Source organism: Pristiophorus japonicus, chromosome 17 (assembly GCF_044704955.1).
Source record: "Pristiophorus japonicus isolate sPriJap1 chromosome 17, sPriJap1.hap1, whole genome shotgun sequence".
Classification (NCBI taxonomy): domain Eukaryota; kingdom Metazoa; phylum Chordata; class Chondrichthyes; family Pristiophoridae; genus Pristiophorus; species Pristiophorus japonicus.
In genome coordinates this window covers 57,694,962-57,767,050 of record NC_091993.1, presented here as the reverse complement: position 1 = coordinate 57,767,050, position 72,089 = coordinate 57,694,962, and the positions used below count along the sequence as shown (strand labels likewise).

Below are 72,089 nucleotides of genomic sequence, written 5' to 3'. Positions count from 1 at the left end.
TACTGTACCCCAGTGTTATACAGTGACAGACCTATACCCACCAGTACTGTACCCCAGTGTTATACAGTGACAGACCTGTACCTACCAGTACTGTACCCCAGTGTTATACAGTGGCAGACCTGTACCCACCAGTACTGTACCCCAGTGTTATACAGTGACAGACCTGTACCCACCAGTACTGAACCCCAGTGTTATACAGTGACAGACCTGTACCTACCAGTACTGTACCCCAGTGTAACACAGTGACAGACCTGTACCCACCAGTACGGTACTCCAGTGTTAGTGACAGACTTGTACCCACCAGTACTGTATCCCAGTATTATACAATGTTAGACCCGTACCCTCCAGTACTGTACTCCAATGTTATACAGTGGCAGACCTGTACCCACCAGTACTGTACCCCAGTGTTATACAGTGACAGAGCTGTACCCACCAGTACTGTGCCCCAGTGTCATACAATGACAGACATGTACCTACCAGTACTGTACCCACCCTAGTATTATACAGTGACAGACGTGTACCCACCAGTACTGAACCCCAGTGTTATACAGTGACAGACCTGTACCCACCAGTACTGTACCCCAGTGTTATACAGTGACAGACCTGATCCCACCAGTACTGTACCCCAGTGTTATACAGTGACAGACCTGTAACCTCCAATACTATACCCCAGAGTAACACAGTGAAAGACCTGTACCCACCAGTACTGTACCCCAGTGTTATACAGTGGCAGACCTGTACCCACCAGTACTGTACCCCAGCATTATACAGTGACAGATCTGTACTCACCGGTACTGTCTCCCAGTTTTACACAGTGACAGACCTGTACCCACCAGTACTGTACCCCAGTGTTATACAGCAAAGACCTGTACCCACCTCTAATGTACCCCAGTGTTATACTGTGGCAGACCTGTACCCACCAGTAATGTACCCCAACATTATACAGTGACAGATCTGTACTCACCGGTACTGTCTCCCAGTGTTACACAGTGACTGACCTGTACCCACCAGTACTGTACCCCAGTGTTATACAGCAAAGACCTGTACCCACCAGTACTGTACCCCAGTGTTATACAGTGGCAGACCTGTACCCACCAGTACTGTACCCCAGCGTTATACAGTGACAGACCTGTACTCACCGGTACTGTCTCCCAGTGTTACACAGTGACAGACCTGTACCCACCAGTACTGTACCCCAGTGTTATACAGCAAAGGCCTGTACCCACCTGTACTGTACCCCAGTGTTATACAGTGACAGACCTGTACCCACCAGTGCTGTACCCCGGTGTTATACAGTGGCAGACCTGTACCCACCAGTACTGTACCCCAGTGTAACACAGTGACAGACCAGTACCCACCAGTACTGTACCCCAGTGTTATACAGTGACAGACCTGTACCCACCAGCACTATATCCCAGTATTATACAGTGGCAGACCTGTACTCACCAGTAATGTACCCCAGTGTTATACAGTGACAGACATGTACCTACCAGTACTGTACCCCAGTGTAACACAATGACAGACCTGTACCTACCAGTACTGTACCCAGTGTTATACAGTGAAAGACCTGTACCCACCAGTACTGTATCCCAGTATTATACAATGACAGACCCGTACCCTCCAGTACTGTACCCCAATGTTATACAGTGGCAGACCTGTACCCACCAGTACTGTACCCCAGTGTTATACAGTGGCAGACTTGTAGCCACCAGTACTGTACCCCAGTGTATACAGTGACAGACCTGTACCCACCAGTACTGTACCCCAGTGTTATACAGTGACAGACATGTACCCACCGGTTCTGTACCCCAGTGTTATACAGTGACAGACCTGTACCAACCAGTACTGTACCCCAGTGTTATACAGTGACAGACCTGTACCCACCAGTACTGTACCCCAGTGTTATACAGTGACAGACCTGTAACCTCCAATACTGTACCCCAGAGTAACACTGTGGCAGACCTGTATCCACCAGTACTGTACCCCAGTGTTATACAGTGACAGACCTGTACCCACCAGTACTGTACCCCAGTGTTACACAGTGACAGACCTGTACCCACCAGTACTGTACCCCAGTGTTACACAGTGACAGACCTGTACCCACCAGTACTGTACCCCAGTGTTATACAGCAAAGGCCTGTACCCACCTGTACTGTACCCCAGTGTTATACAGTGACAGACCTGTACCCACCAGTGCTGTACCCCGGTGTTATACAGTGGCAGACCTGTACCCACCAGTACTGTACCCCAGTGTAACACAGTGACAGACCAGTACCCACCAGTACTGTACCCCAGTGTTATACAGTGACAGACCTGCACCCACCAGCACTATATCCCAGTATTATACAGTGGCAGACCTGTACCCAACAGTACTGTACCCCAGTGTTATACAGTGACAGACATGTACCTACCAATACTGTACCCCAGTGTAACACAATGACAGACCTGTACCTACCAGTACTGTACCCAGTGTTATACAGTGACAGACCTGTACCCACCAGTACTGTACCCCAGTGTTATACAGTGACAGACATGTACCCACCGGTTCTGTACCCCAGTGTTATACAGTGACAGACCTGTACCCACCAGTGCTGTACCCCGGTGTTATACAGTGGCAGACCTGTACCCACCAGTACTGTACCCCAGTGTAACACAGTGACAGACCAGTACCCACCAGTACTGTACCCCAGTGTTATACAGTGACAGACCTGTACCCACCAGTACTGTATCCCAGTATTATACAATGACAGACCCGTACCCTCCAGTACTGTACCCCAATGTTATACAGTGGCAGACCTGTACCCACCAGTACTGTACCCCAGTGTTATACAGTGGCAGACTTGTAGCCACCAGTACTGTACCCCAGTGTATACAGTGACAGACCTGTACCCACCAGTACTGTACCCCAGTGTTATACAGTGACAGACATGTACCCACCGGTTCTGTACCCCAGTGTTATACAGTGACAGACCTGTACCAACCAGTACTGTACCCCAGTGTTATACAGTGACAGACCTGTACCCACCAGTACTGTACCCCAGTGTTATGCAGTGACAGACCTGTAACCTCCAATACTGTACCCCAGAGTAACACTGTGACAGACCTGTATCCACCAGTACTGTACCCCAGTGTTATACAGTGGCAGACCTGTATCCACCAATACTGTACCCCAGCATTATACAGTGACAGACCTGTACTCACCGGTACTGTCTCCCAGTGTTACACAGTGAAAGACCTGTACCCACCAGTACTGTACCCCAGTGTTATACAGCAAAGGCCTGTACCCACCTGTACCACACCCCAGTGTTATACAGTGGCAGACCTGTTCCCACCAGTACTGTACCCCAGCGTTATACAATGACAGACCTGTACTCACCGGTACTGTCTCCCAGTTTTACATAGTGACAGACCTGTACCCACCAGTACTGTACCCCAGTGTTATACAGCAAAGACCTGTACCCACCAGTACTGTACCCCAGTGTTATACAGTGGCAGACCTGTACCCACCAGTACTGTACCCCAGCGTTATACAGTGACAGACCTGTACCCACCAGTACTGTACCCCAGTGTTATACAGTGGCAGACCTGTACCCACCAGTACTGTACCCCAGCATTATGCAGTGACAGACCTGTACTCACCGGTACTGTCTCCCTGTGTTACACAATGACAGACCTGTACCCACCAGTACTGTACCCCAGTGTTATACAGCAAAGACCTGTACCCACCTGTACTGTACCCCAGTGTTATACAGTGACAGACCTGTACCTACCAGTGCTGTACCCCAGTGTTATACAGTGGCAGACCTGTACCCACCAGTACTGTACCCCAGTGTTATACAGTGACAGACCTATACCCACCAGTACTGTACCCCAGTGTTATACAGTGACAGACCTGTACCTACCAGTACTGTACCCCAGTGTTATACAGTGGCAGACCTGTACCCACCAGTACTGTACCCCAGTGTTATACAGTGACAGACCTGTACCCACCAGTACTGAACCCCAGTGTTATACAGTGACAGACCTGTACCTACCAGTACTGTACCCCAGTGTAACACAGTGACAGACCTGTACCCACCAGTACGGTACTCCAGTGTTAGTGACAGACTTGTACCCACCAGTACTGTATCCCAGTATTATACAATGTTAGACCCGTACCCTCCAGTACTGTACTCCAATGTTATACAGTGGCAGACCTGTACCCACCAGTACTGTACCCCAGTGTTATACAGTGACAGAGCTGTACCCACCAGTACTGTGCCCCAGTGTCATACAATGACAGACATGTACCTACCAGTACTGTACCCACCCTAGTATTATACAGTGACAGACGTGTACCCACCAGTACTGAACCCCAGTGTTATACAGTGACAGACCTGTACCCACCAGTACTGTACCCCAGTGTTATACAGTGACAGACCTGTTCCCACCAGTACTGTACCCCAGTGTTATACAGTGACAGACCTGTAACCTCCAATACTATACCCCAGAGTAACACAGTGAAAGACCTGTACCCACCAGTACTGTACCCCAGTGTTATACAGTGGCAGACCTGTACCCACCAGTACTGTACCCCAGCATTATACAGTGACAGATCTGTACTCACCGGTACTGTCTCCCAGTTTTACACAGTGACAGACCTGTACCCACCAGTACTGTACCCCAGTGTTATACAGCAAAGACCTGTACCCACCTCTAATGTACCCCAGTGTTATACTGTGGCAGACCTGTACCCACCAGTAATGTACCCCAACATTATACAGTGACAGATCTGTACTCACCGGTACTGTCTCCCAGTGTTACACAGTGACTGACCTGTACCCACCAGTACTGTACCCCAGTGTTATACAGCAAAGACCTGTACCCACCAGTACTGTACCCCAGTGTTATACAGTGGCAGACCTGTACCCACCAGTACTGTACCCCAGCGTTATACAGTGACAGACCTGTACTCACCGGTACTGTCTCCCAGTGTTACACAGTGACAGACCTGTACCCACCAGTACTGTACCCCAGTGTTATACAGCAAAGGCCTGTACCCACCTGTACTGTACCCCAGTGTTATACAGTGACAGACCTGTACCCACCAGTGCTGTACCCCGGTGTTATACAGTGGCAGACCTGTACCCACCAGTACTGTACCCCAGTGTAACACAGTGACAGACCAGTACCCACCAGTACTGTACCCCAGTGTTATACAGTGACAGACCTGTACCCACCAGCACTATATCCCAGTATTATACAGTGGCAGACCTGTACCCACCAGTAATGTACCCCAGTGTTATACAGTGACAGACATGTACCTACCAGTACTGTACCCCAGTGTAACACAATGACAGACCTGTACCTACCAGTACTGTACCCAGTGTTATACAGTGAAAGACCTGTACCCACCAGTACTGTATCCCAGTATTATACAATGACAGACCCGTACCCTCCAGTACTGTACCCCAATGTTATACAGTGGCAGACCTGTACCCACCAGTACTGTACCCCAGTGTTATACAGTGGCAGACTTGTAGCCACCAGTACTGTACCCCAGTGTATACAGTGACAGACCTGTACCCACCAGTACTGTACCCCAGTGTTATACAGTGACAGACATGTACCCACCGGTTCTGTACCCCAGTGTTATACAGTGACAGACCTGTACCAACCAGTACTGTACCCCAGTGTTATACAGTGACAGACCTGTACCCACCAGTACTGTACCCCAGTGTTATACAGTGACAGACCTGTAACCTCCAATACTGTACCCCAGAGTAACACTGTGGCAGACCTGTATCCACCAGTACTGTACCCCAGTGTTATACAGTGGCAGACCTGTATCCACCAATACTGTACCCCAGCATTATACAGTGACAGACCTGTACTCACCGGTACTGTCTCCCAGTGTTACACAGTGAAAGACCTGTACCCACCAGTACTGTACCCCAGTGTTATACAGCAAAGACCTGTACCCACCTGTACCACACCCCAGTGTTATACAGTGGCAGACCTGTTCCCACCAGTACTGTACCCCAGCATTATACAATGACAGACCTGTGCTCACCGGTACTGTCTCCCAGTTTTACGTAGTGACAGACCTGTACCCACCAGTACTGTACCCCAGTGTTATACAGCAAAGACCTGTACCCACCAGTACTGTACCCTAGTGTTATACAGTGGCAGACATGTACCCACCAGTACTGTACCCCAGCGTTATGCAGTGACAGACCTTTACTCACCGGTACTGTCTCCCTGTGTTACACAATGACCGACCTGTATCCACCAGTACTGTACCCCAGTGTTATACAGCAAAGACCTGTACCCACCTGTACTGTACCCCAGTGTTATACAGTGACAGACCTGTACCCACGAGTGCTGTACCCCGGTGTTATACAGTGGCAGACCTGTACCCACCAGTACTGTACCCCAGTGTTATACAGTGACAGACCTATACCCACCAGTACTATACCCCAGTGTTATACAGTGACAGACCTGTACCCACCAGTACTGTACCCCAGTGTTATACAGTGACAGACCTGTACCCACCAGTACAGTACCCCATCGTTATACAGTGACAGACCTGTACCCACCAGTACTGTACCCCAGTGTTATACAGCAAAGACCTGTACCCACCAGTACTGTACCCCAGTGTTATACAGTGGCAGACCTGTACCCACCAGTACTGTACCCCAGTGTTATGCAGTGACAGACCTGTACTCACCGGTACTGTCTCCCTGTGTTACACAATGACAGACCTGTACCCACCAGTACAGTGACAGACCTTGCCCAGGGTCAGCACTGACCAGCCCACACTGCGATATGTGTCCGTACCAGATCTGTAAGGCAGAGCTTGTCTGTAGTCATCTTGGTTAACCTTTGCCATTAGGACTAAGACCTAGTTCTGTCAATCCCCTGTGGTGGCCGGTGTGCAATGGCATCCACACATTTAAAAAATCCATGCACAAACATCTTCCAACCTTCAACATGTAGTTCAGGACCTTTCATTCTTCATTCTTAGGTTCTTCATTGAAAAACCTGTGAACTCATCCCTTTTTGGCGCGGAAGCAAGTCATTCTCGATACTAAAGATGGCCTATGATGATGATGATCCCATGGGCTTTCCGTCTGTTATGTGTTACTTAATCAAATGCCTTTTGAAACTCCATATACACATCGACGGCACTGTCCTCATCATCCTTCTCCGTTACTTCATCAAAGAACTCAATCAGGTTAGTCAAACACGATTTGCCTTTAATAAATCTGTGCTGCTTTCATTTATTAGCCCATACTTTTCCACGAGCCAATTAATTTTGTCCCGGATTATTGTCTCTAAAGGTTTCCCTATCACTGACGTTAGTTTAACTGGCCTGTATTTGCCAGGTTTATCCCTCTCCCCTTTGTTAAACAGGGGTGTGAGATTTACAATCCTCCAGTCCCATATCCTGGGAGGATCGGGAGGTTCCACCCTTATTTCTCTCAGTAACCTATTCTCTTCCAGACCAAGTGACTTTTCTACTTTGAGCACTATCAACTTTTTAAGTGTCTCTTCATCTATTTTATCCTATCCAATGTCACTACTACTTCCTCTTTTACTGTAACATTGGCAGCATCCTCTTCTTTAGTGAAGACAGATGCAAAGTGCTAATTTACTACCTCAGCCATGCCTTCTGCCTCCACAAGAACATCTCCTTTTGGTCCCGAATTGGCCCCACCCTTCCTTTGATGACCCTTTCACTATTTATATGTTTATAAAAGGCTTTATGTCACCCACTAATCTATTCCCATCTTTGGCCCTCTTATTCCCTTTCTTAGATCTCTGTACTTTCTATATTCAGCTTGATTCTTTACTGTATTAAGAACCGTACATTTTTCATAAGCTTCATTTTAATGTTTATACATCTAATCATCCAGCGGGGTCCAGCTTTAGATGGTCCTTCCTTTTCCCCTCCTAGCAATGTGTCTACTCTGTACTCAAATCATCTTCTCGTTGAAGGCCTCCCATTTTTCAATGACTGGTTTGCAGACCAGTTTTTTATTCCATAATAAATGGGCCCGATCCCTTTTCAACTCACTGAAATTAGCGCTCCTCCAGTTAAGTACTTTAATGCCTGATTATTCCTTGTCCTTTTCCATAACAATTCTAATCCTGATGATATTATGATCACTGTTCCCCAAATGTTCCCCACTGAAACGTGCTCCAGTTATCCCACCTCATTCCCCAGAACCAGATCCAGCACCGCTTCCTTCCTCGTTGGGCTGGAAACATGCTGATCGAGAAAGTTCTCTTGTACACATTTCAGGAATTCCTCCTCCTCTTTGCCCAATATTACAAAAGCTGTCGGATATACGATGTATTGTACAGTGCTGCCATTGAAATATAAAATGGTATAATGGGCCTGTACTCTCTGGAGTTTAAAAGATTCAAAGGTGATCTCATTGAAACATGCAAAGCTCTGAGGGGGAGTAGCAGGGTAGATGTGAGAGGATGTCTCCCCTGGCTGGAGTGTCTAGAACCAGGGGGCACAGTCTCAAGTTAAAGGGGAATGCCATTTAAGACCGAGATGAGGAGGAATTTCTTCACTCAGAGGGTTGTGAATCTTTGGAACTCTTTGCCTAAGTGGGCTGTGGATGCTGAGTCTCGGAATATATTCAAGGCTCAGATCGATAGATTTTTGGAGGCTAGGGGAATAAAGGGATATGGAGATCGGGCGGGAAAGTGGATTTGAGGTCGATGATCAGCCATGATCTTATTAAATGGCGGAGCAGGCTCGAGGGCCGTAGGGCCTATTCCTGCTCCTAATTCTTATGTTCTTCTGTTCTTAAAATAAACAAAGCTACATTTATTGTGAGTGTCCGTAACAATTGTAACAGAGTTCCCAGGATAATCCATTGAGTGCTACGCTGCCGATGTGCAAAATGTTCCTGTGTTGTGGAAGAGTGATGGGGGAACGCGAGAAGATGAAGTGAAACAGGACACTTGCCTTGTTGGGCTGGCTCCAAGCCGACAGACTCTCCCTCGGGCACACCCTCTATCGCTCACTCCCACTGTTTGCAGAGCTGCATCATGTCAATTGAGCCTCGTCAGGCTGGCAGGGCTATCTTGCCTGCGGTTGTGGACTGGCTTGTTCTTTAGAAGCAAACAAACTGTACAGCTGTTTGCATTTATGAGCAGAGAATGCCATTCCAGTGCCCAGCCCATATGGTGAGGCAGCATGCTACACGTTTCTGGTGCCAGCTCGAGTTGGCCCACCGTCTGTGGTGTGACATTCAGAGCGGTTTGCCGCGTTATCATCAGCCTGCAGCACCATGAGGCAGTGTGACAGATCGAACCCTTTGTGCAAATGCGTTCTAAGCTCGCTTAGTAATGTCAAGAGCACTGAGCTTTGTGCATACATTCTATGGCCAGAATTGGAGTTATTGTTGTTGCAATAATACAGGAACTGTGGCCAACCTCTCCTAGTCTCTCTTCCTCAGACCACAAAACATAGGTATTGTCAGACGATAACAGGCTAAAGTCCAGCTAGTTCATCTTCTGTCGTCCTGGTAGTCGCGCGATACAACGGTAATGAAGTTGCTGATTCACCATGACAGTCAATCTCGATTAATGAGGTTGATTTTGACTTTGTGCGATAGTGTACAATGGGTGTAAACTATTTCCATTGACTTCAAATCGGGTGAGATGGAAAATGAGCTGCCAATTCACCAACACCTGTTTTACACTGGTGCAAACTCAAGGTCTAACCCAGTCAGCCTACAACAGAACCAGACACGGTGACGAAGGCCCCTGTGGGGGAACGCTTTGGGCAACACAGCTCCACAGTCCCCGTCCTGAACTCGCAACACTCCCCACACAGCACAGCTCACATTGCTCAATTACTGTATCCACTTGTGCGGGAGGCCAAAAATACGGGCCATAATATAAGATAGTCACTAATAAATCCAGGAAGGAACTATCTTTATTCAGAGAGTGGTTAGAGTTTGGACAACATGGAGTGGTTGAGACGATTTTCTAGACTCTGGATCAGTTCCTATGGATTGAGGGTGGCTAATGTAACCCCACTTTTTAAAAAAGGAGGGAGAGAGAAAACAGGGAATTATAGACCGGTTAGCCTGACATCGATAGTGGGGAAAATGTTGGAATCAATTATTAAAGATGAAATAGCAGCACATTTGGAAAGCAGTGACAGGATCGGTCCAAGTCAGCATGGATTTATGAAAGGGCAATCATGTTTGACAAATTTTCTAGAATTTTTTGAGGATGTAACTAGTAGAGTGGACCAGCGAGAACCAGTGGATTTGGACTTTCAAAAGGCTTTTGACAAGGTCCCACACAAGAGATTGGTGTGCAAAATTAAAGCAGATGGTATTGGGGGTAATGTATTGACGTGGATAGAGAATTGGTTGACAGACAGGAAGCAAAGAGTAGGAATAAATGGGTCCTTTTCAGAATGGCAGGCAGTGACTAGTGGGGTGCCGCAAGGTTCAGTGCTGGAACCCCAGCTATTTACAATATACATTAATGATTTAGACGAAGGAATTGAATGTAATATCTCCAAGTTTGCAGATGACACTAAGCTGGGTGGCAGTGTGAGCTGTGAGGAGGATGCTAAGAAGCTGCAGGTTGGACAGGTTAGGTGAATGGGCAAATGCATAGCAGATGCAGTATAATGTGGATAAATGTGAGGTTATCCTCTTTGATGGTAAAAACAGGAAGGCAGAATATTATCTGAATGGTGACAGATTAGTAAAAGAGGAGGTGCAACGAGATCTGGGTGTCATGGTACATCAGTCATTGAAAGTTGGCATGCAGGCACAGCAGGCGGTGAAGAAGGCAAATGGTATGTTGGCTTTTATAGTGAGGGGATTTGAGTATAGGAGCAGGGAGGTCTTACTGCAGTTCTACAGGGCCTTGGTGAGGCCACACCTTGAGTATTGTGTTCAGTTGTTTGGCTCTGGTGTTGGGCCTGCTGCTTTCAGGCTTGCCTGGCCGACATGCGGCCTACTCAGGGTTCCTTGGCGGGGCCTCTGGAGGCCGCCAGCAATAGGCACATTTTTTAACAAGTGCCTGCCTGAATGTGGAGCCAGGAGGAGCAGGCGTGCCCCTCCCAGCCCCATGTTAAAACCACGGGCCTTTGTAGGTCGCCACTCAACCCCCCCACCCCCAGTCCCCAACACCCCCCCAACCCCACAACTGCCCTCCGTCTCGCCACCCCTGGAGTCACCTTCGGTCCTGGGCCAGTGTCCCAGCCGGCTGATCGTGCTATCCCCAACACCACCCTCCCTCCCCCCCGCACCCACCCTGGGGCCGTAACTGACGCCGGCTGCTTGCCTGCACTGTCCTGCCTGAATTTTGTCTGATAATACTCCTGTGATGCGGCTTGGGACATTTGACTACCTTAATGGCACTATATAAATGCAGCTTATTGTTGTCGAGGATGTTGCTGGGAGTCCTTGTTGGGGTTGGGGCGCAGGGCTCCTTGGGCATGGGCACCTGGGATTGTGTCCAGGTTCGCAATCCACCCAATTTCTCAGCCTCGGTTTCGCAATTCCTGCTCCGGCACCAAAGTAGGGCTTCCCGCCTACCCAGTGGACCTGCCGCAGACTGCAGACTCCCGGGAAACTCACAGTGCAGGACCCTGGCACCTGCCACAGCCAAATAGCACCGTCTGACACCTGAGGTTACCCACTTTGGTAGGAAGATTAAAAAAGCAAATTATTATTTAAATGGAGAGAGATTACAAAATGCTGCTGTACAGAGGGACCTGGGGGTCCTTGTGCATGAAACACAAAAAGTTAGTTTGCAGGTACAGCAAGTGATCAGGAAGCCAAATGGAATGTTGGCCTTTATTGCAAGGGGGATAGAGTATAAAAGCAGAGAAGTCCTGCAACAACTGTACAGGGTATTGGTGAGGCCACACCTGGAGTACGGCGTACAGTTTTGGTCTCCGTATTTAAGGAAGGATATATTTTCATCGGAGGCTGTTCAGAGAAGGTTCACTGGGTTGATTCCGGAGATGAAGGGGTTGATTTATGAGGAAAGGTTGAGCAGGTTGGGCCTATACTCATTCGAGTTTAGAAGAATGAGAGGTGATCTTATTGAAACATTTATGATTCTGAGGGGGCTGGACAGGGTAGATGCAGAGAGGGTGTTTCCCCTCGTGGGGGAATCCAGAACTAGGGGCATAGTTTCAGAATAAGGCGTCGCCCATTTAAAATGGAGATGAGGTGGAATCTCTTCTCTCAGAGGGTCGTGAATCTTTGGACTTCTCTGCCCCAGAGAGTTGTGGAGGCTGCGTCTTTGAATATATTTAAGGCGGAGATGGACAGATTTTTGAGCGATAAGGGAGTGAAGGGTTATGGGGAGCAGGCAGGGAAGTGGAGCTGAGTCCATGATCAGATCAGCCATGATCTTATTAAATGGCGGAGCAGGCTCGAGGGGCCAACGGCCTGCACCTGCTCCTATTTCTTGTGTTCTTACGGTGTGAGGCAGTCAGAAATGTGGAGCCTCTTTGCTACCCGGCAAAGTCTGTCAGTGGGGAACAGTGGTCGCAATTGCTTTTCAAACAATTGCAGTCCTTGGAGTGAGGAATATAACGTTACACCAGGCCTGTATTCTCAGCACCAACAAAGCGCTGACATCACCCGGATAACAAATTCAAAAACAACTACTTGCAATTGTATAGCGCTTCATCGTAGTAAAACGTCCCAAGGCACTCCACAGGAGCGATTAGCAAACAAACATTTCACATCAAGCTGCGTAAAGAGATGTCAGGGCAGGCGACCCAAAGCTTGATCAAAGATGGAGGTTTCAGGGAGCAACAAGAAACCAGAAATGGAGGAGCACAAAGATTTCAGGTGGGGGGGGGAATGGGGGGGTGGCTGGGAATGTTACAGAGATAGGGAGGGGTGTAGGGCACTTGAGGGGATTACAGGGATAGTGAGGAGAGTAGGGGCTGGAGGGAGTAACAGAGGCAGGGAGAGGTGTAGGGGCTGGAGGGGGTTACAGAGATAGGGAGGGGTGTGAGACTGGAGGGGATTACAGAGATAGGGAGGGAGGTAGGGGCAGGAGGAGGTTACAGAGATAGGGAGGGGTGTGGGGCAGGAGGAGGTTACAGAGATAGGGAGGGGTGTGGGGCTCGAGTGGGTTATAGAGATAGGGAGGGGTGTGGGGCAGGAGGAGGTTACAGAGATAGGGAGGGGAGTAGGGGCTGGGGGAGTTACAGAGATAGGGAGGGGCGTAGGCTGGAGGGGGTTACACAGATAGGGAGGGGTGTAGGGGCTGGAGGAGATTAGATAGTAAGAGAGGGGTATAGGGGCTTGGGGTAGTTAGAGAAAGGGAGGGGTGTGGGCAGGAGGGAGGTGGAGATAGGGAGGGGTGTAGGGGCTAGAGAGGGTTACAGAGGGGTGTAGGGACTGGAGGAGGTCACAGAGATAGGGAGGGGTGTAGGGGCTGGAGGAGGTCACAGAGATAGGGAGGGGTGTAGGGGCTGGAGGGGGTTACAGAGATAGGGAGGAGTGTAGGGGCTGGAGGAGGTTACAGAGATAGGGAGGGGTGTAGGGGCTTGAGGAGGTTGCAGCAATAGGGAGGGGTGAGGGTCTGCAGCGGGTTACAGAGGTAGGGAGGGGTGAGGGTCTGGAGCGGGTTACAGAGGTAGAGAGGGGTGTAGGACTGGAGAAGGTTACAGAGAGAGGGAAGGTTATATGGCTGGAGGAGGTTACAGAGATAGGGAGATTTGTTGGGGCTGGAGGGTGTTACAGTGATAGGGAAGGGTGTAGGGTCTGGAGGAAGTTGCAGCAATAGGGAGGGTTGTGGGGCTGGAGGGAGTTAGAGATAGGGAGGAGTGTAGGGGCTGGAGCGGGGTTACAGAGATAGAGGGGTGTAGAGTTAGAATGGGTTTTTGAGATAGGGAGTGGTGTGGGGCAGGAGGGGATTACTGAGAGTTAGGGAGGGGAGTAGGGGCTAGAGGGGGTTACAGCGATAGGGAGGATTGTGGGGCTGGGGGGTTTACATAGAAATATAGAAAATAGGTGCAGGAGTAGGCCATTCGGCCCTTCGAGCCTGCACTACCATTCAATAAGATCATGGCTGATCATTCCCTCAGTACCCCTTTCCTGCTTTCTCTCCATACCCCTTGATCCCTTTAGCCATAAGGGCCAAATCTAACTCCCTCTTGAATATATCCAACGGACTGGCATCAACAACTCTTTGTGGTAGGGAATTCCACAGGTTAACAACTCTCTGAGTGAAGAAGTTTCTCCTCATCTCAGTCCTAAATGGCTTACCCCTTATCCTTAGACTGTGTCCCCTGGTTCTGGACTTCCCCAACATCGGGAACATTCTTCCCGCATCTAACCAGTCCAGTCCCGTCAGAATCTTATATGTTTCTATGAGATCCCCTCTCATCCTTCTAAACTCCAGTGAATAAAGGCCCAATTGATCCAGTCTCTCCTCATATGTCAATCCTGCCATCCCGGGAATCAGTCTGGTGAACCTTCGCTGCACTCCTTCAATAGCAAGAATGTCCTTCCTCAGATTAGGAGACCAAAATTGAACACAATATTCCAGGTGAGGCCTCACCAAGGCCCTGTACAACTGCAGTAAGACCTCCCTGCTCCTATACTCAAAATCCCTAGCTATAAAGGCCAACATACCATTTGCTTCTTCACCGCCTGCTGTACCTGCATGCCAACTTTCAATGACTGATGTACCATGACACCCAGATCTCGTTGCACCTCCCCTTTTCCTAATCTGTCGTCATTCACATAATATTCTGCCTTCATGTTTTTGCCCCCAAAGTGGATAACCTCACATTTATCAACATTATACGGCATCTGCCAAGCATTTGCCCACTCACCTAACCTGTCCAAGTCACCCTGCAGCCTCTTAGCATCCTCCTCACAGCTCACACCGCCACCCAGTTTAGTGTCAGCTGCAAACTTGGAGATATTCCACTCAATTCCTTCATCTAAACAGAGATAGGGAGGGTTGTGGGACTGGAGGAGGTTACAAAGATAGGGAGGGGTGTCGTGGCTGGAGCAGATTGCAGAGATAGGGAGGGTTGTGGGGCTGGAGGAGGTTACACAGAGGTAGGGTGATATGTAGGGCTGGAGGAGGTTACAGAGATAGGGAGGGGTGTAGGGGCTGGAGGAGGTTACAGAGTTAGGGAGGGGTGTGCGGCTGGAGATTGTGAGGGAGTAGGGCTGGAGGAGGGTACAGAGATAGGAGGGGTGTAAGGCTGGAGAGATTACAGAGATAGGGAGGTGTGTAGGGGTTGGAGTGGGTTACAGAGATAGGGAGGAGTGTAGGGCTGGAGGAGGTTACAGAGATAGGAGGGGTGTCATCATCATCATAGGCAGTCCCTCGGAATCGAGGAAGACTTGCTTCCACTCCTGAAGTGAGTTATTTGGTGGCTGAGCAGTCTAATACGAGAGCCACAGATTCTGTCACAGGTGGGACAGATAGTCATTGAGGGAAGGGGTGGGTGGGACAGGTTTGCCGCATGCTCTTTCCGCTGCCTGCACTTGATTTCTGCATGCTCTCGGCGTTGAGACTCGAGGTGCTCAGCGCCCTCCCGGATGCACTTTCCCCACTTAGGGCGGTCTTTAGCTAGGGACTCCCAGATGTCGGTGGGGATGTTGCACTTTATCAGGGAGGCTTTGAGGGTGTCCTTGTAACGTTTCCGCTGCCCACCTTTGGCTAGTATGGCGTGAAGGAGCTTCGCATAGAGCACTTGCTTTGGGTGTCTCGTGTCTGGCATACGAACTATGTGGCCTGCCCAGTGGAGCTGATCGAGTGTGGTCAGTGCTTCAATACTGGGGATGTTAGTCTGGAGCCCTGTAGACCATGAGCTTGGTGGTAGATTTGAGGGCCTGGTCTTCGAACACTCTTTTCCTCAGGCGGCCAAAGACTGCACCAGCGCACTGGAGGTGGTGTTGGATCTCCTCATCTTTTGTTGATAAGAGGCTCCCAAGGTTTGGGAAATGGTCCACTGTGTCCAGGGCTGTTAAATGGATCTTGATGACTGGGGGGCAGTGCTGTGCGGCGAGGACAGGCTGGTGGAGGCCCTTTGTCTTACGGATGTTTATCGTAAGGCCTATGCTTTCGTACACCTCAGTAAATACATCGACTATATCCTGGAGTTCAGCCTCTGTATGTGCACAGACGCAGGCGTCGTCCACGTACTGCAGTTCAACGACAGAGGTTGGGGTGATCTTGGACCTGGCCTGGAGACGGCGTAGGTTAAACAGCCTCCCACTGGTTCTGTAGTTTAGTTCCACTCCAGTGGGGAGCTTGTTGACTGTGAGGTGGAGCATGGCAGCGAGGAAGATTAAGAGGGTTGGAGCGATGATGCAGCCCTGTTTGACCCCGGTCCAGACATGGATTGGGTCTGTAATGGATCTGTTGGTAAGGATCACGGCCTGCATGTCGTTGTGGTCAGGCGAAGGATGTTGACAAACTTTTGAGGGCATCCGAAACGGAGGAGGACGCTCCATAGACCCTCACGGTTGACAGTGTCAAAGGCCTTTGTAAGATCGAAGAAGGCCATGTATAAGGGCTGGCGCTGCTCCCTGCATTTTTCCTGCAGCTGTCGCGCTGCAAAGATCATGTCTGTTTGCCCGATAGGGGACGAAATCCACACTGTGACCCCGGGAGGAGCACCTCGGCCGCAGAGAGAAAACGGTTGAGGAGAAGTCTAGCGGCAACTTTCCCAATGGCTGATAGCAGGGAGATTCCCCTGTAATTGCCGCAGTCGGACTTGTCCCCTTTTTTAAAGATGGTCACGATCACTGCATCTCTAAGATCTCCCGGCTTGCTCTCCTCCCTCCAGATGAGAGAGATGAGGTCATGTATCTACGCCAACAGCGCCTCTCCACCATATTTCAGTGCCTCAGCAGGAATTCCATCTGCACCCGTAGCCTTGTTATTCTTGAGCTGTCTTATGGCTTTTCCTACCTCGTGAAGCATTGGGGTCGCATGCTGCGGGATGGAGTTGAGAACACTCGAGTCAAAGGCAGAGTCTCGATTGAGGAAATCTTCAAAGTGCTCCTTCCAGCGGGCCCTGACTGCCTCGGTGTCCTTGATAAGTGTTTCCCCATTCTTGGCTAGGAGTGGGTTGGGGTCTTGGGAGTTTGGACCATAGGTGGCCTTTACTGCGATGAAGAATCCTTGCACATCATGGCTGTCGGCCAGTTGTTGTATCTCCTGTGCTTTCTCCATCCACCACCTGTTCTTTAGGGCCCGGGTTTTTTGTTGGACCTCAGCCTTGAGCCGCCTGCAATGTTGCTTTGCTGCTCCCGAGTTGGGTTGTTGCTTGAGGTTCAGAAATGCTCTGCGCTTGCGATCTATTAATTCTTGGATCTCCTGATCATTCTCATCAAACCAATCCTGGTGTTTTCTGGTTGAGTGACCAAGTGTCTCTTCGCAGGCACTTGTTATGGAGGCCTGGAGGACAGACCAAGTGCTGTGGGCATTGAGCATCTCAGGGTCATCAAGGCATGCCAGGTTAGGTGTGAGGTGCTGGCTGTATAGGGCTCTCTTAGCTGGGTCTTTAAGTGCCCCAGCATTGACTTTTTTGTGGCACTGCTTCTGCTGCCCCCTCCGCTTTGGGGCAATGTTGATGTTGTTGATGGATCGGATGAGGCGGTGGTCCGTCCAGCAGTCGTCAGCTCCTGTCATGGCGTGGGCGATGCATACATCCTTGCGATCCCTGGCTGGGACGATGACATAGTCGAGCAGGTGCCAGTGTTTGGAGCGAGGGTGTTGCCACGATGCCTTGTATTTTTCCCTCTGGCGAAACAGGGTGTTGGTGAAGTTCATGTTCTCGACATTTTGTCAGGAGTAGGGTACCACTGGAATTGGCTTTCCCTAACCCCTTTCTGCCTATCACGCCTCCCCAGATGGCTGTGTCTTTGCTGACCCTGGCGTTGAAGTCACCTAGCAGGATCAGTTTGTCACCTGTGGGGACGTGGGACAGGGATGTTTCGAGGTTGGAATAAAAACCCTCTTTGGTCTCATCCGTTGCATCGAGTGTTGGGACGTACACACTGATGACTGTGGCGCATTGGTTCCGGGATAGGTTGAGTCGAAGAGTCATGAGGCATTCGTTAACCCCGCCGGGGGAATCTTTGAGGCGGTCGACCAATTTATTTTTCATGGCGAAGCCGACTCCGCAAAGTTGCCGTTCTTCCTCTGGTTTTCCTTTCCAGAAAAAGGTGTAACCTCCACCTTGTTCCTTGAGCTGGCCTTCCCCTGCCCACCGGGTCTCGCTTAGGGCGGTGATGTCGATGTCAAAGCGTCTAAGTTATCGGCAACTATGGCAGTGCGGCGTTCTGGCCTGTTGCTGTTGGAGTTGTCCATGAGGGTCCTGACGTTCCAGGTCCAAATCTTCATAGTAATGCCAGTGTGTGAATTCTATTAATGTGGGTTGGTCGTTGCACACTGGCAACCACACGAACGTAGCTGAGCAAGGTCTTGGTCCACTGGCAAGGGGGTCCAAGACGACTGGATACCAGGCACTGCTGCATGAGCCTAATTGCCTTCGGCGATATGTTGGCCGCAAGCTCAGCTCCGAGTAGCGCCCTTGATGGTAGGTGGCCCGAGGCTTGGTTGGGGGCAGGCATTAGGAAGGTCAGTTGTCCGCTGGAGTTTCGAATGGAAGGTCAGCAAGGAGTGGGAGGGTGGAAGAGTCATAGCCATGATGTTCACCAGTAGAAGAGGCCAGGTCACTGGTGGGGAAGGAGAGGTCTAGCCGTCGGCGAGGAGAGGGATGTAGGCCCGCCGCTGGAGGGATGCGAGCCCGCCACTGGAGGGATGTAGGCTCACCGCAGGAGCGGGGCGGGTGATGTCCCGGTCGCCTGGTCAGAGGCACAATTGCTTGCCGGGCGCCGTCGTGAGTAACCAGGTTTCAAATGACTGAAAATGATGCTAAGAAAACACACCAAACTATTTTCTACAGTAATCAATTCCTTAACAAAAATTTTTAAAAGAAAATAATTCATGCAAGTTCCTCCACGTTGTTTAAAAGTTTCTTCAGAAGTTTTTAAAGTTTCTCCAAAAGTTTTAAAGGTTTCTCCCGAAGTTTTAAAAAAGTTTTCCCAAGTTATTTAAAAGTTTCTCCAGAGGTTTTAAAAGTTTCTCCAAGTTGTTTAAAAGTTTCCCAAGTTGATTAAAAGTTTAAGATGAAAGTCAGTATTAAGCTCCCTCTCTTGGTACTGTTCAATGGGCACTGCCAGCCCTCTGCAGCAGCACAAAGCTCTGGCTAGACCACGTCTGGAGCACTGCGGGGAAGTAGAGGCCCAGTCATCTCCAAAGGGGGCCCGAATGCTTGGACGCCGCTGGGGTGTGGTCTGGGTACCGCCGGGGAGAGATCTGGATGTCGCTGGGGGCCCGAACACCTGATCGCCGCTAGGGGCCCGAATGCCTTAGTTCCCTGAATCAGCCTTGGGATCTCCCCGGACAGTTGGTGTATGGCTGGAGGAGGTTACAGAGATAGGGAGTGTTGTAAGTGTTATATATGAATAAAGAGTCTGACCAGATACTGTGTGCTCAAAGTAAAGTATGACCGTAGTCTTTTATTGCAGGTCTACAGAGTGCCTCTCCAGCCTGTGAGGCCTCCTTAAGTACCAGGTGCGCCCAAGGGATTGTGGGATCCCTTGGGACTCCAGGGGATGAGCCCTGTGGTGGTTAAACAAGGTATTTACAGGTTTACATATATAATAACACTCCCCCCAAAGTCAATAGGGTAACTATTTACAATGTGAGTCGATCTGGGGCCTTTCTTGCCCTGGTTGATCGTCGCGGTGCAAATACTGATTTTAGTGAGTTGTTTGTTGGGCCCTCGCTGGGCTGCTGTGCAGCTGGCCTTGCAGGGCTGCCTGGTGCAGTGGGTTCTGCTGGGCTGCTGCGGGTGATGGGTTCTGCTTCATGGTCAACCGCTGTGTCGGTTGCCACTAGTGTGTGTGTTGGAGGGTCGAAAAAGGTAGGGTCTATTGTGGGTTGCTCTGGATAGTCCATGAATCTGAGTTTGGTTTAGTCCCTGTGTTTCCTGTAGATGAGTCCATTTGAAAGTTTGACCCGAAACACCCTACTCCCCTCTTTGGCCACAACAGTGCCGGGAAGCCACTTGGGACCTTGTCCATAATTCAACACAAATACAGGATCATTCATTTCAATTTCGCGTAACACATTTGAGCTATCGTGATATGTATTCTGTTGAAGCTGCCTGCTCTCTACCTGTTCGTGTAGATCAGGGTGGACTAACGAGAGCCTTGTCTTAAGTGTCCTTTTCATGAGCAGTTCTGCGGGTGGAATCCCAGTGAGCGAATGGGGTCTCGTGCGGTAACTAAGCAAGACTCGGGATAGGCGAGTCTGCAGTAAGCCTTCAGTTACCTTCTTCAAGCTCTGCTTGATAGTTTGCACTGCTCTCTCTACCTGAGCATTGGATGCTGGTTTAAACAGGGCAGATGTAACATGTTTGATCCCATTGCGGGTCATGAACTCTTTGAACTCAGCACTGATGAAACACAGCCCGTTGTCACTCACAAGGACATCAGGCAGGCCGTGCGTGGCAACCATGGCCCGCAGGCTTTCAGTGGTGGCAACGGATGTGCTTGCCGACATTATCTCACATTCAATCTATTTGGAGTATACATCTACAACCACAAGGAACATTTTACCCAAGAACGGGCCTGAATAGTCGACATGGACCCTAGACCATGTGTTTGAATATGTGTTACATTTGTGCACGGAGGGCTCTAAGTCCGCATCGATACCGGGCCACCACACGTGGGATCTGGCTATCGCTTTCATAATTACAATGCCTGGGTGGGTACTGTGGAGATCACTAATGAAAGTGTCCCTGCCCTTTTTGGTACCACTACCCGATTACCCCACAGAAGGCAGTCTGCCTGTATAGACATTTCATCTTTGCACCGCTGGTATGGCTTTATTTCTTCCTGCATTTCTAATGAGACACTGGACCAACCCCCATGGAGTACACAGTTTTTTTACTGAGGACAGCAAGGGGTCCTGGCTCATCCAGGTTCTAATCTGTTGGGCGGTAACGGGTGATTGCTCACTCTTGACTAAATCTGTGGGCTGTGCCATTTCCACCCCCGTGGTGGGCAATGGCAGCCTACTGAGAGCATCGGCACAGTTTTCTGTGCCTGGCCTGTGGTGGATGGCGTAGTTGTATGCGAACAACGTAAGTGCCCATCTCTGGATGCGGGCCGATACATTCGTATTTATCCCCTTACTTTCAGAAAAGAGGGATATCAGTGGCTTATGGTCAGTTTCCAATTCAAATCTGAGCCCAAACAGGTATTGATGCATTTTCTTTACTCCATAAACACACGCTAACGCTTCTTTTTCAATTATGCTGTAGACCCTCTCAGCCTTAGACAGACTTCTGGATGCATAAGCAACCGGTTGCAATTTCCCAGATTCATTAGCTTGTTGCACTACACACCCGTCATCGTATGACGACGCATCACATGCTAGTACCAAACGCTTACATGGATCATACAACACAAGCAATTTGTTTGAGCATAACAGTTTTCTAGCTTTTACAAAGGCATTTTCTTGGCTTTTACCCCATACCCATTCTTCTCCTATACGCATTAAGGCGTGCAGTGGTTCTAACAGTGTGCTGAGACCCGGTAAGAAGTTACCAAAGTAGTTCAGGAGTCCTAGAAACGACCGCAGCTCCGTCACATTCTGTGGCTTCGGTGCATTCTCAATTGCCTCCGTCTTCGAATCGGTGGGCCTGATGCCGTCCGCCGCGATTCTTCTCCCCAGGAACTCCACTTCAGGTGCCAGAAAAAAGCACTTAGAGCATTTTAACCTGAGCCCCACATGGTTGAGCCGACTAAGAACCTCCTCCAGGTTCTGCAGGTGCTCGACTCTGTCCCGACCTGTAACCAAGATATCGTCCTGGAAGACAACGGTGCGCGGGACCGACTTCAGTAAGCTTTCCATGTTTTTCTGGAATATTGCCAACACTGATCGAATCCCAAACAGGCATCTGTTGTAAATGAAGAAACCTTTGTGTGTGTTGATGCAGATGAGGCCCTTCGATGATTCCTCCAGTTCCTGCGTCATGTAGGCTGAAGTCAGATCCAGCTTCGTGAACGTCTTTCCTCCCGCCAGCGTCACAAAGAGGTCGTTTGCCTTTGGTAGCGGATATTGATCCTGCAGGGAGAAATGGTTGATAGTTACTTTGTAATCACCACAGATTCTGACGGTGCCGTCTCCCTTGAGGACTGGAACAATCGGACTGGCCCATCCATTGAATTCGATCGGCGAAATGATGCCCTCTCGTTGCAGCCGGTCTAGCTCGATCTCCACCCTCTCATCATGTACGGTACTGCTCTCGCCTTATGATGGATGGGTCACGCCCCCGGAATTAGGTGGATCTGCACTTTTGCTCCTTGGAACTTCCCGATGCCTGGTTCAAACAGCGGGGGGAACTTGTTTAAGACCTGGGCACATGAAGTGTCGTCGACAGACGAGAGCGCTCGGACGTCAACCCAGTTCCAGCATTTCTGCCCCAGCCAGCTCCTGCCGAGCAGCGTGGGACCATCGCCCAGTACCACCCAGAGTGGTAACTCGTGCACCGCTCCATCGTAGGAGACCTTTACAGTAGCACTGCCGATTACGGGAATCAGTTCCTTTGTGTAAGTTCTCAGTTTAGTGCGAATGAGAATCAGGACAAGCCTTGAGGCCTTGCTGCACCACAATTTATCAAAAGTCTTTTTGCTCATAATGGACTGGCTCGGGTCCATGTCCAGCTCCATTGACACGGGGAGTCCATTTAATTCAACCTTCAGCATTATCGGGGGACACTTTGTGGTAAATGTGTGCACCCTATATACCTCTGCCTACTCGGTCTGAGGCTCTGGTTCATCGTGATCCACCGTGGATCTGTCCTCTTCTGCAACATGGTGGTTTGCAGGATTAGCAGGGTTTGCAGCTCACCTGCACATTCGTTGGAGATGTCCCATTGTTCCACAGCCTTTGCAAATGCAGCCTTTGAAGCGGCATGAATGGAAACGATGATCACCTCCACAGCGCCAACGAGGTGTTAATGGCCTAGCATTCATCACCCTTGATGGTGGATTCTGAGACATCTGCGGACGTGTAGCTGCAGGCATGTGAGGCCTGCCCTGTACGTTGCGATTCGAAAACAACATTACTATGTTCACAGTACTTGTAGCAGCACTCATGTGCTAAGAGATTTGCTTGGTATTGTAACTGGTGGCAATGAACACCTGGGCTCTCACTATGGCTTTACTCAAGGTTGGGGTCTCTACAGTCAAAAGTTTGTGAAGTATCATTTCATGGCCAATGCCATGAACAAAGAAGTCCCTGAGCATGTGCTCCAAATGTCCTTCAAATTCGCAATGTCCTGCAAGGCGTCTTAGCTCGGCGACATAGCTCGCCAATTCCTGGCCTTCAGACCTTTTGTACGTGTAGAACTGGTACCTCGCCATCAGAATGCTTTTCTTTGGGTTCAGATGCTCCTGGATCAGTGTGCACAAATCATCGTACGATTTCTCTGTGGGTTTCGCTGGGGTGATCGGATTTTTCATGAGGCCATACGTTGGTGCCCCGAAAATGGTAAGGAGAATCGCCCTTCATTTGGCAGCTTTCACTTCTCCTTCCAGCTTGATGGCCATGAAGTATTGGTTGAGTCGCTCCATGAAGGTTTCCCAATCATCTCCCTCCAAAAATTTCTCCAGGATGACCACTGTTCTCTGCATTTTTAGGTTCGTCATCTGTATCTCGTCGCCAGTTATTGTGTATGAATAAAGAGTCTGACCAGATACTGTGAGCTCAAAGTAAAGTGTGACCTTAGTCTTTTATTGCAGGAATCCAAGTGCCTCTCCAACCTGTGAAATCTCCTTAAGTACCAGGTGCTCCCAAGGGATTGTGGGATCCCTTGGGACTCCAGGGGATGAGCCCTCTGGTGGTTAAACAAGGTAGCTACAGGTTTATATATATAACAGTAGGGGCTGGAGGAGGTTACAGAGATAGGGAGGGGTGTAGTGCTGGAGGAGGTTACAGAGATAAGGAGGTGTGTAAGACTGGAGGAGTTTACAGTAATAGGGAGGGGTGTAGGGCTGAGGAGTGTTATAGAGATAGGGAGGGTTGTGGGGCTGGAGGAGGTTACAGCGATTGGGAGGGATGTAGGGCTGGAGGAAGTTACAGAGATAGGGAGGGGTGTAGGGCTGGGGGAGGTTACAGAGAAAGGGAGGGGTATAGGGTTGGAGGAGGTTACAGAGATAGGGAGGTCTGAGGCCACGGAGGGATTTGTATAGGAGGATGAGAATTTTAAAATTATGGAAAATGTGATGCATGACGTCAATTAGTCAACATCTTATTTGAATACACCAGTCATATTTAAACAGGCACTTCCAGGGTCATGGAGAAGCAATGCAAGTGAATGAAAAGCTCACAGCAAGTGATGGCTACTGGACCATAAATGCTTTAAAGTTGAAAGAAATACATATGGAGGGTTGAGATATGCCAGGATTCTGCCAAAGGTCTAAGCAGAGAGGCTGCAGAGATGTCGAGTCAAACACTCAGGATTCTCTCCTGAAATGCACCGTCAATTTCTCAAACTCTGGACACTGGAAGTCCTTTACCTTCCTCCTGAAGCCCAGATATTTAACCCTCTCCGCCCCCGATTTGTTTATGCAAGGCTGATGATGTCTTCCAACTCTGGGACTTGACCCCTTCACCTCGGTTTCTTAAGGAGAAAAAAACAATGATTAATCTGGCTGGAATCTTGCTGTGTTTTTGTCTGTGGTATTTCCCATTGTTACATTGCTGTGTGTTTGCATCATTTTGAGTCCTGTAATGAAATCCATCAATTTCGACTGAAAGCCAATTCCTCTCTTTTCTTTTTCACAGATGTCTTACTTTCATTCCAAACTTTCTCGAGAGTCAGCAAATAGCAAACTATCACTGGCCCTAACTGATACCACATTTCAACCCAACCTCAGGTTGCAGCCAGAACTTTGCAGCAATGGATTTTCAAGTTCTGCATTATTAGTCATTAGAAGCTTTGATCAGCACGTTTGATGCTTCATAATCCTTGGTTCATTTACTTCCAGTCAGATGGAGCCATTCCAAGAATTCTTTTACAAAACCAAAATACTGCAGATGCTGGAAATCTGAAATAAAAATAGAAAATGCTGGAAATCTCAGCGGGTCAGGCAGCATTTGTGGAGAGAGAAACAGAGTTAGCGTTTCAGGTCAATGACCCTTCGTCACAACTTGACGCTCTGACGGAGTTCTGGTGAAAGGTCACCGTCCTGAAACGTTAACTCTGTTTCTCTCTCCACAGTCGCTGCCCGATCTGCATCGTGTTTCCATCACTCTCTGTTTTTATTCCAATAATTATTTTCTTGTTTTCCAGTCACCCTGTTTCCTGATGATGCCCAGCCTTGATAACTGCCAGTAACTCTCTGGTATCTCACTTAACCATTTTTGGTTATTCATTCATAGGATGTGGGCGTCGCTGGCAAGGCCGGCATTTATTGCCCATCCTCCATTGCCCTTGAGAAGCTGATGGTGAGCCGGCTTCCTGAACTGCTGCAGTCCGTGTGGCGAACGTGCTCCCACAATGCTGTTAGGGAGGGAGTTCCAGGATTTTAACCCAGTGACGAAGAAGGAACGGCCGATATATTTCCAAAGCGGGATGGTGTGTGATTCGATGGGGAACTGGCTATACATATGGATGAGATTACTTAGTGGGTATCAAATGTGAGGGCATCAGAAGAGGTCAGTCATCATTCGATGTGTACATGCATGCGCGTACACTCATGTATGCACACACACTCACTCACACGCATACACACATGCATTCACACATGTGGCATGCACATGCATGCACACACACATGCATGCACACGCACACATGCATGCACACACGCGCGCATATTCACACATGTGGCATGCACATGCACACAAACATGTGCACACGCGCCCACGTGTGCAAGCACACACACATGCATGTGCACATGCATATGCACATGCTACGCGTGCACACACACATGTGCATGCACACACACGTGCACTCACATGCACGCACGCACACGTGCATGCGCTTACATGCATGCACATGCATACACATGCATACAGGCACACGTGCATGCACACACATATGTGCATACACTCACATACACATGCATGCAGACACATATGCACAGGCATGCACATGCAAGGACGCATGCACACCTGCTGACATACACATGCACATACACACATGCACATGCACACATAGGCTCACACATGTGCACATGCATGCACACAGATAAATACACATATGCACATGCACACACACGCGTGCACAGACACACACATATACACAAATTCGCACAGACAAACACACTACTGCAGGGATCAATAGATCACAGACAGGAGCAGTAACTTTAGCTGAGTCTTCTGCTCGCCAGTCCTGGGGCCTCTTTGCTCACAGACCCAAATGGCTCGATGAAGGTACACTGAGCCCTTGCAGGAGCTGCTGTTATCTGGTCCCCTATCAGTTGGCCATTTCCCTTCCCACATGCTCTATTATTTCTGCCAGTGCTGATCTTAGTCGAATTATTTTGAAGCCTAGTAATTTTTATCTTTGTGCTCAAGATTGCAAAAGGCAAATCAGACAAAGGCAGTCACAGATTCATTAGTCTTGCTTCATCTGTTGTTGATTGACCAACATACTTACATTGTCCCACTCATTCTATCATTTCTCAGCTGTTTCCTCAGATTTTGTTGTCCCTCCTGATTCTTGTTTGATGCCAGCCCACAGATTACAGGAGGTATTAAATTCAACTCCACTACCGTACCATTTTGGGACTGGAATTGAAGGGTTCTGGGTGGCAGTCCAGCTCATTAACCAGGACGATTGTGAATCTGAGTGACTTATTTACATGTCTGAATGTGAGCGTGACTGCTGTGTGGTCTATGTACTTATATCATTGCCAGACCTCATCCACTGGCGAGATACCATCACATTTCATTACTTGAAAGAGGAGAAAAAAGTCAGCATAAATCATGCTGATAGATTTTATGAATAACAAAGATCTATTACATTCACACGACATGCACAACCATCTGTACAACTAGCATGTCACTGAGGATCGCAGTTTGTTAAACAGTCTCACATCTACACCAGAGACTTGAGCACATAAATCCAGGCTGACACTCCAACACAGTGCTGAGGGAGTGCTGGGCTGTCGGAGGTGTCATCTTTCGGATGAGACGTTAAACCAAGCCAGCTCTCTCAGGTGGGTGTAAAAGATCCCATGGCACTATTTCAAAGAAGAGCAGGTGAATTATCCCTGGTGACCTGGCCAATATTTATCCCTCAAATGTAACCAAAACAGATTATCTGGTCATTATCATATTGCTGTTTGTGGGAGCTTGCTGTGTACAAATTGGCTGCCGCTTTTCCCACATTACAACAGTGACCGCATTTCAAAAGTACTTAATTGGCTGTAAAGCGCTTTGGGATATCCTCATGTCATGAAAGGCACTATATAAATGCAAGTCCTTCTTCCTTTCTTTCTTTACGCAATAACCCACATTGCCCATGCATCATGTATCAATATATATCCATGTGCAGAATAATGAACTAAGAGAGTCTCTATGATCAGGTTCCAGAATGGGTCCTGATGGCGAGTGACTGGTAAAGCCTCACGGGGAAAGTTCTAGAAAGGTTACACATCATCAGTAAAGGAGAGAGCCTCCAGACCAAGTCCGTGAATGGATCTTTCATTGCAAGTAAGTGCCACATTTGCCCACATCGCTGCAGTAAAACACTCCAAAAAGAACTTAACTGGCTGAGAATCACTTTGGAATGTTAAAGGTACTATCTAAATGCAAGTTATTTATTTAATATATCATGGACACTACCCAGCCCTGTAACCCCCTCCCACATCCCTGAACCCCCTCCCACAGCCCTGTAACCCCCCCCCACAGCCCTGTAACCCCCTCCCACAGCCCTGTAACCCCCTCCCACAGCCCTGTAACCCCCTCCCACAGCCCTGTAACTCCCTCCCACAGCCCTGTAACCCCCTCCCACGGCCCTGTATCCCCCGCCCACAGCCATGTAACCCCCTCCCACGGCCCTGTAACCCCCTCCCACAGCCCTGTAACCCCCTCCCACAGCCCTGTAACCCCGTCCCACAGCTCTGTAACCCCCTCCCACAGCTCTCTAACCCCCTCCCACAGCCCTGTAACCCCCTTCCATGGCCCTGTAACCCCCTCCCACAGCCCTGTAACCTCCTCCCACAGCCCTGTAACCCCCTCCCACAGCCCTGTAACCCCCTTCCACGGCCCTGTAACCCCCTCCCACGGCCCTGTAACCCCCTCCCACAGCGCATTTAACCCCCTCCCAGAGTCCATGGACACTCCCCCCCTATCACAGACCCTACCCACCCATTGAATCTCCCCATGGCAAAGTTCTCCATTTAAAAGAACAAGTTTACAATCTCATTACACATGCGCACAAGGGGCGTCCTTGTCTGTGGGCAGGTAAGCGATACTACACAGCGAGTTGTGTGTAGGAACTGTCGACTTTGAGTTCCTTTACTATTTTTTATTCTGGATTTATTTTTGGTTGCTATGTCTCAGCCTCTTGTAGGTGACCCTTTGAGTCCTGTTTACTGGTCAGAGTGTTGTCCTGGTTCAGATATACAGGTAGCAAGCCCAGGTTGTTTCAGGTCCTGGTTCCATCCTGTGCCCTATGGACTCCTCCTTGTTTATAGAAGGTGGTGGACTATCACTACAGCCTTTGACTGGCAACAAATCTGTTAAATGATAATAGAGTGCACAAATAGTAGCGATAGCATCATCTTTTACAGCAGTTGTTAGGTCCAATGAGATCCTTGGTGTGCTAGAAATAATGAATAGTCCATCATTGCTGTGCTAAAGTATGAGACGAGGTTTTTCCCTTTCTCACTGTCTGTGGAAGCCTGTCCCGCTTCATGGCCCCCCTGGTTTGGATAAGACAGACCTTCAATAAAGTGACAGGGATGAAGCTAATTTAAATAACTATATTAAATTCAGACAGCTGCCAGTCAAACACAAACTTGCACAAGACCCCCTGGATGTTTGTATTTGAATTGAATTGAAGTGTTGGGCCCCTTCACCGGCCATCAGGCCCTGACTAATTGTACCGCGATTGTCTGAGGTCACGCTGGGATATGGGCAGATTAACCAATGACGGACACTTTGCTCCATCCAGCCTGTCCCACACAATTGCGATACCTTGTGTATCCCAATAGATACACTCCCCGCTCCACCCGAAACCCTGCCACATCCTGGGAGCGGAGAAAAAACAGATAATAATCCCAGGCAAATTTGGGAGGGGGTGGGGGTGGAAATCTGGGAATTTTCTCTCTAACTCCGTCAGGCGAACGGAACCAGTCCAGGAGACCACTCCGATAATTCTATGCTGTACCTACCTTTTGTATCTGTGAGTGAAGCTGATGTTTAATCCATCGTGTACCTGGGCAGATTTAAACAAGCCAAGATAAAGTGGCTTCTTAACAGGAGAACTAGCCGGGCCTGACCGGGCCCTGAGCTGTGTGAGCGTGAAGGGACGCTGGGCCAGCTCTTCAGTGACGGCCTATAGAAAACGTGGATGGGTAACTGGGGGACTACAGGCGTACCTGAACCTATAGGCATGTGTGCTATTGGGCCCAGGAGCGCCTGCAGTACAAACCCGTGCACAATATAGAATCTATACATACCACAATACCAAGGTCTTCATTCAACTCATCTGAAACATGAGCTGAACAGTGAAGGAGAGCCGCGTGTGCCGGCGGTGGAGCAGGGATGTAGACAGAGGCTCGCAGGACCAACACACACCCAACATGCTGCCTTATTCCCAGGGATCAGCATTGGTTTGGGACTGTTCAATTCACCACTAGTGGCATCTGAACACAGATTGCATCAGATTCCTGAAAGTGGATCCATCGAATTCCTGAACACGGGCTGTCCACAAATGAACTCACACTGTCTAACATGTTCTGTACTGGAGTTTGGAATCTCAGGCATGTCTCGCTCTTTTCTATTCCAGCTAAGAGCCTCGTGGATCATTTATGACAGCCCTTGGCTCTTGCCTGCTATGTGGCCTCCTTATACACAATGTAAATTATATCGATACTGAAGTACTGGGTAGATGAGTGAGGAACAGAGAATGCATTGTGCAGTATCACCTTGGTATCAGTGAGCAGCTGGGTATCACTGCACATAACAATACACATCATGCAATCGCAGTTTGGACGTATAGCTTTCAGACTGAACCCCGTATGTCCAAATCTGAGTGAGTGCTACTAGTAGGTCCCTGCAGAGATGCTCTCCCACCCTTCCCAGCAGGGTGTAGTGAAGAGCTTCTGATTTCTGTTGTGTTTCAGACCCAGGGCTATAATCATGTTCTCTGTCCCCTCCCCGGATTTAGAAACATGGAAACATAGAAATTTACAGCGCAGAAGGAGGCCATTTCGGCCCATCGTGTCCGCGCCGACCGACAAAGAGTTGCACGGCCTTTGGTCAGCAGCCCTAAAGGTTACATATAAACCTATGAACAATGACAGAAAGGCAAAGAGCACCCAGCCCATCCAGTACGCCTCACACAACTGCGACACCCCTTATACTGAAACATTCTACACTCCACGCCAACCAGAGTGACCCCCTGGGAGAGGCAAAAACCAGATAAAAACCCAGGCCAATTTAGGGAGAAAGAATCTAGGAAAGTTCCTCTCCAACCCATCCAGGTGATCGAAACTAGTCCAGGAGATCACCCTGGCCGTATTCTATTCCCTGCAGTATTTACCATTAAATCTGCTCCGACCAATAAAAGGTCATCCAGTCTAATCCCAATTACCAGCTCTTTCACCCTGCAGATTATGGCGCTTTAAGTGCCCATCCAACCATTTCTTCACTCCAATGGCTGTTGCCGGGTCTCACGGACGCTAACGTTCCTCAACGACCTCTCCCAAGTCATCGCTCTCATGCCTGAGCCCATCAACGGGCAATTTGACTATGGCAGGCATCACAGCCTAGCAGCACTGATGCTAATTGCAGTACGCCCCGCTCCTGCCTTCACAGGGTGGGGACTGGACCAGGGCTGTGCTTGGCCTGTGTGGCTGAGCAAAGCTACAGAGATCTCGAACTGCAGGCTAGACTTTCAGGGTGGCCTCCAGTCCGTCACTGGCACATGCCAGTCAGAAAAACTCAACAGTCCCCACAGATTACAGAATACACAATCCACGCCTGCATCTAAAGCAGACACAGTATCTGAGAGTCCAATCAGGCTGGCGACACATTACTTCGTTCTGTGTGTTAAATGCTGTAGACTTTTATTTTCTGTCCAATAAAAATTCAAACGACCCCTGGCTTGCTGCGGATGTACATTGCATCGATTTCACAAAGCGGACAGAATTCTAAATAAATACAAGTAGAAAATGACAGTACAAGTTCCTTCATCGTAACTCTAAAACCACCGTGAGAGAGATTTCCACTGGTCCTGCTGGCTTGCGGCTTTGTAAAGGTCCCCTCGGCCTGATGCCTGATCCTCCTGGTGAAGTGACAGCAACGCTTGGAAAGGAACAGTTTTCTGATTTTACCGAGAGACATCGATGGCATTGTTTGCAATGCCGCAAAGGGGGCGTGTGGGGGGTATGGGGGGGGGTGCGTGGAGGGGGTGAAGGGGTGGGTTGGGGGTTGGGGGCTGTGGGTGTGGGGGGGGGGGTGGTGGGGGGTGGAGGATGGGGGGTTGGGTGGGATGTGGGGGGCATGTAGGGGTGTGTGGGGGGGTCTGGAGGGGTGTGTGTGGGGGGGGGGTTGTGTGGGGGATGTAGGATGGGGGGTGGGGTGGGATGTAGGGGGTCTGGGTGTGTGGGGGATGTGGGGCGTACAGGGACAGGGTGAGGGTGGGGGTCTGGGTGGTGTGGGGGGTGGGGGTCTGGGTGTGTGGGGGGGTGTGGGGGGTCTGGTGGGGGTGTGGGGATGGAGGCCTGGGTGTGTGGGGTGTGGGGCGTACAGGGACAGGGTGCGGGTGGAGGGTGTGGGGGGGGGGGGGGAATGGGGACGGGTGTCCCGGTGAGGGGGTGTTGTGCTATGGGAGGGTGAACACTGGGTGGGTGGGTGGGCCGGATGTATCTGAGTGATGTTCCCGCCGGCTCAGTCTCCGCCCGATTCCAGCAGCGCGCGATTGGCCCTGGAAACGATTGGTGTTGGCGATGGGAAAGGTCTAACGCAGTCCGTGTTAAATTCATCTCTCCGCCATGGTAACGCTGTTGTTAACCTTTACACAGTGAGGGTAACGCACGGACTTGCGCCGAGCTGTTTGCCAGGACCGCAATGGGACCGGAGCCCTGAGCCGGGTGCGGGGGAGGTAGATTTTGAGGGGTGTGTGCAGAGAGAGGCCGGGGGGGGCGGGGCGGTCTGGAGCTGGGATCCAGGCAGCGGAGCGGAAAGCGAAGCGCGGGCGGGAGTTTGGCGCAGGCGGGCGATATTGCGGGGGTGGGGGCGATGGCCGCGGGTTGCGCACAGTCGGTGCCCGGGGAGTGAGGCTGTGTAGTGACAGTGGCTTTAGATGTGAGTGTGTTGAGCCTCCATCCCAGAACATCACCGAGCGATCAGGGACCAATGGAAATCACCCTTTTATCTTTTGCGAACTGAAAATGGAAAGATGGAGAGATGTTGCGGGTTATAGAGCGCATCATCCGCCAGGATTACTGAACAATGCTTGTAACATAACATATTCATGCTTTATGGTAATGTCACGCTGTAACCTAGTGTAATACTGGAGTGTAAGGCTGGTTCATGGGACTGGAGACATTACAATGGGATACATACAGTAGGCCTGGAGTACATGTGCAGCAAGTTGGACAGCAGATCCAGGGCCATCCGCACCACTCGCCCACATCAACCAGCGGCTCTGAGCTTGCACAGCTCCCGCCGTTAAATAAGGTGCACCTTTAGTCTGTGTGGGACTGTCCAAGGGCCACTTCCACCCATTTCATTTTGCTTCCGACTTTACCGAGTGACACGGCTGGTGCAGGTCGCCCGCTGTGAATGTGCTCACCCCGCAGTGTGGGCTCACCATTCTGTCTCTGAACTGCGGCCTGCCCCAGAGCTCCCAAACAGTGTGCTATTCCCCCCTCCCTCCCCGTTCCCAGTCTCTCTTCATTCAGCAACTCATCCACTGTCTCTACTCAACCCTCCAGTTGCACAGATGCAGGCTGTGGCGGTTGTCCCTTGCTGGCCTTCTCCGGTTCTCCCCAGTTGGTCCGGTTCCCGATCTGTCCCGGACACTCGGTTCTCGTGTGTTGTGCTGCAGGAAGCTCTGTGTGCCTCGGGTTTCCGATCGCTTTTTGTCCCAATTTCTTTATGTTCTTTGAAACAAGGAGCCCATCTCAAAATAGCTATCAGTCAGAGGGCCGAGGGGAATTCGAGCCGGGATCTTTAAACTCTCCGTTGGACTGTAGAATTTGCGAGTTTCTGGTTGTGAAGTCAGGCATCCAGGTGGGACGAGGTAAGGGGAATGTGAGGGGTGGGGGGAACAGGACAGGTCAGACCAGCGTGAGCAAAATGTGTCATTGAAAGAAGAGGTCTTGGTTCATTCCAACTCCACCCTCCGTTCCAAGTTCCAACACTAGTTGAATTCACAGTAACATTGACGAGGAAAGGGCAGTAGCAACGAGTGCATCCCGTCTTCTGTCCTTCCTTTGTACTATCGGAAGTTTGTTCTCTGAAGTTCTGGAGCCTTGTTTGGAGACTTGCTCAGTAGTGCCATCAAAGGTGTTTGGCTCTGGGAGGGCCTGGGGTCCCGTGTCGGGTGCAGGCGTTCTGGCGTGCCAGCGCTCTCCGCCATCGCTTTGTACACCAGTAAGTTCGAAACCCACTTGGCGAACTTGGAGTTCTCTTTATATGGTTTCTCTAAAATTTCTTCCTGAAATGAAATGAGATAAGCATCACGCCTATTGTCAGAAGGTGGTTCCAAACGCAGAGTTGCCAAGCATGGGCTGAGAGGGAAACATAGAAACATAGAAAATAGGTGCAGGAGTAGGCCATTCGGCCCTTCGAGCCTGCACCACCATTCAATAAGATCATGGCTGATCATGCAACCTCAGTATCCCATTCCTGCTTTCTCTCCAAAGCCCTTGATCCCTTTAGCCATAAAGGTCACATCTAACTACCTTTTGAATATATCTAATGAACTGGACTCAACAACTTTCTGCGGCAGGGAATTCCACAGGTTCACGATTCTCTGAGTGAAGAAGTTTCTCCTTATCTCGGTCCAAAATGGCCTACCCCTTATCCTTCGACTGTGACCCCTGGTTCTGGATTTCCCCAACATCGGAAACATTCTTCCTGCCTCTAACCTGTCCAATCCCGTCAGAATTATATACGTTTCTATGAGATCCCCTCTCATCCTTCTAAACTCCAATGTATAAAGGCCCAGTCGATCCAGTCTTTCTTCATATGTCAGTCCAGCCATCCCTGGAATCAGTCTGGTGAACCTTCGCTGCATTCCCTCAATAGCAAGAATGGCCTTCCTCAGATTAGGAGACCAAAACTGCACGCAATATTCCAGGTGTGACCTCACCAAAGCCCTGTATAACTGCAGTAAGACCTTCCTGCATTGGTGGGGATGGATGGTCATGGTCCCACACCCTGGAGTCCCCAACCCTTCGCTAATTCTCTAAACTGACACAGTCCCTGAACAAGAACTGTGCCCGACCTTAATTGGTTGACCAGATTTACCAGATTTACCAGGATGTTGCTGGGATGGAGAGGATGTAACTGTCAGGGAAGTTTGAGCAGGCTAGGGCTCTTTTCTCTGGGAAAGGGGAAACTAAGAGTGGACCTGAGAGAGGTCTTTAACATGGAATGGTTACAGCCCATCGAGCCCATGCCGGCTCTCTGCAGGAGCACCTCAGCCAGTCCCACTCCCCGCCCATTCCCCGTAGCCCTGCAAGATGTTCAATAGGATGTATGTGGAGAAACTGTCTGCCCTTGTGGGCAAGTCCAGAACAAGAGGGCATCACTAACTAAATCAAATAAAACATTTAGGAGGAATTCTTTACACAGAGTGGTAGGTATGTGGAACTCACTGCTACATGGAGTGGTTGAAGCGATGATGCATTTACAGAGAAGTTTGATGGACAGAGAGGGGATGTGCTGGGCTGTAACACAGTCAGTGCCCAAAAGGCTCTCTCCGGCATCATTGGATGATGATTTAACTCGGGTTGCAATGTTGCTGTGAGTTTGGTGTCAGTATCAAGTGAAAGGTTTCACACTTGAACCTTGCAGCCTGTGAAAGTGCTGAGGATGTATCTATTGCTATACCATGGCAGGACCCCCAGACACACTGTCACTGACCACTGCATCTCCTGGCCATCAAATAACTTGCAGCTTTTACGTGTTCTTTGAACATTTACGTTTACTAGTTGGAGGTGGGGGTAAAGGCTGTTTGACTGACAGGCACGAATCATCCAATAGGCCAACAAAGGGCCTGCTCACTGGCCAGTGGGCATGGGGAGGCGGAGCCCCACGAGGGTGGATGTGTCTGGCGACCAAAGGCAGGAAACTGGGGACGGTGTAGCTGGAGACAGGATGTCCTGTGATAAAACCGCCAGGAATATTACACAGTATTTTACAGCACATAAGCTGGCGATTCGGTCCAACAGGTCAGTGCCGGGGTTTATGCTCCACACCCGGCCCACCCCTCTCCATCTCACCCCTATCACCATATCCTGCTATTCCTCTCTCCCTCGCGTATTTATCCAGCTTCCCCTTAAATGCATCTGTGCTGTTCGCCTTGAATGCATCGTGCCCAGGCTGGTTTCCCATCCACACAGAGCACTAACCCAACACCTACACATTCAATGGTTAGAGTGGGGAAGTGTTTAAAAAATACCCTCGGAGTCTAACAGATCTCACCCCCACCCACTCACCTCCACGCCCCACCCACCCATCCCCCATGTACTCCCACTCCCCACCCATCCCTCACCCATTTCCCCCTCACCCATCCCCCCGCACTCCCACTCCCCACCCATCCCCCACCCATTCCTACTCCCCACCCATCCCCCACCCACTCACTCCTCACCCACTCCCACTCCCCACCCATCCCCCACCCACTCACTCCCCACCTATCCCTCACCCACCCCCCACCTTTATGTAGAAGTGTAAAGCCCAGCACTGGGCTTCGCGGAGGGAGCTGTGAGTCTGTGCGAACGCTGGGTCCTCACCTGGGGTTTGAGGGTTGCTGACGATGGCACAGACCGCGATGTCCGCGGAGATGCACAGTACGATTCCAACAACTGCAGGTCACAGCTTCGAAAGCAGCATTCCTCCACGATTCCTTTTATCGGCTTCTTCATGTTGTACTTGTACTTTATGTACGAGTAACTTTTACCTGGAGAGTGTAGGTCACAGTTATTGCTGGCACAGTATAACAACACAGGCTTTCCTCATAAACCATACCCAAGCTTTCTGAGTCCTTCTGAGCCAATCCAGTCTCCTCAGCCAGACCCCAACATACTCAGTGCCATTATCGCCTGGGCCTATCGGTGTCAGAAAATTCTCAATCTGTCAGTCACAACTGTTCTTAGTGTCGGCCTCTTTGACCCTGCCCGCTCAGTACCCGCCCCCTGACCCTGCCCGCTCAGTGCCCACCCTCTGACCCTGCCCGCTCAGTGCCCATCCCTGACTCTGCCCGCTCAGTACCCGCCCCATGACCCTGCCCGCTCAGTGCCAGACCCTCTGACCCTGCCCATTCAGTACCCACCCCCTGACCCTGCCCGCTCAGTGCCAGGTGCCCTAACCCTGCCCGCTCAGTGCCAGACCCCCAACTCTGCCCGCTCAGTACCCGCCCCCTGACCCTGCCCGCTCAGTGCCCACCCCCTGACCCTGCCCGCTCAGTGCCCACCCCCTTGACCGTACCCGCTCAGTGCCCACCCCCCCTGACCCTGCCCGCTCAGTGCCCACCCCCTGACCCTGCCCGCTCAGTGCCCACCCCCTTGACCCTACCCGCTCAGTGCCACCCCCTGACCCTGCCCGCTCAGTGCCCACTCCCTGATCCTGCCTGCTCAGTGTCCACCCCCTGACCCTGCCCACTCAGTGCCCACCCCCTTGACCCTACCCGCTCAGTGCCCACCCCCTGACCCTGCCCGCTCAGTGCCCACCCCCTGACCCTGCCCGCTCAGTGCCCACCCCCTGATCCTGCCTGCTCAGTGCCCATCCCCTGACCCTGCCCGCTCAGTGCCCGCCCCCTGAACCTGCCTGCTCAGTGCCCACCCACCCCTGACCCTGCCCGCTCAGTGCCCACCCCCTGACCCAGCCTACTCAGTGCCCACCCCCTGACCCTGCCCGCTCAGTGCCCACCCCCTGACCCTGCCCGCTCAGTGCCCGCCCCCTGACCCTGCCTGCTCAGTGCCAGGACATTCTGTACCAGCCTGCCATGTCAATTCTTCCAGCACTAGTTGATGGCTAGACTGCCTGGTGCTAGATTCAAAGCACCGTTTTTCTGAGCTACGTAAAGAATGCGTAGATCCTTCACCCTGTGGAAAAGTCTTTGATTGGACAACAAAAACAACATTTATTTATATAGCGTCTTTAAAGTAGTAAACCATGCCACGGCACCTCACAGGAGTATTATAAGACAAAACAGATCAATTTGACGCTGAGCCGCATAAGAAGAAATGGCGGCAGATGGACCAAAAGCTTGGTCAAAACGGTAGGTGGACAACACATAAACGATAAGGGAATAAGGGCTTATGGGGAGCGGGCAGGGAAGTGGACCCAAGTCCATGATCGGATCAGCCATGATCTTATTGAATGGCGGAGCAGGCTCGAGGGACCGTATGGCCTACTCCTGCTTCTATTTCTTATGTTCTTGTAAACTTATATGACAAAGAAAAAGTAGCGGGCATGAAGGAAGTTTCTCAGAAATTCTCATGGTTAGCTTAAATAATTACGACATTTGTGTGGGTAGTTCTGATTTTAATATTTGGAAACTGGCATTAAAAACTGAGTTGTGGCGTGGGTACAAATTACAAACACTTCAGGTCGAGCAACTTTAAACAGACCCTATAGTAGCAGGAGTAGAAATATGTGTCTGATTTCATCACTTGAATGTTATTCTTTTGGGAAGCCAGTCTAACATAATTTCAAGCAGCTTTTGGCTGTATTTGAATTTTTAATTTAGCTGCACTGGGTTTTTGTAATTCACAAATGTTTTTAATTGGTTGAAATATTAATACTTGTATGACACAGTTAAGCTTTATGCTGGGTATGGAGTTGAAGGGATAATTTTATTCTGATCTGTCTGTCTCTGTCTGTGTGTGTGTGTCTCTCTCTCTCTCTGTCTGCCTTTCCCTCGCTCTGTCTCTCTGCCTTCTCTTCCTACATCCACCTACAGTTTTTCCCTTGGGGACTTGGTGGCCAGTTGCACTCTAACATATCTAAAACCTGGGTTTGAATGGAGTTAAAATTGATGGAAATACTCTTCTCAATTGGTTGAAAGCGTTTCACAACAAAATTCACAATTGCTGGTCCATAGCACGAACAACTGTTCCTAATTCAACACTAAATTAGGGCCCGAAGTCAGATGGTGCAAGGATGTCAGGCAGCGAGCAAAGTGTTTACACTGATGTGATTGGAGATGTTTTTTAGATTGGATATAAAGACATGTTGTTGGGCTAGAGGGAGCTGTATTCCACTGCTGTGTTTATCTAGTCTTCGTGTGGTTGATGCTGACCCTAGGTATCCAAAGGAGTTTTAATCCTAAGCATTGGCTTCCTTCACATTTGGGTACAGAACATTTTCTCAACTTGTTTTAACTGTGTTCTGTGTGAACATCTTAGTCTAGAGAAACACAAGTAGTCTTGAACGTGTGCACACTTTTTTCAGTTTTTTTGTGTGCAGAATGCATTTTAGTGTTCTGTAAAATGCGCTGTAATAATCTGGTTTGGGGCAATTCTAGACAGCTCTGCTCACTGACGTGGATCTTGCTCGAAAATTCAATAGTTCTGGACACCTCATACAATCCGGTATGCTTTTCCCTGCAAGGAGCGGTGAGCGGGAGGCTAGTTTGAACGTTATAACCACGGTGCTAAATTAATCCAAGCAGAATTCCTGGGTCAATAGGTACGGATGCTTTAGAGCGTAGGAGAAGGAAAATGCTTGAGTCCTAGCTGGGGGTATTGCAGAGAGAGGTAGCATTGTGTGGGCAAAATTCCACATTAATGGCACTAGATGGTTGGAGGGAGGAAATTCAGCATTAATGTAACTGGAGGATGGTTGTGTGGAAACTGAAAAACAACAGCTTGTACAGTAAAATGTTCCAAGGCGTTTCATTGAAGCAGCAGACAAAATGTGACACCGGGCCATACAGGATATATCAGGAAAGGTCTCCAAGCGCTTGGTGCAAAAGGTAGGTTTTTTGGAGGGTCTTAAAGGAGGAGAGAAAAACAGAGAGCTTCAGGGAAGGTATTCCAGAGCTTAAGGCCTCAGCAGTTGAAGGTATGACGGCAGTGGTGGAGCAATTGGCCAGAATTGGGGCAGCGCAGAGATGTCGGTGGGTTATGAGGCTGGAAGAAGTTGAAGAGATAGGGAGATGCATGGTCATGGAGAGATTTGAAAACTAAGATGAGAATTTTTTAAATGAGGCTCGACAATGTAGATCAGCAAACACAGGGATAATGAGTGAATGGGACTCGGTGCGAGTTAGGATATTGGCAGCAGAGATTTGGATGATCATAAGTTTATGAAGGGTGTAAGAAGGGAGATTGGCCGGGAGTTCACTGGAATAGTCAGTGCTAATGTCACTGTTGCATGAAGTGAGGAACCTCAGCAGTAATGTAACTGCAGGACTGAAATGAGGAAACTCAGCTCCAATGTGACTGATGGATTAGAATAAGGAAACTCAAAAATAATGATTTTATAGTAAAACGTCCCAAAGCTTCATTACCAATCAAAATTTGACATCAAGCCACAAAAGGATATGTTAGGCTATGTTGCCCACAGCTTCATCAAGGAGTTGGTTTGATGGAGCATCTTAAAGGAGGAGAGAGAATTAGATGGGAGGTGAGGTTAATGAAGGGAGTTCCAGAGGTTAGAGCCTACAACAACAACTTAGATTTATATAGCGCCTTTAACATTGTGAAACATCCCAAGGTGCTTCACAGTAGTAATATAAGGTAAAAATTTGACACCAAGCCACATAAGAAATTATGGTAGATGATCAAAAGCTTGCTCAAAGAGGTGGGTTTTCAGCAGTGACTTGGAGGAGGAAAGGGAGGTTGAGAGGCGGAGATGTTTAGGGAGGGAGTTCCAGAGCTTGGCAAAATAAGGCACGGCCACCGATGGTTGAGCGATCATAATCAGGGATGCTCAATGGAGCAGAATTTGCAGAGCGCAGACATCTCGGGGGGTTGTGGGCCTGGAGGAGATCACACAGATAGGGAGGGGCGAGGGCCATGGAGGGATTTGTAAACATGGATGGGAATTTTGAAATCGAGGCATTGCTTAACCGGTAGCCAATGTAGGTCAGCGAGCACAGGGGTGATGGGTGAGCGGGACTTGGTGCGAGTTAGAACACGGGCTGCCGAGTTTTGGATGATCTCAAGTTTACTTGGGGTAGAATGTGGGAGGCCGGCCAGGAGTGTGTTGGAATAGTCAAGTCTAGAGGTAACAAAGGCATGGATGAGGGTTTCAGCAGCGGATGAGCTGAGGCAGGGGCGGAGGCGGGCCATGTTACGGAGGTGGAAATAGGCGGTTTTAGTTATGCCGCGGATATGTGGCTGGAAGCTCATTTCAGGGTCAAATATGATGCCAAGTTTATGGAAAGTCTGGTTCAGTCTCAGACAGATGGTAGGGAGAGGGATGGAGTCAGTGGCTGGGGAACGCAGTTTGTGGCGGAGACTAAAGACAATGGCTTCGGTCTTCCCAATACTTAATTGGAGAAAATTTCTGCTCATCCAGTACTGGATGTCGGACAAGCAGTCTGACAATTCAGAGACCATGGAGGGGGCGAGAGAAGTGGTGGTGAGGTAGAGCTGGGTGTCATCAGCGTACATGTGGAAACTGATGCCGTGTTTTTGGATGATATCGTCAAGGGGCAGCATGTGGATGAGAAATAGGAGGGGCCAAGGATCGATCCTTGGGGGGCACCAGAAGTAAGAGAAGCCGTTGCAGGTGATCCTCTGGCTACAATTAGATGGATTCTTACTATTGAGGGAGTGCAGCGAAGGTTCACCAGACTGATTCCCGGGATGGCGGGACTGACCTATCAAGAAAGAAAGGATCAACTGAGCTTGTATTCACTGGAGTTCAGAAGAATGAGAGGGGACCTCATAGAAACGTTTAAAATTCTGGCGGGGTTAGACAGGTTAGATGCAGGAAGAATGTTCCCAATGTTGGGGAAGTCCAGAACCAGGGGACACAGTCTAAGGATAAGGGGTAAGCCATTTAGGACCGAGATGAGGAGAAACTTCTTCACCCAGAGAGTGGTGAACCTGTGGAATTCTCTACCACAGAAAGTTATTGAGGCCAATTCACTAAATATATTCAAAAAGGAGTTAGATGAAGTCCTTACTACTAGGGGGATCAAGGGGTATGGCGAGAAAGCAGGAATGGGGTACTAAAGTTGCATGTTCAGCCATGAACTCATTGAATGGCGGTGCAGGCTAGAAGGGCCGAATGGCCTACTCCTGCACCTAGTTTCTATGTTTCTATGTTTCTATGGATAAGAATGGAACCAGGCGAGTGCAGTCCCACCCAGCTGGACAATGGTGGAGAGGCGCTGGAGGAGGATGGAGTGGTCAACCGTGTCAAAGGCTGCAGACAAGTCAAGAAGGATGAGGAGGGATAGTTTACCTTTGTCACAGTCGCAAAGAATGTTATTTGTGACTTTGATGAGAGGTGTTTCGGTACTGTGGCAGGGGCGGAAACTGGATTGGAGGGATTCAAATATGGAATTGCGGGAAAGATGGGCACGGATTTGGAAGGCGACAACACGTTCAAGGACTTTGGAGAGGAAAGGGAGGTTGGAGATGGGACGGTAGTTTGCAAGGACGGAGGGGTCGAGGGTTGGTTTTTTGAGGAGGGGTGATGACGGCAGATTTGAGGGAGAGGGGGACAGTACCTGAGGAGAGAACCATTAACAATGTCGGCTAACATGAGAGCCAGAAAAGGAAGTTGGGTGGTCAGCAGTTTAGTGGGAATAGGGTCAAAGGAGCAGGAAGTGGGTCTCATGGACAAGATGAGCTCGGAGAGGGGAGATCGGAGAGAAACTGGAGCGAGATGCGAGTTCAGGGCTATGGCAGAGGGGAGTCTCAGAGGGAGTTTGACCCGGTGGGCGAGGGGAAGGAAGGGAAGAGGCAGAGGCAGCTGATCGGATGGTCTCAATCTTAGAGACACAGAAGTCCATGAACTCCTCACACTTATTGTCGGAGGTGAGTGTGGTGGAGACAGGGGAGATGGGGTTAAGGAAATGGTTAGCAGTAGAGAATAGTAGCTGGGGTATATCTTTGTATTCCAGAATTATCCTGGAATGGTGAGCAGTTTTGGCAGCCAAGAGTAGAATCCTAGGTAGCTGAAGGAACAGCCATCATAGTCGGGAATGTACAAGAGGCCAGAATCGCAGGAACACAAAGATCTTTCTTGGTTGTAGGGCTGGAGAAGGTTACAGAGATAGGAAGGGTGAGGCCATGGACAGATTTGAAAACAAGGATGAAAATGTTAAAATCAAAGTGTTATCAGATCAGAAGCTGAGCGATAATCTAACTGAAGGATTGGGAGAGGAAATTCAGCACTGATGGAAAGAAGTGTGGTACTGAGCAGTAATGTAACTGGAGGATTGGACAGAGTTAATTCAGCTCTAATGAGGCATTGGAGTGAGGAAGCTCAACTTCAACCACAACAACTACAGCATCAACAACGTATGTGGTAAAATGTCCCAAGGGACTTCACAGGATCATTTTAAAACAACATTTGACACCGATCCACATAAGAGTATACTTGAAGGCTCATCAGCGGCTTGGTCAAATGGGTAGGTTTCACAGAGCCTCTTAAAGGTGGAGGGAGAGGCGGAGAGGTTTAGGGAGGCTATTCCAAAGCTTAGGGCCCAGGCAGCTGAAGGCACAGCCATCGATGATGGAGAGATGAGCATTGGGAATGCGCAAGAGGCCGGATATCTCGGGGGTTGAGGGGCTGGAGCAGATTACAGAGATAGGGAGGGACGAGGCCTTGGAAGGATTTGAAAACTAAGATGAGAATATTAAAATTGAGGCGTGACAGGACTGGTAGCCAATGTAGGTCAGCAAGCAGAGGGGTGATGGGTGAATAGGACTCGGAGCGAGTTAGGATGTTGGCAGCAGGGATTTGATAAGATTACAAAGCGTACAACGGAGGCCAACCAGGAGAATATTGGAATAGTCAGTGCTAATGTCACTCATGGATGAAGTGAGGAAACTCAGCTCCAATCTAGCTGGAGGACTGGACAGAGGAAACTCAGGACTAATCCGGCTGTTGGACTACAGTGAGGAAATTCAGCATGTAATTGGAGGGTGAGTGAGGACCCTCAGTACTAATGTAACTGGAGGGTGAATGAGGACCCCTCAGTACTAATGTAACTGGAGGGGGGTGAGGACCCTCAGTATTAATGTAACTGGAGGGGGGTGAGGACCCTCAGTACTAATGTAACTGGAGGGGGGTGAGGACCCTCAGTACTAATGTAACTGGAGGGTGAGTGTGGACCCTCAGTACTAATGTAACTGGAGGGTGAGTGAGGACCCTCAGTACTAATGTAACTGGAGGGGGGTTAGGACCCTCAGTACTAATGTAACTGGAGGGGGGTGAGGACATTTAGTAATAATGTGATTGATGGATGGAAGTGAAGGAACTCAGCACTATTACATTGGGGAGATCGAGTGTAGATTGGGTGGCCACTTTACGGAACACCTCGTTCAGTCCGCAAACGTGACCCCGAGCTTCCGGTCGCCTGTCACTATAATTCTCCACTCCACTCCCACTCTGACCTCTCCGACTTCGGCCTCTTACGCTGTTCCAATAAAGCTCAACGCAAGCTCGAGGAACAGCACCTCATCTTTCGATTAGGCACTTTATAGCCTTCCGTACTCAATCTATAGAAATTTACAGCACAGGAGGCCATTCGGCCCATTGTGTCCGCATCGACTGACAGAGAGCTATCCATCTTAATCCCACTTTCCAGCTCTCAGTCCGTAGCCCGACAGGTTACGGCACTTCAGGTGCACATCCAAGTACTTTTTTAAAGTGGTGAGAGTTTCTGCCTCTACCACCCTTTCAAGTAGTGATTTCCAGACCCCCACCACCCTCTGGGTGAAAAATGTTTCCTCAAATCCCCTCTAAACCTCCTACCACTTACTTTAAATCTATGCCCCCTAGTTATTGACCCCTCTGCGAAGGTATTGGTTCCTGCCTATCCACTTTATCCAGATCCCTCATAATTTTATACACCTTAATAAGATCTCCTCTCAGCCTCCTCTGTTCCAAAGAAAACAAACCCAGCCTATCCAATCTTCCCTCATAGCTAAAATTCTCCAGTCCAGGCAACATCCTCGTAAATCTCCTCTGTACCAAGTTCAAGCATAACCTCCCTGCTCTTATATTCTGTGCCTCGGCTAATAAAGGCAGGTATCCTGTTTGCCTTCTTAACCAGCTTATCTACCTGCTCTGCTACCTTCAGGGATCTGTGGACCTGCACTCCAAGGTCCTTTTGTTCCTCTTTATTTCTCAGTGTCCTACCATTTAATGTGTATTCCCTTGCCTTGTTAGCCCTCCCCAAATGATTTACCTCACACTTCTCTGGATTGAATTCCATTTGTCACTGTTCTTTCTATCTGATCAGTTCATTGATATCTTCCTGCAGTCCGCAGCTTTCTTCTTCATTATCAATCACACAGTTGATTTTAGTATCATCTGCAAAATTTTTAATCATACCCCTACATTCAAGTCCAAATCATTGATATACACCACAAAAAGCAAGGGACCCAGTACTGAGCCCTACGGAATCCCAATGAAAACATCCTTCCAGTCACAAAAACATCCATCAACCATTTCCCTTTGCTTCCTGCCTCTGAGCCAATTTTGGATCCAACTTGCCACTTTGCCCTGGTTCCCATGGGTTTTAACGTTCGTGACCAATCTGCCATGTGGGACCTTATCAAAAGCCTTGCTAAAATCCATATACACTACATCCATCATACTATCCTCATCGATTCTCCTTGTTACCTCCTCGAAATAGTCAATCAGGTTAGTCAGACACAACTTTTGCTTAATAAATCGATGCGGATTGTCCTTGATTAATCCATGTCTTTCTAAATTACTCAGTCTATCCCTTTATCCCTTTTTAAACAATGGTACAACATTAGCAGTCTTCTGACATCACGCCTGTAGCCAGAGAGGATTGGAAAATGATGGTCAGAGCCTCTGCTATTTCCTCTTTTGCTTCTCTTGTCAGCCTGGGATACATTTCATCCGGGTCTGGGGATTTATCCACGTTCAAAGCTGCTAAACCCCTTAATACTTCCTCTCTCACTCTGTTTATTTCATCTAATATTTCACACTCCTCCTCCCTGATTGCAATGTCTGCATCAACCCTCTCTTTTTTGTGAAAACAGATGCAAAGTATTCATCAAGAACCATGCCCACGTCTTCCGCCTCCACACACAGATTACCTTTATGGTCCCTAATAAGGCCCACTCTTTCTTTAGTTATCCTCTTGCTCTTAATGTATTTATAAAACATCTTTGGATTTTCCTTGATTTTATTTGCCAATATTTTATCATGCCCTCTCTTTGCTTTCCTAATTTACTTTTTAATTGCACCCCTGCACTTTCTATACTCTCGGCTTTCTGCAGTATTGAGCCCTCGGTATCTGTCATAAGCCTTCCTTTTTTTCTTTATCCTACCCTGTATGCCCCTTGACATCCAGGGGGCTCTAGATTTGTTAGTCCCACCCTTTTTCTTTAAGGGAACATACTTGCTCTGAACCCTCACTATCTCCTCTTTAATGCCTCCCACTGCTCTGACACTGATTTACCTTCAGTAGCTGTTTCCAGTCTACTATGACCAAATCAGCTGAGCAAAATTGGCTTTTCCCCAATTGAGAACTTTTATTCTTGGTCTATCTTTGTCCTTTTCCATAACTAGCCTAAATCTAACTGAATTATGATCACTAGCACCTAAATGCTCGCCCACTGATACCCCTTCCACCTGGTCAGCTTCATTCCTTAAAACTAAGTCTAGAACCGCCCCCTCCTGTGTTGGGCTTGCTACATACTCACTAAAAAAGTTCTCCTGAATGCATTTTAAGAATTTTGCTCCCCATCTACCTTTCACACTAATTCTATCCCAGTTAATATTAGGCTAGTTGAAATCCACTACTATTACTGCCCTATAGTTTTTGCACTTCTCAGAAATGTACTTACATATTTGCTCTTCTATCTCCCTCAGACTGTTTGGGGGTCTATAGTACACTCCCAGCAATATGATCGCCCCTTTTTTGTTCTTCCGTTCAATCCATATAGCCTCATTTAATGATATCATCCCTCCTCACAGCTGTAATTGTTTCTTTAATTAATACTGCGACTCCCCCCCTCCTTTTCTGACCCCCTCTATATCCCGTCTGAAAACCCTGCAACCAAGAATGTTGAGCTGCCATTCCTGCCCTTCTTTCGGCCATGTCTCAGGAATAGCTCTAATATCGTGCTCCCACATGTTTACAGGAAGTCCCAATGATGAGTTGCTGAGTAATTTCACTTCTTTGTCTGTCACTTCACATGGCTTCTTACCCAGCAGTGGCTTATCCGCTTGTTGGGCTTTGGATTGATGTGTACCCTATCTACCCAACTCAAGGAATGCTTCACATGATCTGTGCACACGCTGAGTTTAATTAGACACAAGAAGAGGTCCTGTTTAGTTTCATTCTGGCTCTGAGCCCAACATCTGCTATAAACATTCTATCCACTCCCATGCTGAAGTGCAGCTCCATGCGCAGGCTGCACAGTGTAACGTATGCTACAGGCTCTGACACTTGAAACCACACTGTAACTCCAGTGTGCCTGTGATTCCAGTGAAATAAAAGGCTGTGGATCTGAACATATGGTTCTTTGTCAGAAGCTGGCCAAATTTCAGCTTGTGGGTTGAGAACTTACTGAGAACAGAACCAACCCTTCCCATAACCCAATCATATTCATTGAGACCCACAACACAAATCTTATACTTAGGTTCCTCGCAGTTAGGTCAGATCCAACTCTCAGAACAGGCTCCAGGACCCAACCAACTATAGGACCTGGAAATATTGCAAGCAGATCAGCACACATCACACGAGGTGTGATCCTCCATTACAACATTAGGCCCTCTGTTGAAGGAACCCATCTGAAACAGTCCCTCTGGATGAGGATTTATTACCCAGGCCAATCTTCCAAGTGATTGTGTGTACAATGGGACAGCTTGCTAAACCAACTCACCAAGCACTGAAAGTCACCCACAGAGTGTGTGACTGGACTGACACGGAGGCCAGAATGGATAAGGGCTGGCAAGTTCATTTCCCTGGTAGACATTAGTGAACCAGTTGGGTTTTTATCACCATGGTGACGATCATTGGCGTGGTGCCTCATAGGAACAGGAGGAGGCCATTCAGCCCCTCGAGCATGTTCCACCATTCAATGAGATCACGGCTGATCAGCTGGCGTTGGTTGGATTTAAACTCATGGGAGGAGCGTAATTGTGAACTTTGGTGGGAGAGGGACACTGGCAGTGGGACGGCCGCCCATTGCACACCAGTGACTGGCTGGTGTGCAGAACTGGATCCAATCTGTGCCTGACAGTTTCTTGCCAACACCAACAGTTGGAAACCATGACCTCCGGGACCCCGTGACCTCCAAGATCCCGTGACCTCTAGGACCCCAGTTCAAAACCACAATCACTACACTTTGGGATTACAGATTTCAGATTTCCACGTTGATTATTTTGATGCCAGCTGACTTGAGCTGATCTGGAGTTTTGAGCCAGGAACAGTATAGCAGCACGGGCTGACCAGGGTGTAGTTTAAACTAGCCCAAGTTTGCTATGACTATAGACTAGGGAGAGGTGAATCCTTCCAAGGTATAAAGTGCCAGCCGTGGCTCCATGGGTAGCACTCACACCTCTGGGTTAAAAGGTCGTGGCTTCTGGGGGTACTAGTGCATGAAACACAAAAGGATAGTAAGCAGGTACAGCAAGTGATCGGGAAGGCCAATGGTATCTTGGCCTTTATTGCAAAGGGGATGGAGTATAAAAGCAGGGAAGTCTTGCTACAGTTGTACAGGATATTGGTGAGGCCACATCTGGAATACTGTGTACAGTTTTGGTTTCCATATTTACGAAAGGATATACTTGCTTTGGAGGCAGTTCAGAGAAGGTTCACTAGGTTGACTCCGGGGATGAGGGGGTTGATTTATGAGGAAAGATTGAGGAGGTTGGGCCTCTACTCATTGGAATTCAGAAGAATGAGAGGTGATCTTATCGAAACGTATAGATTATGAGGGGGCTTAACAAGATGGATGCAGAGAGGGTGTTTCCACTGATGGGGGAGACTAGAACTAGGGGGCATGGTCTTAGAATAAAGGGCCGCCCATTTAAAACTGAGATGAGGAGGAATGTTGTAAATCGGTGGAATTGCTGCCTCAGAGAGCTGTGGAAGCCGGGACATTGAATAAATTTAAGACGGAGATAGACAGTTTCATAACTGATAAGGGGTTATGGGGAGCGGGCAGGGAAGTGGACCCGAGTCCATGATCGGATCAGCCATAATCATATTAAATGACGGAGCAGGCTCGAGGGGCCGTATGGCCTACTCCTGCTCCTATTTCTTATGTTCTTATGTTCAAGTCCCACTGCAGAGACTGGTGCACAAAATCTAGGCTGACCCTCCAGTGCAGTGCTGAGGGAGCATCTTTCAGATGAAACATTAAGCTGAGGCCCTGTCTGCTCTCTCAGGTGGATGTAAACGATACTAAGGCACTATTGGAAGAAGAGCAGGGGAGTTAACCCCGGTGTGCTGGCCAATATTTATCCCTCAACCAACTTGACAAGAACAGATTATCTGGTCGTTATCACATTGCTGTTTGTGGGAGCCACTTTTCCTACATTACAACACTTCAAAAGTACTACATTGGCTGCAAAGTGTTTTGGGACATCCTGGGGTCATGAAAGGTGGGATATAAATAAGCTCGGTGAGGATAAACTCAGGGTTGGGATCAATTCGATGCAAATGAGGTTGGCAGCTGACTCTGACTTTACCAGTGGTCCCACAGAGGCACAGATGTCACGGAGCAAGTCGCAATTCAGCAGCCACATCAATAACCCGCAAAGTGAAAAGATATTTTCTATAACGTTCTCCAGTAGCCTGTAGAACTGTACACGTCAAATTAAATGGATGTAAGGCAGGGTTTAAATGGAAGCCACATGTTTAAATTAAGAGGTGTTAACCAGAACTTACTGAAATAAAAACCCCGATCACCACATACGAACTGTAGTGTATCGACCAGCTCGGAACCACAGAGAGTCTCACCAACCACGGCCCACTGGGGCAGGGCAACAAGGCAGAGCAGAGGGTACAACATCCAGAAGTGGTTCAGTGCGTGGACCTGTACGGATTGAAAGCAAAGCACAGTGTCAGACTCACCGCGGGTTCTTCGGGTTCAGGCCCACCATTGGCGTAGGGTTATCCGGGTTGGCAAACGGACCAAGGGGTCTAAACCAGGGAGGACTCCAAGCTGCAACATCAGCCCGTTTCTGAGGCAGCTACACACGAGTTTAGTTGTTGCAATTATGCTCAGAGCCCTCCCTGCACACATCCCCACGCCCCCTCCATCGATGACCCAGAAATCAGCCCGAGTTCATGTCCCGGATCATCACCCAGTGGGGACTCCAGGTAATGGTTGGATCAGCATGATCTTCACCAGTAAATCAGTTGCTGACACTCAGGCGTAAAAGTTCGTGAAGACCTATTGTCGAGCAACTAATGGTGGAGGGGGTTACTGTACGCAGACTGTACACAGACTGCATACAGACTGTTAGACTCTACACAGACTGTATGCAGACTGTACGTAGAATGTACGCAGACTGTACACAAACTGTACACAGATTGCGAGATTGTACACAGACTGTACACAGACTGAGACGGTGCGCAGACTGTACACAGACTGTACACAGACTGCGAGACTGTACACAGACTGTATGCAGATTGTACACAGACTGTGAGACTGTACACAGACTGTATGCAGACTGTGAGTTTGTACACAGACTGAGACTGTACGCAGACTGTGAGACTGTACATGGACTGTATGCAGACTGTGAGTTTGTACACAGACTGAGACTGTACACAGACTGTACATACACTGTACACACACTGTACACACACTGTACACACACTGTACACAGACTGTACACAGACTGTATGCAGACTGTGAGACTGTACGCAGACTATACGCAGAATGTATGCAGACTGTGCACAGACTGTGAGACTTTACGCAGACTGTATACAGGCTGTATGCAGACTGTACGCAGACTGTGCGCAGACTGTGAGACTTTACGCAGACTGTACACAGACTGTACGCAGACTGTACACAGACTGTAGGCTCCCGCGGTTTGGACAATGGTCCATGTTGTCCAAGGGTAGATATCGACAACGAGGTCCAACACCGTCTCCAGTGCACCAGCGAAGCCTTCAGTCGCCTGAGGAAGAGAGTATTTGAAGACCAGGCCCTCAAATCCTGCACAGAGCTCATGGTGTACAGGGCTGTAGTGATACCCACCCTCCTGTATGGCTCAGAGACATGGACCACGTACAGTAGACATCTTAAAGCGCTGGAGAAGTACCACCAGCGCTGCCTCCGCAAGATCCTACAAATCCCCTGGGAGGACAGATGCACCAATGTCAGTGTCCTTGATCAGGCCAACCTCCCCAGCATCGAAGCACTGACCACACTTGACCAGCTCCGCTGGGCAGGCTACATCATTCGCATGCCTGACACAAGACTCCCAAAGCAAGCGCTCTACTCGTAACTCCTACATGGCAAGCGAGCCAAAAGTGGGCAGAGGAAACATTTCAAGGACACCCTCAAAGCTTCCCTGATAAAATGCAATATCCCCACCAACACCTGGGAGTTCCTGGCCAAAGACCACCCTATGCAGACTGTATGCAGAATGTACACGTACAGCCTGCGTACAGTCTGTGCAAGTCTGTGTAGAGTCTCACAGTCTGTGTACAGTCTGTGTACAGACCGCCCTAAATGGAGAAAGAGCATCCGGGAGGGCGCTGAGCACCTCGAGTCTCATCACCGAGAGCATATAGAAACCAAACGCAGGCAGCGGAAGGAGCATGTGGCAAACCAGACTCCCCACCCACCCTTGATCAGCCATGATCATATTGAATGGCGGTGCAGGCTCGAAGGGCCGAATGGCCTACTCCTGCACCTATTTTCTATGTTTCGATATTTCTATGTTTCCTTCAACCACTGTCTGTCCCATCTGTGACAGAGACTATAATTCCCGTATTGTACGATTTAGTCACCTGAGAACTCACTTTTAGAGTGGAAGCAAGTCTTCCTCGATTCCGAGGGACTGCCGATGATGATGACACAGACTGTATGCAGATATAAGAACATAAGAAATAGGAGCAGGAGTAGGCCATATGGCTCCGCCATTCAATAAGATCATGGCTGATCTGATCATGGACTCAGCTCCACTCCCTGCCCACTCCCCATAACCTTTTACTCCCTTATCGCTCAAAAATCTGTCTATCTCCACCTTAAATATATTCAAAGATGCAGCCTCCACAGCTCTCTGGGGCAGAGAATTCCACAGATTTACAACCCTCTGAGAGAAAAAATTCCTCCTCGTCTCAGTTTTAAGTGGGCGGCCCCTTATTCTCTGTCCCCTAGTTTTAGTTTCCCCTATGAGTGGAAATGTTCTCTCTGCATCCACCTGTCGAGCCCCCTCATTATCTTATATGTTTCAATACGATCACCTCTCATTCTTCTGAACTCCAATGTGTATCGACCCAACCTACTCAGCCCCCTCATCTCCGGAATCAACCTGGTGAACCCGCTCTGAACACCCTCCAATGCAAGTATATCCTTCCTTAAATACGGAGACCAACACTGTATGCAGTACCCAGGTGTGGCCTCACCAATACCCTGTACAGTTGTAACAGGACTTCTCTGCTTTTATACTCTATCCCCCTTGCAATAAATATTCCATTTGCCTTCCTGATTACTTGCTGTACCTGCATACTAACTTTTTGTGTTTCATGTACAAGGACCCCCAGGTCTCTCTGTACTGCAGCATTTCTCCATTTAAATTATAATTTCCTTTTCTATTTTTTCTGTCCACAGATTGTACACAGACTGTACGCAGACTGTGAGACTGTACACATATTGTATGCAGACTGTCCGCAGATTGCACACAGATTACACACAGACTGTACACAGGCTGTACAAAAACTGTGAGACTGTACGCAGACTGTACACAGACTGCGAGACCGTACGCAGCCTGTCTGCAGATTGTACGCAGACTGTGCACAGACTGACACTGTACACAGACTGAGACTATACACAGACCATACACAGACTGCACGCAGACTTTACATAGCCTGTGAGACTGTCTGCATACTGTACACAGACTGTATGCAGACTACGCAGACTGTGAGAATGTACACAGACTGAATGCAGACTGTGAAACTGTACACACAGTGTACACAGACTGTACACAGGCTGTACACAAACTGTACAGAGATGTGAGACTGTGCACATACTGTACACAGGCTGTACACAGATGTGAGACTGTACACAGACTGAGACTGTACACAGGCTGTACACAGATTTGAGACTGTACACAAACTGCATGCAGGCTGTATGCAGGCTATATACAGGCTGTACACAGACTGTACACAGACTGTGAGAATATACACAGACTGTACACAGACTGTGAGAATGTACACAGATGTGAGAATGTACACAGACTGTACACAGACTGAGACTGTACACAGACTGTATGCAGACTGTATGCAGACTGAGACTGTACGCAGACTGTATGCAGACTGTACACAGACTGTGAGACTGACCACGCAGACTGTATGCAGACTGTACACAGATTGTGAGACTGTACACAGACTGTGCACAGACTTTATGCATACTGTACACAGACTGTACGCAGACTATGAGATTGTACACAGACTGTATGCAAACTGAGACTGTACACAGACTTTATGCATACTGTACACAGACTGTACACAGACCGTACGCAAACTATACACGGATCTACCCCTTTGCCCCGAGGGGCCTCCTCCAGATAAATGTTCTGATTTTGCCTTATACACTGAACGCACTTCACTCTATCACCATGAATGTTCTTTGACTTTATCAGTATTTTTAGGATTTGCTTTAGTCATTAGCCTTTGATAAATCTTGCAAAACATCGCAGTTTCAGAAAGCTTCCTCACCCAATGGTTTATGAACTGCCTGCCAAACCAGCTGTAAATATTTCTCTTGCCACTAGAAGGAGAGTTAGCTATCAGACATTTAACCAACGATACACAACTGTCATTGCAGAGCAGTTTGTGTCAGGGTTGTTCAGTGGATGGCGGAAACTCTCTCTCCTCTGATCACTCCCACTCTCTTTGCCAACATTCATTACTCTACAGCTATGCTTTCCACTTCATATGATATTAGGTAAACCCTGTGTGACTGAGGTTGAAAGACAATTCTTAACATTTTCAATATTTCTCTGTTTCTGTTTCTGTTCCTGTCTGTATTTTTCTCTGTCTCCCATTGCCTAGTTCTCTGTCTCTCCTTCGCTCTCTCTGTCTCTTTCTCTGTCTCTCTCTCTTTCCAGATCTGTCTCTCTCTGGTGTTCCGTCCTGATCTGACTTCCCGCCTTTTCCCTTTTCCTCTTGCCTTTTTCTCTCTCTCTCTCTTCCACTGTGTTTCTCCTCTTTCCTGTCACCTTGCATTCTTTCTCTCTCTTGCTTGGTCCTCCTCTCTTTCCTTCCCTTTAGCCGCCACCCCCCCCCCCCCCCCCCCCACTCCCCAACCCCACCACCACCTCATTAGCTTTTTAAAGTTATTTTCTACAATTGATTTTTATGTCCGGCATGGGCTGAACTTCAGAACTGACACACTGACAGAAAGAGCTGGAGTTTCTGGTCAGACACCCCGTTGCTTCAAGGCAAATGCTTATTTCAAAAAATAGCAGACAAGAAAAAACATAAAACCTCCCAAAAGTAAATCGTGGCTTTCAACCCAAACCACAAGCTTTATCAAAAGTACACTCATTACCATGAGTTGGCTCTAAACATCATGCACAAAGTTGAGAGCACGCTACACAAAGAGGGTCACCTTTTGTGCACAACTGCAGCAGATGGAGCTGTGTGTAGGGTTCATGGTGGAGTTCGCAGCCTGATCCTCCTCCCACAGCAATCCTTGCTTTCCTGCTAATGATGTGGTGGGAGCTGAACTCCCTGGTTCTTATAGCAGAAGGGGAAGGACCTTTGCTCAGATGCTCCCGCCCACCCGAGGCCACGACGTACTTATCAAAGTTTAATTTAAGCAAAGCAAAACACAGTGGTTTTGCTTGCATTCCTCTCTTAGATTAACACAATCTGCACTTCGGCTAGCCTTCAGTTCTTCAATCTTGTTATCAACGTAGCATATTAAAAAATGTTAGGCAGCTCTACTTCTTGGCAGATGTTTTCATCCCACGAGACACTTTGTGGATTCAGTTCTATGCACTTTCTGCTGAGTGTTCCCTGCCAAGTCACCATTCTATATGCTGGGTGTGTAATATAGCCTTACTCCCAGTGCCCGACCTCTCCATTGATTCATGTTCAGATCATGCATCTCAGCAGCTCATTGGATAATGGGCTGGGATTGGGTAATGTACTGGGTAATGTACCGGGCAATGTACTGGGTAATGTACTGGGTAATGTACCTGGTAATGTACTGGGTAATGTACTGGGTAATGTACTGGGTAATGTACCGCGTAATGTACTGAATAATGTACTGGGTAATGTACCGGGTAATGTACTGGGTAATGTACTGGGTAATGTACCGGGTAATGTACCAGGTAATGTACTGCGTAATGTACTGGGTAATGTACTGGGTAATGTACCGAGTAATGTACCGGGTAATGTACTGGGTAATGTACCGGGTAATGTACTGGGTAATGTACCGCGTAATGTACTGGGTAATGTACCGGGTAATGTACCGCATAATGTACTGGGTAATGTACCGCGTAATGTACTGGGTAATGTACCGGGTAATGTACCACGTAATGTACTCGGTAATGTACTGGGTAATGTACTGGGTAATGTACCGGGTAATGTACCAGGTAATGTACTGCGTAATGTACTGGGTAATGTACTGGGTAATGTACCGAGTAATGTACCGGGTAATGTACTGGGTAATGTACCGGGTAATGTACCGCATAATGTACTGGGTAATGTACTGGGTAATGTACCACGTAATGTACTGGGTAATGTACCGGGTAATGTACCGGGTAATGCACTGGGTAATGTACCGCGTAATGTACTGGGTAATATACTGGGTAATGTACCGGGTAATGTACCGGGTAATGTACTGTAATGTACCGGGTAATGTACCACGTAATGTACCGGGTAACGTACTTGGGAATGTACAGGGTAATGTACCGCGTAATGTACCGGGTAATGTACTTGGTAATGTACTGGGTAATGTACCACGTAATGTACCGGGTAATGTACTTGGTAATGTACAGGGTAATGTACCACGTAATGTACTTGGTAATGTACCGCGTAATATACCGCGTAATGTACCGGGTAATGTACTGGGTAATGTACCGGGTTATGTACTGGGAAATATACCGGGTAATGTACCGCGTAATGTACTGGGTAATGTACCGCGTAATGTAAGGGTAATGTACCGCGTAATGTACCGTGTAATATACTGGGTAATGTACCGGGTAATGTACTTGATAATGTGCCAGGATTGGGTAACGTGCCAAGGAAGGCTGCCAGTTTCCATCCCCAGTCCGTATTGAGCTATCTGGTTTGGCAGGCGGCATCTGTAGTTGGCCTCAGTACCCATGCATTGGTGAGTGGAGAGAGGAGCCCGAATTCCTGCTCCCCTCAGCATCTGCTGACTCATGTTGCAAAGCATCGGGGTTAAGGCAGAATCAACTGTGATGCACTCCATGGATTAATGGCATGTGAAGCCTGGTACTCCGGGATTGCATTTGAATAATGGGGAGTTGGTCGAGCTCCCAGGGAGAAAGGTGCGTGACATTTCGGTACATGCCTCGGAAGTGTCTGCATCTACTTCAGGTCTCTTGCTTCTGGTGCGGAATCACCGTTGTGAAATCACTGAATGTGGCAGCCATGTTGTGCACAGCAAGATCCCAGGGAAAGCATGGGGCCAGCAGCTAATCACTTTTCGGTGGGGTGGGTTGTGGGAGGAATGTCAATAAGGAGAACAGGAGAGCCCCCCACCCCCTCCGCCCCTCCCAGCCTCCTTTGAACAGAGTGGTGAGATTGTTCCCAGAGCATTGTGAGTGTCCACAGAAGCGGGCCCCAATCTGATTCAGAACGTGGGGCGGGGCGGGGCGGGGTGGCATTGAGGTAAACCGATGTATGACAAGCTTGATGGGCAATGCCAGGGCCCTGAGTTAGAAGCGCTCCGCAGGATACAAGAGGGTGAGCAAACTAGCCACAACTTTTTTGGACTATTCACATTAGATGACACTTTTCCAAGAAAATCCCATTGGCAGTCCATAACTGTGTATGAAACATTTAATCAGTGCATGACTAACATTGCTGCTTAAAGCACTTACATCTGCTCTTGCAATGCTCGCTCACCGGTCGCACTGTCTGACAACAATGAGTCGCCTCCACCACGCCACACTCGAACCCAGTAATCCTCCGCTACAATCAGCAGGAGCACATCCGCCACTCCCCTTTATTTGACAGCGCGCTTCCCTTCTCTTCTGAACGGGCTGCCTCTTGCTGTGATATGCTTCATATGACTGTTCTTCTAAACGGTGGTGGGGAGGCTGATTAACTGTGGAAGGCATCATACTTGAGCTAGTGTGGTAAAGATGCTCCCACAGTGTTGTTAGGGAGGGTGTTCCAGGATTTTGACCCAGCGACGATGAAGGAACGGCCGATATATTTCCAAGTCAGGATGGTGTGTGATTGGAACAGGAACCTGGAGGTGTTGGTGTTCCCATGCGCCTGCTGCCCTTGTCCTTCTAGCCCACACATTGATCTTGAACCAATGTTAGTGGGCAGCGGTTAATTGGACCAGGCTGTGCCGATATAATTCAGTCCCCATTTTAAACTCAGCTCTTTGATTTTTATTTCAATTATGAATTCCTATGTCCACATTTCGAATGGAAACTTCCTATGTAAATGTGTCATGCTGTAATGGCACCTACTGACCAGCGATAGCGCTGCAACATTTACAATGGAGGGAGCAGCCCAATTACAGCATGACAAGTTCGTTTTCATTTTCATTGAACACTTTTGTACAACAAGTTTATTTGTTATTTTTATTTGTTCCTGGGATGTGGGCATCACTGGTAGGGGCCAGTATTTATTGCCCATCCCTAATTGCCCCTTGAGAAGGTGGTGGTGAGCCGCCTTCTTGAACTGCTGCAGTCCATGTGGTGAAGGTGCTCCCACAGCGCTGTTAGGGAGGGAGTTCCAGGATGGTGACCCAGCGACAATGAAGGAACGGCCGATATATTTCCAAGTCAGGATGGTGTGTGACTCGGAGGGGAACGTGGAGGTGGTGGTGTTCCCATGCACCTGCTGCCCTTGTCCTTCTACATGGTAGAGGTCGCGGGTTTGGGAGGTGCTGCCGAAGAAGCCTTGGCGAGTTGCAGCAGTGCATCCTGTAGATGGTACACACTGCAGCCACGGTGCGCCGGTGGTGGAGGGAGTGAGTGTTGAAGGTGGTGGATGGAGGGCCAATCAAGTGGACTGCTTTGTCCTGGATGGTGTCGAACTTCTTGAGTGTTGGAGCTGCACTCATCCAGGCAAGTGGAGAGTGTTCCATCACACTCCTGACTTGTGCCTTGTAGATGGTGGAAAGGCTTTGGGGAATCAGGAGATGAGACACTCGCTGCAGAATACCCAGCCTCTGACCTGTTCTTGTTGCCACAGTATTTATGTGGCTGATCCAGTTAAGTTTCTGGTCAATGGTGACCCCAAGATGTTGATGGTGGGGGATTCGGTGATGGTAATGCCGTTGAATGTCAAGAGGCGGTGGTTAGACTCTCGCCTGTTGGAAATGGTCATTGCCTGGCACTTGTGTGGCGTGTATGTTACTTGCCACTTATCAGCCCAAGCCTGAATGTTGTCCAGGTCTTGCTGCATGCAGGCATGGACTGTTTCATTATCTGAGGAGTTGTGAATGGAACTGAACACTGTGCAATCATCAGCCCACTTCTGACCTTATGATGGAGGGAAGGTCATTGATGAAGCAGCTGAAGATGGTTGGGCCTAGGACACTGCCCTGAGGAACTCCTGCAGCAATGTCCTGGAGATGAGATGATTGACCTCCAACAACCACAACCATCTTCCTTTGTGCTGGGTATGACTCCAGCCAGTGGAGAGTTTTCCCCGATTCCCATTGACTTCAGTTTTACTCGGGCTCCTTGATGCCACACTCGGTCAAATGCTGCCTTGATGTTGAAGGCAGTCACTCTCACCTCACTCTGGAATTCAGCTCTTTTGTCCATGTTTGGACCAAGGGTGTATTGAGGTCTGGAGCTGAGTGGTCCTGGCGGAACCCAAACTGGGCATCGGTGAGCAGGTTATTGGTGAGCAAGTGCCGCTCAATAGCACTGTCGATGACACCTTCCATCACTTTGCTGATGATTGAGACTAGACTGATAGGGGGTAATTGGCCGGATTGGATTTGTCCTGCTTTTTGTGGACAGGACATACCTGGGCAGTTTTCCACATTGTCGGATAGATACCAGTGTTGTCGCTGTACTGGAACAGCTTGGCTAGAGGCGCAGCTAGTTCTGGAGCACAAGTCTTCAGCACAACAGCCGGGATGTTGTTGGGGTCCATAGCCTTTGCTGTATCCAGTGCACTCAGCCATTTCTTGATATCACGTGGAGTGAATTGAATTGGCTGAAGACTGGTTTCTGTGATGGTGGGGACCTCAGGAGGAGGCCGAGATGGATCATCCACTCGGCACTTTTGGCTGAAGATAGAAACATAGAAACATAGAAATTTACAGCGCAGAAGGAGGCCATTACGGCCCATCGTGTCCATGCCGGCCGACAAAGAGTCGCACGGCCCTTGGTCAGCAGCCCTAAAGGTTACATACAAACCCATGAACAATAACGGAAAGGCAAAAAGCACCTGGCCCAACCAATCCACCCCACACCACTGCGACACCCCTTATACTGAAACATTCTACACTCCACCCCAACCAGAGCCATGTGATCTCCTGGGAGAGGCAAAAACCAGATAAAAACCCAGGCCAATTTAGGGAGAAAAAATCTGGTAAAATTCCTCTCCGACCATCCGGGCGATCGAAACTAGTCCAGGAGATCACCCTGGCCATATTCTTGGCTAAAGACTGGTTTCTGTGATGGTGGGGACCTCATGAGGAGGCCGATATATAAACACTTCAGCCTTGTCTTTTGCACGCACATTCTGGGCTCCACCATCATTGAGGATGGGGATATTCATGGTGCCTCCTCCTCCCATTAGTTGTTTAATGGTCCACCACCATTCACGACTGGATGTGGCAGGACTGCAGAGCTTTGATCTGATTCATTGATTGTGGGATCGCTTAGCTCTGTCTATAGCATGCTGCTTCCGCTGTTTAGCATGCATGTAGTCCTGTATTGCAGCTTCCCCAGGTTGGCACCTCATTTTTAGGTACACCTGGTGCTACTCCTGGCATGCTCTTCTGCACTCCTCATTGAACCAGGGTTGGTCCCCTGGCTTGATGGTAATGGTAGAGTGAGGGATATGCCGGACCATGAGGTTACAGATTGTGGTGGAATATAATTCTGCTGCTGCTGATGGCCCACAGCGTCTCATGGATGGCCAGTTTTGAGCTGCTAGCTCTGTTGTGAATCTATCCCATTTGGCATGGTGGGAGATGGGGAAAAGGCTGTTTGATTGGGTGGGCCAGTCCGAGGCGGGAGGTCATGTGATGAAACCTCCAGGTGCATTCCAGAGTTGCCAACCCTAACTGCAAGGCGTGAGGCCCAACCATTGCACTGCAAGGTACACCGGCCATTGTTACCCCAGCATTGCACTGCAAGGTACACCGGCCATTGTTACCCAGCATTGCGCTGCAAGGTACACAGGCCATTGTTACACCAGCATTGCACTGCACGTTTACACCGGCCATTGTTACCCCAGCATTGCACTGCAAGGTACACCGGCCATTGTTACCCCAGCGTTGTGCTGCACGTTTACACCGGCCATTGTTACCTCAGCATTGCACCGCAAGGTACACCGGCCATTGTTACCCCAGCATTGCATTGCACGTTTACACCGGCCATTGTTACCCCAGCATTGTGCTGCAAGGTACACAGGCCATTGTTACCCCAGCATTGCACCGCAAGGTACACCGGCCATTGTTACCCCAGCATTGCACCGCAAGGTACACCGGCCATTGTTACCCCAGCATTGCACCGCAAGGTACACCGGCCATTGTTACCCCAGCATTGCACCGCAAGGTACACCGGCCATTGTTACCCCAGCATTGTGCCGCATGTTTGTACCGGCCATTTCCATTATATACATCAACATAGGTACTCGCTGTGGCTCAGTGGCAGCATTCTCATCCTGACCACAAGGTTGTGGGTCCAAGTCACTCTCTGGAGGTCTTAAGATAGCTGAGACGTTATTCCATCTGCTCTCTCAGCTGGACGTCAAATATCCCACGGCACTATTTCAAAGAAGAGCAGGGGAGTTCTCCCCTGTGTCCTGGCCAATTATTACCCTTCAATCAACTAAATTACTGTGACATTGTGAAGCGCTTTGGGACTTCCAAAGTTTAGGAAAGTGTCATGTATTCAATTGTCATTGTAACCCATGTCTTAGCTGACCTAAGTTGTACATCTTGAGAACATTGACCACAAGGGGGTGAACTTGTAGGAGACATTCCTAACCTGGATTTTCAGGTATAAAAGGGGAAGCTCCACCCACCTTCATCACTTGAGGTCTTGGTTATAAAGGTAACTGGTCACAGAGTGACCTTCTCTCAAGTATGGCCCTCGTGTGCATTTATACTGTATAGTAAGGACATATCATTGGCGATGAGAAACTGGGATTTAAACCACGTTAGCATGGCCACTAGCAGCACAGAAGAGAGGCACTGTGTTGGTGATGATTGGGATGACTTTATTGAGAGACGACAGCAAAGTTTTGTCACTAAGAAATGGTTGTGACAGGATTCAGCCGACAAATGCAGGGCTCATCTCCTGATGGTTTGTGGATCCAGAACGTACTCCCTGCTGAAGGACCTTCTAGCACCAGAGAAGCCGGCAGACAAAACATTCGAAGAGCTCAGTAAGTTGATCGGGGAACACCTTATACCGGCGAGCAGCATGCACATGGCGAGACACCGGTTTTAAACGCACTGGCGGCGAGAAGGGCAAAGCATTCCTGACTTCGTGGCAGATCTCCGGCGACTGGCGAGCCTATGTAAGTTCACAGATGCATGCAGAGCGGAGATGATGCGAGACTTTTTTATTGAGGGCATCGGGCACGCTGGGGTTTTCAGGAAACTGATTGAGACCAATGACTTGCCCTTGGAAGCGGCGGCTCTGATAGCCCAGACATTTATCTCAGGGGAGGAAGAGACCAGAATGATGTATGACAAAAATCTTGACTCAAATGCGGCAAACGACCAGGGAGTCAACATTGTTAATGCATCACACAGTTCTCTAGGCAGACAAGGGCAATCGGACATGCCCCAGCATGTAGTCGAACCCAAAGGGGGAATTCAACAGAGACAATGGCTAGCTGAACGGCGATTCATGCCATCGCAATGGACAATGCGGCCAGTAATGGGGCCATCAACATCTGTTAATGGTGCGCTTAAGGACAGTTACAGAGATAGTCAGAGACGATCGACTGGTAATGGACCTTTTGTTTCCAACAACGGGGCCTCCAGCTCATGCTGGAGGTGTGGAGGCAAACACCCAGCCAGAGCTTGCAGGTATCAGCAATATACCTGCAGAAACTGCAATGTCAGTGGTCACTTGGCACGTGTGTGCAGGAAGCTTGCAGCCAGGTTGATGTATGAGGAGGGCAGGCCCGATGTAAGCCCTACAAGGCCAAATGAATACTGGGGGAAATCGCTGGAAGCTGAAGTTCATGTGGAGCACGTATACAGTTCATATATTAGGACACCACGATATTGATGAAAGTGCTCCTCAATGGCATCCCAGCATTAATGGAGCTAGACACGGAGGCCAACCAGTCCCTGATGAGTATCAAACAGTTCGAAAGGTTGTGGGTGTCCAAGGCCAGGAGGCCAAAATTATTGCCGATTGACACACAGCTACGGACATATACAAAGGAGATCATTCCGGTGCTAGGCAGCGCCACGGTAGTCGTGACCCACAAAGATTCGGAGAACAGGTTGCCGCTCTGGATTGTCCCGGGGGACGATCCCGCACTACTGGGGAAGAGTTGGCTTGCTGTTATGAACTGGAAATGGGGCGATGTCAATGCAATTTCTTCTGTGGAGCGAGTATCATGCTCACAGGTCCTGGACAAGTTTGACTAATTATTTTAACCCGGCATCGGGATTTTCATGGGGGCCAAGGTAGTGATTCACATAAACCCGGATGCCAGGCCAGTACACCACAAGGCCAGAGCGGTGCCGTACGTGATGCGGGAAAAGATAGAATGCGAATTGGACCGCCTGCTGAGGGAAAGCATCATCTCGCCAGTCGAATTCAGTGACTGGGCGAGCCCGATCGTGCCGGTGCTCAAGGCGGATGGGTCAGTCAAGATATGTGGCGATTACAAGGCCACCATCAATCGGGTGTCACTCCAAGACCAGTACTTGCTACCGAGAGCAGAGGACCTCTTTGCGTCGATATCCGGTGGCAAACTTTTTTCAAAATTGGACCTGACCTCAGCTTACATGACCCAGGAGCTGGCGAGTGAGTCGAAGAAGCTGACCACCATCACGACACACAAAGGGTTGTTTGAGTATAATAGATGTCCGTTCGGGATTCGTTCGGTCGTCGCGATCTTTCAGCGAAATATGGAAAGCTTCCTCAAGTCGATTCCAAGGACGGTGGTTTTTCAAGATAACATCCTCACCACGGCTCGCGATACTGAAGAACACCTCCACAACCTGGAGGAGGTGCTATGCAGACTGGACCGGGTAGGGCTGCGACTGAAAAAGGCGAAGTGCGTCTTCATAGCTCCAGAAGTAGAATTCCTGGGGAGGAGGGTAGCAGCAGACGGGATCAGATCCACTGCGTCCAAAACGGAAGTGATCCAGAGAGCACCCAGACCCCATAACACGACGGAGCTGCGTTCGTTCCTGGGGCTCCTGAACTATTTTGGTAACTTTCTTCCCAAATTTAGCACGCTGTTAGAGCCGCTACACGTGCTCCTACGCAAAGGTCGCAATTGGGTCTGGGGGACAGCCAGGAAAGGGCTTTTGATAGAGCACGCAACTTGTTATGCTCCAACAAACTGTTAACGTTATATGACCCGTGTAAGAAACTTGTTCTAACGTGCGATGCGTCGTCCTATGGGGTCGGGTGTGTGTTGCAGCATGTAAATGTCAGTAACAGCCGGTAACTTATGCCTCCAGAAGTCTGTCCCAGGCAGAAAGGGGCTACGGGATGGTAGAAAAGGAAGCGCTAGCATGTGTATATGCAGTAAAAAAAAATGTACCAGTACCTGTTTGGCAGGAAATTTGAGCTGGAGACAGATCACATACCCTTAAAATCCCTTTTGGCCGACAACAAAGCCATAAATGCGAATGCTCGGCCCGCATACAAAGGTGGGCACTTATGTTAGCCGCCTATGACTACACAATTCGGCACAGACCGGGCACTGAAAACTGTGCCAATGCACTCAGCAGGCTCCCACTAGCCACCACCGAGGAGGCAACTGAGCATGATGCTGAGATGGTCATGGCTGTTGAAGCTTTCGAAAGCGAAGGCTCACTTGTGACAGCCCGTCAGATCAAAGTCTGGACAAATAAAGACCCGGTACTGTCTTTAGTTAAGAAATATGTCCTAAATGGGGACAGGGCAGCCACGTACGGGGTATGCCCTGAGGAATTTAAACCGTTTCATAGGCGCAAGGATGAACTCTCGATTCAGGCCGATTGCCTACTGTGGGGAAACCGAGTAGTCATGCCTCAGAGGGGCAGAGAGGTGTTTATCAGAGAACTTCACAATGAGCACCCGGGCATTGTCATGATGAAGGCAATTGCCAGGTCACACGTTTGGTGGCCAGGAATAGATGCAGACCTGGAACTTTGTATTTGCAGGTGCAACACGTGTGCTCAGCTGGGCAACGCATCCAGGGAAGCCCCCCTTAGACCCTGGTCCTGGCCCGCCAAGCCATGGTCACGCATTCATGTGGACTGCGCAGGTTCTTTCATGGGAAAATTGTTTTTGGTTGTAGTAGACGCCTACTCCAAATGGATTGAGTGTGCCATTTTAAATTCAAGCACATCCTCTGCCACGGCAGAAAGTCTACAGGCAATGTTCGCCGCCCATGGTCTACCAGATGACTTGGTCAGCGACAATGGCCCGTGCTTTACAAGCACTGAATTCCAGGACTTCATGGCAGGCAATAGAATCAACCATGTCAGAACAGCACCATTCAAGCCAGCCTCAAACGGCCAGGCGGAACGAGCAGTGCAGATAATCAAACAGGGGATGCTCAGAATCCAAGGGGGTTCCCTACAAAGCCGCTTATCATGCCTCCTGTTTGCCAATAGATCCTGACCACACTCGCTCACAGGGGTTCCGCCCGCAGAGCTGTTAATGAAAAGGATGCTCCAAACCACGTTATCCCTTATACACCCTACTATGAAAGAAATTGTTGAGAGCAGGCGTCAGCACAATGTGACTACCATGACAGGAATGCGAGGGTGCGATGTATTGATGTCAATGACCCTGTTTTTGTCCTTAATTACGCTGCAGGGCCCAAATGGCTTGCAGGCACTGTGATTGCTAAAGAGGGGAATAGGGTTTTGGTCGTAAAACTTACCAATGGACAAATCTGCCGCAAATATGTGGATCAAACTAAAAGGAGGTTCAGCAACCCCATAGAAGAAGCACAGGAAGAACACAATGTAGAGTTTACTCCACCACAGGTGACCAAACACCGGAACCAAGTGGAGGAGAGCCCAGTCACTGTGGGCAGTCCGGACAGGCCTGAGGCACCGCAAACAGCAGACACTCAGGCCAGCACCCAATAACCGGAGCCCCAACTCAGGCGCTCTACAAGGGAGCGTAAACCACCAGAGAGACTCAACCTGTGATCCCAATAAGACTTTAGAGGGAAGGTGATGTCATGTATTCAACTATTATTGTAACCCATGTATGAGCTGACCTAAGTTGCACACTTTGAAAACATTGACCACAAGGGGCGAACTTGTGGGAGACACTCCTAACCTGGACTTTCAGGTATAAAAGGGGAAGCTCCACCTACCTTCATCACTTGAGGTCTTGGTAATAAAGGTAACTGGTCACAGAGTGACCTTCTGTCAAGTATGGGCCTCGTGTGCATTTATACTGTATAGTAAGGACATATCAGAAAGATGCTATCTAGATACGTCCTTCATTCTTTCTATTTATAACGGAACAAGTTGAGCGGATGTGTGTGTTTTAATGTAGTACAGATCGTTTAACACTGGGGGTGAAATTGGTCTTGGGTGATAACAAGTTGGCAGGCCCATTTACACTAAGCTTGATTTTCTTTCCCATTAAAGTCAATGGTGAAGATAATCGAGCAGGTGTGAAACGGGCGGCCAATTCACGATTGTTTCTTTTGTGTTTTCCACCCTCACTGGACTTCCATCCCAACAGAAACAAAGCACAGTATCAGTCATCATCAGCGACGCTCACCAGACCAAACACACAACCTCTGGGAAAAGGAGAAGCACGTTAAACATGGCAAGTGTGACCCTTTTCAATAGGAGAACCACACACCTTCTCATCATGGTCTTACAATCAATCCCTGTGTACTAGACTGGGATGCAGATTGAACGTCCCGCATTGTGGGTTATTGCAAGTCTGCACAATTCATTGGTGAGATCACATATTAATTATTGTGTGGTATATTGGGGCGTGTCGAAAACTGGTTCACTTTATGGAAGGAAATCTGCTGTCTCTACCTGGTCTGGCCGAGGGAGTGGACCTGACCAGTGGCAAGCGAAGGAGTGGTGGTACAAAAGCAATGGGAGAGATGACCTTGGGTAGAACAGCGATGCTTTCAAATTCAAATTGAACAGCAAAAGCAAGGAGTGACATCACAGGACTGCAGGTAAGTGATTGGTTGGTGAGTAATACAGTTTTTGTTTAGTCTCTAAGCTAGCTAAGAAACTGTAAATTGCTATGGGCTAGACTTTCCCTAAAGGCCCTCATCGCCCGATTGCCCGCTGAGAAGTAGCGCTAACGTTCAGCAAGAGAAGCTGGCGAGAATTTCCATTTTTAAGTGTAAAATAAAACTAATCGCCTGGTGAGGAAATGGGCGTTGCACACTCATTGTCAGGGGGTTTCTCGGCGGTTAAGTGGAAAGTTAGCAACATGGGCAGTTATTACTGGAATGGACGGTAAGTGCAAAAATTTAGTCCAAGGATGCGGTTGGGCCTAAGGAGAGGGGAAAACTTAAAAAAACATTTTCTAAAAGAAATAAAAATGTACAAAGCATTCCCAAGACAGATTTACCCTAATCGCCATTTAAAATGTTTTAAAAAATTATTAAAGACCCTTTAACTGACCTTTCTTTGCAGGGCTCCCCCTTACCGCCCTGTTTAAGCAGCTTTTACAGGGTGGGTCTCTCGGAAATCTGGATGTCGGCGGTTGTTCTCGGCATTGCACCTGGGTGATTTGGTCCCAGTGGGCAACTTCAGATGTGGGCGATACCAAGGCCAAAACTTACATGGAAACTCTCACCGGGCGGAAAACGCCGAGAAAATCACCGACAATGAAGCCGAAAGCCCTATAACTTTAAATTGCTATAACTTTACTTTATTAAATTAGGAACTAAACTAGATAAACCAATTCAGTAATAAAACGAAAATAATTGTTAAAAAAATAATGAATCTTCTGATCAAATAAAACAGGGTTAGAGATGGCCGGGCAGGTGGTGTGCTGTAACTGCAGCATGTGGGAGTTGTTGGAGAGCATCGCGATCCCACGCAGTCACATCTGCAGTAAGTGTCTGCAGCTTGAGGAACTTCGGCTCAGAATTGTTGAGCTGGAGTCCGAGCTGCAGACACTGCAATGCCTCAGGGAGCGGTAGAGTCGCCTGAACACTTTGCTCCAGAGGGTCAGCACACCCTTAAGGTTCAATAGTACTTTAGAGTTAGTCAATGGTCAGGGGCAGGAGGGTGTGACTGCGAGTCAGGAAGGTATGGCGACCCAGGATATAGTGATGGAGGAGCCTCAGCCCTTGACCCTGTCCAACAAGTATGAGGTATTTGCTCGATGGATGGATGAGGAAAAGGACTGAGGGAGGATGGGCAAACTGACCATGGCACCATGGTACAGAGGGCCATCCAAGTGGGGGGAGTAAAAAGGAATGTGGTAGTGCTAGGCGACAGTATTATCAGGGGATAGATACTGTTCTCTGCAGCCACGACAGAGAGTTCCAGAGGTTGTGTTGCCTGCCCGGTGCCAGGGTTAAGGATATCACCTCGCGGCTGGAGAGAACTTGGAGTGGGAAGGGGAGGATCCAGTTGCCGTGGTCCACATATGAACCAATTACATCGGTAGAACTAGGAATGAGGTTCTGCTGAGGGTGTGTGAGCAGCTAGGATCCAAATTAAAAAGTAGAACCTCAAAGGTAATAATCTCTGGATTGTTACCTGAGCCACGTGCAAATTAGCATAAGGACAGATAGATTAGAAAGTTAAATGCGTGGCTCAAAGTGTGGTGTGAGAGAAGGGGTTTCAGTTCATGGGGCATTGACACTAGTTCTGGGGAAAGAGGGAGCTGTTCCTTTGGGACGGGCTCCACTTAAACTGGGTCCTGGTGAAATGAACAAGTAGGGCAGTAGACAGGCCTTTAAACTAAGGAAGGAGGGGTGGGAAAATTCAGGAAAGAGTCAATTTAAAAGCAGCAAGAGAAATGTCAAGGCTCTAGAGCAGAGCAGAGTTTTGAGTAAAAATAAGCAGAGTGGGTCAGGAAGGGACAGAGATAGTAACAAAGGGCTTCAGTGACTAAGGTGACATCAGGGAGGAATAAAAATAAGTCAAAGCTCAAGGCACTATATCTGAATGCGTGAAGCATTCACAAAAAAGTAGATGAATTAATAGCGCAGATAGAAATGAATAGATTTGATCTAATAGCCATTACGGAGACGTGGTTGCAAAGTGACCAAGATTGGGAACTAAATATTCCGGGATACTTAACTTTTAGAAGAAATAGGCAAAATGGAAGAGGAGGGGTAGCCCTGATAACAAAGGATGGGGTAAAGACAGTAGAGAGAAAGGATCTTAGCTCAGAAAATCAAGAGGTAGAATCAGTTTGGGTGGAGCTAAGAAACAGCAAGGAGCAGGAAACATTGGTGGGAATTGTCTATAGGCCCCCAAACAGTAGTGGTAATGTAGGGTCCAGTATAAATCAGGGAATTAGAAGCACATGTAACAAGGGCAATACAGTAATCATGAGGGTCATTAATCTATAGACTGGGCAAACCAAACTTGGAGTAATGGTGTGGAGGATGAATTCATGGAATGTATACAAGATAATTTTCTATAGGTATATAAAAGGAAAAGATTAGCAAAAGTAAATGTGGGTCCCTTACAGGCTGAGACAGGAGAAATTATAATGGGGAATAAGGAAATGGCAGAGAAATTTGTGTCTGTCTTCACGGAAGAAGACGCAAAAAAGTTGTTGGAAATAGTTTTTTTTTGCCAATTCCTCCGGTCCCGTCCATCTGCCGCCCAGGTGCTGCCTGCCGGGAGATTCCTCGCTATTTGCTGCCACCCGCCCATGCCGGCGGCTGGAAATCCGGGATTTTCCTCAGGCACCATCGGCTAAGATCGCCCTGCCGCCCGCCAGAAGGACCGCTGGCCAAAAGCTGGTGTGAACTGGCTGTGAGTCGGGCAGCGGGGAGAATGGCTCAGCGGGCTACAGCACTGCACATCCCGGGTATCCTGCACATGCTGCAGCATTAACAGTGGCACAGCAATAGTAATGTGATGGACCTCAAGCCACACACAAAGAGTTGAGATATGTAAATCCAGATTAGACCATTGAAGGGAAGGTGTGGTAGAGGAAGCGGCAATGAGTATTGAAAGATGGTAAAGCCTCAATGGCGATACTCTACACGCATCTTGAAACCATTTCAGGCGGAAGATTTTTAGTGACAGATTGTGACTGCACATATGGAATGAGCATAGGTCAGAGAAAATAATTGAGAGCTCGAGGATGTAAAGCTCTGGCAGGTCACTGCATGTGATAGTGAGAACAGCACGATATGAGGTATTGAAGACGGAAAAACACATACAATGGACTGCAGTGTCAACTGATGCACATGTCATCTCAGGGGTCCCACTACGTGATGTTTGGCATCTGAAAAAGTTGGATGACGTGCAAGCCTTAACATGTGCCCTGCAAGTAGTTCAACTGACTCTCATTGACTGGAAGCCTCCCTGCATTGGTGACCCTTGTCGTGGCCAGGTGGTCAGGACCCATTATACAGTAGCATCATAGGTGGAGGGCAAGATATCCCTCATACAGCGGAACACCAGAGGGAGCGCTGTGCTTTTCTCAGAAGGCACCACACATTATGTAAAAATGAGACACTGACCAAGAGTGGAACAATGTGAATTTAGTGAAAAGTGCAGCATCACAAAAGTGACAGAACATAATGAACATTAACCAGCACTTCCACCAGCGACACCCACCCCTCTACCCACCCCCCCCCTCGATGTGAGGCCCATCGTTCTCTTCTTTGCTCTGCCTCCAACACAGCACCCCGCACCCCTCACCCTCACCACACCTCTCCCCCTCCCCATCTCTACTTGAGCAGGTTGTGCCGGAGGGCAGCCAGATCTCTGCAGACGTGTCCATCTTGGCGAGAAGGTAGGGGGCGTGACTGAAGGTGCCGGCATCTCCGGCTCCTCGGGGTCTGTCTGCCTTGAGGGTGTGGGCTCAGGGGTAGGCACGACCTGCCCACAAGTCATCGCTTGCCTCATCGCCGCGACAGACGCGTTGTTGCGCTCCACCGGACTAATGAGCTGGTCCATGCTGCCAGTACGGTGCTGAGCGAGGGATTTGATGCTGGCAGCTAGCCCAGCCATGGTGTGCAGCAGATCGCGACCTAGCTCGACAGCCAGACTATCTCCTGAATAGCCGTGAGCCGTCCTGCATCCTCAGGTGATTGTTGGGTCTGTGTGGGTGAATGCGCCGTGATTGGTTTAATGCCACGGCCTCTGCCCCTGCCAGCACTTGTTCCTGGTTCGTCCGGTTTGAATCCCATGAATTTGGACCCCGCTGAGGCTCTCCAGACAGGTGTCTTCCTCTTCCCGCTCCTTGAGCTCAATTGGCTCGATCATGGGCCCTTCTCTCTCCTCCCCCTCCTGGTCTTCCTGACTCTGGGTGGCGGAGATGGGTGCGGTGAACATGGGTGATCTTGGCGGGAGGAAGGAGCCACTGTCTTGGGCTGGTGACGATGTCAGGGTGGGAGAACTTGGGATCACACTTTTCCTTTGTGTGCCAGAGGTGCATGGTGTCCATTGCTTGATGCTGTCCGACTCACTATCTGCAAGTAGAGGACAACAGTTCAGTCTATAGCTGGGGGGCAGGGTTGGTCAGGATGACATGTGAGCCATGGCATCTCACATTGTGCCATCAAGGCGTGCCATCGCTACATGGGCACACAAACAATGGCCGACATAGTGTGCCTGAAAACGCTTTTGATTTAAGATTGCATGAGCTTTCATAACACATAGAAAAATAGAAAATAGGTGCAGGAGTAGGCCATTCGGTCCTTCTAGCCTGCACCGCCATTCAATGAGTTCATGGCTGAACTTCAGTACCCCATTCCTGCTTTCTCGCCATACCCCTTGATCCCCTTAGTAGTAAGGACTTCATCTATCTCCTTTTTGAATATATTTAGTGAATTGCCCTCAACAGCTTTCTGTGGTAGAGAATTCCATAGGTTCACCACTCTCTGGGTGAAGAAGTTTCTCCTCATCTCGGTCCTAAATGGCTTCCCCCTTATCCTTAGACTTTGACCCTGGTTCTGGACTTCTCCAACATTGGGAACATTCTTCCTGCATCTAACCTGTCTGAACCCATCAGAATTTTAAACGTTTCGATGAGGTACCCTCTCATTCTTCTGAACTCCAGTGAATACAAGCCCAGTTAATCCAGTCTTTCTTGATAGGTCAGCCACGCCATCCCGGGAATCAGTCTGGTGACCCTTCGCTGCACTCCCTCAATAGCAAGAATGTCCTTCCTCAAGTTAGGAGACCAAAACTGTACACAATACTCCAGGTGTGGCCTCACCAAGGCCCTGTACAACTGTAGCAACACCTCCCTGCCCCTGTACTCAAATCCCCTCGCTATGACATGTGAGTCACGCACACTGGAGATAAGTAGAACCTTACCATGCTCTAGTACGGGATCTGCATGACCCTTTGTGGTGGCATGGCAGTGGTCACCCACCAATGTCAAGGCACACTCCTCCAGGCTGCTCAACTCGATCACCTCTGCTGGGCCCCTCCCGTGACTCTCAGGCTCGCTGCCTGTGATGTCTTTTCCTTCTGCGGAAAGAAAAGGTGTAGCCTTGACCTCTTTTGCTCATGGCCCCCCAC

General features: G+C 49.1%; 1 protein-coding gene across 2 annotated transcripts; it reads right to left on the bottom strand.

Annotated features, from left to right (window-relative positions):
* Nucleotides 1-31,773: 31,773 nt before the first annotated feature.
* LOC139227754 (insulin-like growth factor 1) lies at nucleotides 31,774-54,521 on the bottom strand. Of its 2 annotated transcripts, none has more exons than XM_070858751.1 (4): nucleotides 54,435-54,521; nucleotides 49,535-49,682; nucleotides 36,258-36,424; nucleotides 31,774-33,955 (listed from the first exon to the last, which is right to left on the bottom strand). In XM_070858751.1, the coding sequence occupies exons 1-4, from the start codon at nucleotides 54,477-54,479 to the stop codon at nucleotides 33,737-33,739; spliced, it is 579 nt and encodes a 192-aa protein (XP_070714852.1). In that variant the 5' UTR covers nucleotides 54,480-54,521; the 3' UTR covers nucleotides 31,774-33,736. The 2 variants fall into 2 exon arrangements, with proteins under 2 accessions (XP_070714852.1, XP_070714853.1); XM_070858752.1 differs by having other exon boundaries at nucleotides 54,375-54,439.
* Nucleotides 54,522-72,089: the final 17,568 nt, after the last annotated feature.

Excerpts from the sequence above, each read along its gene's own strand:
- LOC139227754 (XM_070858751.1), bottom strand. The coding sequence starts at position 54,479 with ATGAACCCTACACACAGCTCCATCTGCTGCAGTTGTGCACAAAAG. Across the intron at positions 36,425-49,534 it reads TGATCGGGGTTTTTATTTCA|GTAAAAGTTACTCGTACATA; the intron begins GTAAGTTCTGGT and ends TACACTCTCCAG. Across the intron at positions 33,956-36,257 it reads CAGCAACCCTCAAACCCCAG|GAAGAAATTTTAGAGAAACC; the intron begins GTGAGGACCCAG and ends ATTTCATTTCAG.